Here is a 67,235-nt window from a genome sequence, read left to right on the forward strand (position 1 = left end):
ACTACAAAAAGCACTGCTGCAAACATTTTTGCCCACAACATTCATTTTTATAAGACTTTGTGTTCTAAAAATTTTTCCCTTCCCTTCCTTATTTTCCCCACTCCAAGGCAGCAGCAATCTGCTATAGGTTATCAAATATCAAAATATAAATCTATAAGTAATTTAAAAACTTTTAAAATTTCTTATTAATTTCTTCTAGGCATTCTAATTATCCTCATGGCTAAGCTACGTTTGCCTTTGAGGTTTTGCCTGTAAACATTTTGGAATCATTTTCTTTTAAGTCTGGATCTGGAACATCGTTTACTCATCCTTCCAGCTTTACTTTTTGGACTGGGACTTTGTACTGGGGTTGTTGTTGGGTCATTTCAGGTGTATCCAACCTGTCATGTCCCCATTTGGGGTTTTTTTGGCAGAGACACTGGAATGGTTTGCCTTTTCCTTCTCCAGCTCATTTTATAAATGAGGAACTGAGGCAAACAGGGATTAGTGACTTTCATAGGGGCCAGGGTCTGTGCCTTTCTAGCAGGGCTGTCCTGGGTTGTCTGTTGTCTAGCTGAGCCAGTGGTAAGGCTAAGATTCTAATTACCCTGTTCTGCTTCGAGGTTCTAGTTCCCAATCCTAGCCAAGCCATTTCCCAGTTCGTGCCCAGCTTGCTTGCCTCCGTGTAAAATTTGTGACTTTTTGTGGAAAAGTTGGCCTCCTGTTGTTTCTTGGATTTCTGATCCCTAATGGCACTTGTGTAGTTGTCAGAAGAGCTGGAGGCTGCACTGATTTTTCCTATTTTGCCAGTGTAATCTTTTTTCAGTTGTGTGGTTCTTAATAAAATTGTAGCAAAAATCTCTAAAACCTAGAAAAGTCTTTTATTTCAAAGGTTTCCTGGTTGTGACTACTAAATGAACTTACTTGACCTCATGGTTGGAGGAGGTCTTGTGCTATTGCTGGACACTCCTTGCACCTGGAACCTGTTGTTCTGACCAGATGTCAATCACTCCCCAGCCTTTGGCTATTTTGGAAAACCATTTCAATCTTCTCTGTTGCTGCCCCCTGGTGCACTCTATCAACCCTTCTCCTTTGGGGCATTCCAGCACTCAGTGCCCAGGGATGTCCTGACTCACAATCCTTTTGGCTCGATTAAGCCTCTAGTTGTTTCTATTTTGGTGGTCCTATTTATTTCAGGTTGATGTGATGAGATCAAAAGTGTTTCTATCTTCTGTGGGTCAGTACTCACACCACTAACTTTACAAAGGTTCTGCAACACTGGCACCTGAACATGTCAAGCTGTTTTCTTCTCTTTTTTTAAACTCTTTTATCAGTCTCTCCTCTTATTCTTTCTGTGATTTCCCAAAGACAATGATGTCATCAAAAATATCAACATTTCCAGGTAATTCATATCTCAACTTCTTTCTTCATCAGTCTCTAACTCACTATTGATAAAGAAAAGCAAATTAAAACAATTTTGAGGTACTACCTCATACCTACTGCTTTGGCTAATAGGACATAAATGGAAAATGACAAATCTTGGAGGGGATGTGGGAAAAATGAAACATTAATGTACTATTGAAGTTGTGAATCGATTCAACCATTCTGTAGAGCAATTTGGAACTATAGCCCACAGGGCTATAAACCATCCATATACTTTGACCTAGCAATATCACTATTAGATCTGTATACCAAATGTAATTAAAAACAAAGGGAAAAGAACTTACATATGCAAAAATATCAATAGCAGCTCTTTTGTGGTGGTAAAAAGTTGGCAATTTTTTTTTTTTTTTTGGCTGAGACAATTGGAGTTAAGTGATTTGCCCAGGGTCACACGGCTAGAAAGTGTTAAGTATCTGAGGCCAGATTTGAACTCCGTCCTCCTGACTTCGGGGCTGGTGCTCTATCGACAAGAATTGGCAATTGAGGGGATGCCTAGCAAGTGGGAAATGACTGAACAAACTGTGATATGTGCTTATGATGGAATACTGTTGTGCTATAAGAAAAGGCAAGTAGGATGCTCTTAGAAAAACCTGAAAAAACTTACATAAACCGGTTCAAAGTGAAATATACTGTATACAAAGTAACCAACATTGTACACGATGAGCAGCTGTGAATGATAGCGATTTTAAATAATACAATGATCCAAGGACTTGTGATGAAAAAATGTTATCCATATACAGAGAGAATTGATGGTATCTGATAGAGATTGAAGCACACTTTTTAAAAACTATCTTAATTTTTCTCATGGATTTTTTTTTAAACTATGTTTTCTTTCACAACACGAGTATTATGGAAATGTTTTGCAGGTATAACCTATTATTTCTGTTCTTCCTTGTCTAGTCTCCCTCTATATTGTTCTATCTCTCTCTTATTAATTTTTTTTAATTTAAATACCAGTTTTGATGACTGCTGCTTTATAAAGTAATGTGAGATCTAGAGGAGCTATTCCCCCCCATCCCTATTTAAACTCATCATTTCCCTTGATATTCTACATTTTTTTGTTTTTCCAAATGAATTTTTTGTTATCATTTTACTAAGTTCTTTAAAGTATTGCCTTGGTCATTTGACTGGCATATCATTAAAAGTATGAATTAATTTTGAAAGTATTGGGATTTTTATCACATTGGCATGGCCCTGTCATATGTACTGAATATTTCTTCAACTATTTAAGTTCTTTATTTTTTTAGGGAGCTCTTTGTAATGAAATCTATACAAGTATTTTGTGAGCTTTGGTAGGTCTATCACCAGATATTTTGGGGACTTTGTAGTTATTTGGAATGGAATGTAGTTATTTTTGCTTCTTTGGTTTTCTTCACCTAGAAATGATCATTGATTTTTGTGGGTTTATTTTACAATCCTAAAGTTTACTGAAGCTATTATCTCAATTAGAATTTTTGCTAATTCACTAGGAGTTGTCAAATATAATTTCAGAAAATAGAGATAGTTTGAATGTTGCAAATCACAAAGAATTAGCATAGCTGGGAAGAAGAGATATAAGAAGGCACTCCCACTCCATGTCAGAGCTAGGAGACCTACAAATGTTGCATGTTGCAAATTTTCCAGACTTTGTCAACATCCTGGTCAGTTATGCTGATCTTTTTCTTTTCTTTTTTGTCTTAAACATACTGTTTATTATATGAGATGGGTCTCTTTGTGAGCAGAAAGGAGATATATTAGAGAAACTAGGGTGATATAAAAATATTAAAAAATAAATTCATCGAAGTTGTAAGATATAAAAAATTCACATAAATCATGTCTTGAATGTTACCCAAAAATGATCTAAAAGCCAAAAAAGAAATTTCATCCAAAATAATTAGAGAAGTTATAAAATATTTGGGATTATATCTACTAAAATGAACTCAGGAACTATATGAATTCAACTATAAAACATTTTTCACAGAAATAGAGACAGACCTAATTAAGAGAAATAGTCATTTTTCCTGGGTAGATTGAGCCAATATAATAAAAATAATTCTAAAATAACTGACTTATTGTAAAATATAACAATCAAATCCAGTGCGTTGGAGATTCTGGCTTCAAGCTAAACAAGTATGCTCAGGCTTTGACAGCCAATGCCAGGAAGTGCTCTTGATTTCTTGGTTTATGGTCAAGGATCTTTGGTACTTTTAGTCATTTTTCTCACTTATTTTTCTTATTACTCACTTCCTGACTTTCCCCTGGTTTCTTTGGAAGCAAGATTTCAAGTGTCTCGGCCTCTTCCCATACTGGACACTTCACAGTTCAACAACCTACATTTCTATCCCAACTGACAGAAATGTCAGAACTGGTCTTAGCTGGGATCAGTTCACCAGATAGTTCCCTGTCTGATACCTGCAATAATGGCATTATTCTGAAAGTGAGGAACAATGGAAAAGGAGAATCCTTGAAGTAAGTTCTATGAGGCAGTGGCAGAAAGATCTTGAAGGGAAAGACTAGGATGGATATCTTAAAAACTTTGATTGCAGATAAATACATACAAAATATATCTAAATTAAATATACAATAATGGGGACTAAAAGGACAGGAATAACTAACCAGAACCAGAAAACAGGAAAGTAAATAACAGGAAATAGGAAAGATCTCTTTCAACTATTTCCTTTGATTATTAGAAAAATATAGACTTACATGAACAGATGCAAAGTGAAGTGAATAGAATCAGGAGAAAACTGTATCCAGTAACAATAACTGTAGATATGATGATCTATTGTAAATAACTTAGCTCTTCTCAGCAATACAATAATCCAGGGCAATTCTGAAGGATTTATGATGAAAGGTGCTGTCCACTTCTAGAGAAAGAACTGTCAGAGCCTAAATGCAGAACTGAAAATACCTTTTCTTTGCTTTTGCTTTTGCTTTTTTTGGTGTTTTTTCTTTCACAGCATGACTTACATAGGAATGTGTTTTGCATGACTATATATGTACAACCTATATAAAAGTGCTTGCCTTCTTAATAAAGAAAGGAGTGAAGAGAGGAAGAGAATTTGAAACTCAAATTTTGGATGAGAAAAAATGGACATTCAATGAATTTGGAGATTTTCAGACTTTCTGTCAACCAAACCCAGAACTTAAAAGAAAATTTAACATTTAAGAGCCAATATCAAAGATTAATTTTAAGGAATTCTACATGAAGAAAATTATGATTTTTTGATATGTTTACCATATGTTTAAGATTGACATCAACAATGGGATAGCTCAAAAGAGAGATGGGGCAGTTAAGGAAAAAATAACAATCATGCTATGCAAATGAGATGCATATGATGAACAGACACAGAGGCAGTAGAGAGGGGAAAAGGGCTCGGAGTTCTGAAAATGCACTCACATCTCGAATGGGTTAAATAGTAATACTACATATATACCATGAAGGGTAAAATACCTGCCAAAATCTATAAAGAAATAAGGGGGGAAGGATGGACAGAGCAGCAAACAAAAGATGTAGGAAGAAGACAAGGGACAGATCCATGGCTGGTGGGAGGCAAGGCAAGTTAAGAACATAGAGTCATCAGGGATAGGAAAGATATATATGGAGATGTCCATATGTGTATGCATATATCTACATATGTATACATTAATATATACTTTCTTTAGCCTGCTTGGGGGTGGGGTGGGAATGAAAGAAGGAAAAAAAAAAAGAATAAAGTGAAAAAGGTGTGCAGCAGAGAACAAAAGAACAATTTAAAATAAAAAAAATATGGACACTCATGAATATAATTTCTTCTACTAATATATGTATATATATATATATATATATATATATATATATATATATATATATATATATATACTTTCTTGATCTGGTATTTGTTGTTATATAGTTTAATCTGATATTCCGCTGGGCACATACAATGTTCTTGTTTCATTTTGTTTTCTATTTTCTGTTTTTTAAATAAAAATAAAAAACTATTATTAAAAAAAACCTGTTCCCTTAAAATATGTTCAATTCAATAAAAATCAATTTACTTGTGGAGGGGAGGGGATGTTCTCCTAATGACTTCCAGATGATGTCTAGATAATGGACTCAAAAGAACTGAATGATGTATATATTCGTTTCGTTTCTTTTTTTTGCTGCTTTTATTTGATTACAATTACTTTCTCCTCTTTTTTTCCCCCTCTTAGTCAAGTAGATTCCTCTTTCCCCTTCTTCCATTCAGCTACCAGTTCATTAGGGATTTGGTGGGGTTTGGGGGGAGTTGGCTTGCTAAAAAGCATTTCTATTATTTTTCTTACCTGTTTACTTTTGGATGTAATTTTCTCTGATTCATGACCCCTAAAATTATCTTTCTTTTCTGCAATTAAAGATTGCAAGATATCTCAAACCAAGCTCAAAGTCAGAGAACCACAATCTGAGTCAGGGAGCCAGAATTGTTAAGAATGAACTCAACACTCAGAATTTTCTCTTTAACCAAATCTGAAGCCAAATGCAAAAAAAAAAAAAAAAAAAAGAAAGAAAGAAAAGAAAAGAAAAAAAAGAACAAAGAAAAAGAAAAAAAGCATTCAACTTAAAAAAAATCTTTGAGAAAACAAAAAAATTAAATGAAAGTAATACAAGGTAAACAAGATTGATGAAGGTATACAAAGTAAAGTCATTGACGTTAAATTTAGATAGGATTTGGAAAGTTCTGAGAAAATCAACATAATAATTGATTATAGCAAGTTAATCATGTGCTTTCCATTGTTCTGTTCTGGGATAGCAATGTTTCTCCAAGGAAAGCAACTTCAGGATATTAATATCTACTATAATATCAAACTCTCTGGAGTATAATAAAATAACATGGGCTTCCTTCTATTGGTTCAGGTTTGGCTTTTTGGGCCCAATCAGAACAAGTTATCCATTGCTTATTCCATATTAACTCTCTCCCCTACCATATCCTCGAATTAGTTCCATAAATATTTCCATAAACACTCCTAAAATCCTGTCATTTCTAGGCTAAATATTTGTTTTCTTTAGCCAATCCACATATAGCATGAAATTGAGGTCCCTCATTTTACTAGTTGTCCTCCTCCACCATTTATCAATTTTTCCCAAAATATGAAAGGACAAGGAGGAATAACAGTGGTTCCTACTGGAGTCTGTAACCGTAAAGGAAGAGAAAAATTAAGTGGGGGCAGCGCAGTGATGGTCACCACCAGAATGTTAAATTATGCTTGAATCCAAGCAGCGGATGGTTGTCAGGCCCCATTGGGAGCAATTTAAAAGCAGTGGCAGCAGCTGGTACTATCAAAGGTTCCAACCCTTGGAACATAAGAGATTATGAATATGTGTGACATTTCTCTACTATTGATTTCAACCCCAATAAAACGCTTTAGTGATTCAGTGCTGCCTTTTTTCAGCGTCCTGTTGGTATTGTGGGCAACTAAATACCCTAGACCTGGGAGGCTAGGTGGTTCTCTGCCAAGTCCAACCATTTCAAGCTTGGACAAATGGACATAAGTAGATGGATGGACAGACTGGTAAATGTACCAGGACAGACAGACACAAAGTTAATTGTCCCCAAGAAAGACAAATGCAGGTGAGATTGGTCCCAGAGATAGATTGCTAATTGTTCTCATGCTAGGAGGGGTTGTGTAGCTAGAGAAAGGGAGGATTCTAATGCAGAGGACTCTGTATGATACAGGGGAAAGATAAGTTCAAAATTTGATTCTACTCCTTAATCTTGTGTGACCTTTAATAATAACTCCTGCTTCTATAAGTCAATTTTTTTCTACATTACTATGAGCTTTTACACAACAATCCCATGCAGATTAGGAAACTTCGGTCCTAAAAAATTGACTTGTTCAGGATCACATAACTAGTGTTTAAGAGCAGGAATTCAGAACCAAATCTCCTGGTTCTCTGGTCTTACAGATGGCTTTCCTATCTGCAAAATGAGGGAATTTTAATGGATCAGTGGTCTCCAAAACGTGGAGGTGTATCCCAAAATTTAGCTAAGAAATAAGAAACTGGGCCTCAGTTCACATCATCAGTCTCAAGGCACATGTGGTACACGAGGTATACTAAAGAGAGCCAGAGTTCCATAATAGGGGATAATTGAAGGGAGCACTCATGCTTTCATTCCTTCTCAGTGTATTGCAATGTATAGTTTACATTTGACTAGATGAAGTGGGTGTATTAACACATTATGTCGTTTTGACTAAAGGTTTCGATAAGTAATTGAGTTTCCTAAGAAATTGCAGACTGAAGAGAATAATACAAATAAAGTAAGGGCAGAGCTGACACTTTATTATGAGGTTAAAATCAATGACAATTTCATCAGATCTAATACCTCAAATTAAAATTAACAAGATTTGAAAAATGGATTTATATCCACTATCATTAACAATTATGACTAAATACATACCATATCTTTAGATATTCACTAATATTATGAAGTTCTCATAATTAGCAAGATGTTTTAAAACTACACTTTTGTTAATAATGTAAAAGCATGTTGCCTACAAAAACTCTGAACATGAAAAGCCTCAAGGAATTTTATAAGCTATTTCAGTCTTTTAGATGAAGAGTTTTGAGTTTTGAGCTCTTTTGTTAAAAATATAAAAACACAAAGATAGACATAGGAACAAGATGGGGGATTTACTAACCTAAGTTTTACCAAAAAACCTTAGCATAATTGGATTGGCCTGAAAATGATTTGGTAGGTATAGTCAGCAATAAATGCACTTCTTCCATTTGGATCTATGTATGTCTGTATTTTTTCCCATAAAATAATGATAGCTTTTAAAACTAAAAATCAAAATAAGTCAAACTTAGAACTAAACCTTTAAAAATACTCTATCCTAACCACCAAGATTTCCTACAATGAAGTATATTGTCCATAGTACTTTCATGTAAAAATATAATTGGTGAAAGCAAATTGTTTTTGTATTAAATACTTTTATCTCACTTGGCTTCTATTTTTGTGCACATCTTATACAACTATTAGTATGTTAATACTTATGTGTCACTTTAACAAGTAAACATATATATTAGTGGCAGATGGTCAAAAATGTTTTACTGCTAAGGGAATGGTCAAAAAGCTAGAATAACACTGGACTAGATGATCTCTGGTTCCTTCCAACTTTACATAAATCTTTTAATTTAGTCAGGCTACAGCCATAGGCCCAATTAACTTGAATACTTGTGCTTGGGTTTTGGAATGGACAGGAAAAAAGATCATATTCTTAAGATTTCTAGTTAGCAGAACAAGGGAAAAGAGCAATTTCTACATAGTTGGATTGTCTGAGAAAGTCCTATTTTCAAGTGTAGGGTCATTAGGCAAAAAATTACCCTGGGTAAGGTTCACAAGTTACCTCCATCTCCCACTTAACACATGCTGGGAACAGATTTCTTTAACTCTCCCCGTTTCCTACCCCTCAGACTTCTTACAAAGTAGAGACATGGTACAGGTATAAGGCAGAAGAGCCTTGGCTGCCTTATTTTGAGTTACTGGTTCTTTGTAAAATGAAGCTAGTAATTCTGGTGCTACTTAGCCTCACGGGGTTAGGAGGAAAGTGCTTATTAGCCCACTAGGAAGTACCAGGGAAATATTAGCTTTTATCATTAGGGAGACTAAATGACTCATAGTAATAGTGAACAGTGACACAGCCTCTTAGCTCAGGCTTCAGCTAACCCCACCAACCCCTATCCCAATGGTACATGATCTGTTTCTGCAAGGGGTATATTAGGAAGCCCCAAATATGCAAATTACCTAAGAATTGAAACATCCTCTCAGGAATAGAAACTGGGGCCACTAAATTACATAGGATCCCTATAGGCCATAAAGTGACTAGTTTTAAAATGTAGTATTCTTTCTTTTATTTTGTTGAATATTTCCCAATTACATTGCAGTATTCGGTTTGGGCTGCATATGGGAATAAGTGTGGACCACATGAGGTACTGATTTTGACATCTGATCTAGGTTCTTAGGTTCATCCCACAAAATTTATGGGCAAGGAAACCCCGAGATAGCCAGAAGGGGCAAAGAAAGGAAACCTGGAATAACTACTACATGTAGTTCACTTTGGGTATCTCAGGGCCCAAGCTAAGTTTTCCTGAGTGGGGAACTATTGTTCTGTCTTATATTTTATTGGGCTCAGAGTTCCGAGAGTAATCTCTGTTGATGAGAGATGTCTGCTCTTACCTTGATGTAATTCAAAACTATACTCCACAAGTTTCTGGGGAGCTGCTAATAATACAAACCCCACCAGGAATGACAGCCGCATATTTACAATGAACAAAAATGTTTTATTGGAACATATACACACAGGGAAGAAAAGAGGTATCTGCATCATCAAATATGGAATGTTTAAGAAATAGGTAAAATAAATAAAGACTCCAAGGTTTGTGAGCTCCAGTGGCCCCTCCCTTACACTCCCTGGGGCTCCTCCCCAACCCAGAGCAGCCAATACTCTGGAATACAAAGAGTCGCAACAGTGCTCTCTGCAAACAGGTATGCGTTCAAATGGTTTATTCCCCACTCTCATCACTTATTTCTGTAATAATATCTATTAAGCTTTGAAGTCCAAAAATGTAGCCTGTGTCCTGGCCTTCATGCACAATGCTGTCCTCTCCGTAGTGCCTACAGGTAGTATGGGCAAAGTCTATCATGCGGATGTCCACCGTGCCAATGGCTGGTTTGTAGGCGTAGGCTCCAGCCGATTCATCGGACGACTCCTCAGACAGATCCTCCAGGTCCTCCGGGTCCGAGTCCACAGCCACCTCTGGCAGCTCCTTGCCATCATAGATGATAAGCAGGGAGCTGGAGTAGAATCGATAGGACTCCTGGGTTTCTAACACAGATTTCAGCTCTGTCAGTTTCTTTATGATAGGCTCAAAGAGTTCTCGGCGTAGGTACCTGCCATTATGGAAAAACTGGTAGAGGGCTTCCTTGAATCCCTGAACAGAGAGCTTCCTCCCGTGGTACTTGTTCATGAACATGAGCTGGCCGCTCCCTGTCTGGTAGACCTACAAAGAAGAAAAAAGGTCAAGCCCTGCCCAGGTGAAAACGAGGTCCTGGGCAAGAGCAGGAGAGGGGGCTGTCCAAAGCACAGCACTCCCCTGTACCAGGAGCCATGGGCCTAGTCTTCCTTGGGCAAAATGGCCAGAGGACCGGAAAATGCAGCAAGGCAGTAAGGGGAATGATGACAGAGGGTCTATCTACCTGTCATCCACAGGAAAGACTCTAGGCAAAGGCAAAGGAACCACTACCGCCAACTCTTTGAGAACAGGATTCTCTTCTTTTCCTTGTCACTACCAGATAAGACAATGCAGTTTTGCTTACTGGCAAGCCAATGCCACAAACATTAAACAAGTACTATGTGCAAAGCATTTCATGAGGTACCACGTGAAATGTGACGTTTAGATAAAATACTGAGTCCTTTCCTCACAGAACTCCCAGTTTTCTAGGGGTTGACACTAACACAAAGACAATTACAAGCACAGTGCATGAGAAATACAGTAGAAAGGTCGAGATTTCTATGTTGAGTCCTGAGGTGGAAATGTCATCAGTAATTGAGAAGGATCAAGAAAATCTTCCTTGAGATAGCATGAAAATGGGAAAGGAAAACATAAAACAGTGGAAGATGGAAGGGAAAATATTCCAGGCAAAAAGACCATATTAACAAAGACAAGGAGAAAAGTTAAGGACAAGACAAGGGACAGAGAATAGTGTAGCTTGACTAGAATTCTCAAAAATGTAGATCTAAGGAATTTAGTTAGGCAAGGCTGTAAACAAGGAAATTTCAGATTGTGGATGATCTTAAATGCTAAGCACAAAAATCTAAACCCCTACCTTAGGAAACATGTAGGTCTCTAATTCTCAAAGTGAAAGAACCAGCCATTTTTTCCTTTACAGGTTCAACTAAGCTAAGTAACCACTCATACTCATACAGGAAGAACCAGGACAGGAAGAGCTATCTGTCACTCCTGAGACCCTATCCAGCTCTCTTTGTATTTCCCTCTCACCATATTGTCACTTCTCAGTTAAACATCCATGTCTCATCTCTATCTCCTTCCTACTATGGATTCTATCAGAACAAGGGCTATATTTTATTTATGAATCTCCAGTAATGCTGAGCTTAAAAGCCTGCATGGGTATACTCTACAAATATTTCTTTACTACATTACTGGTAAGGAATGAAACAGCATGAAACAGAAGAGAGGATACTGGTTATGGAAACAAGGTCCAGGTTTGAGTCCTGTTTCTTTCTAGTTATCTGACTGGGAACAAGTCTGTTTTATTACATATAAAATGATCATAACAATTGCAACTCTCTTCCCAAAGCTCTTGTGAGGAAGTGCTTTTTAATCCATCATAAACAAAAGAAATAATTCAAAAGTGTTTTAATGGCAGTGAAAAGAGGAATAGGAAGAAATGCCAATTTCTCCCAAGTAACGTCCAGCAAGCAGAGAACATGGAAACAAAGGACAAAGCCATTATCTTTATGAAGTAACATGGTACAGAAATCTCTCATAAGAAAATCTTGGTTTGAATCCTGACTTTCTGCCACTTACTATCTATGTAACCTTGGGCAAATTACTTCATCTCTCTGAGCCTCAGAGCTCTCTCTCGTATAAAATACAAGAAGGGAGAAAGAGTCACTCAAATCATTTTCAGATATAAAATTTTGCGAATGTGTACTCTGAGCTCTCATTACAGAGCCTATTAACCTATATTTAGAATGCCCTCTCTCTGTAGTACCTTCCTACTAATTCCAATGCTGCCTCCTCCAGTCAAGCTCACCCCTTAAGAGCCCACATGATACTGTATTCTTCTTGAATGAACTGATTATCTATTACAGCTTTGAGTTAAGTCTATAGAATTAAAACATCTCTAAACTCTAATAGAATCTAACAGATTTCTGCGCACACGAGGAGCCAGCTTAATAACACATAATTGCTTAATTGAGCACTGCAGTTCCAAGTCCTTTAGCTCTCTGTTAAAATTCTCACTGAAATCATGTATAAGTCTGCTAACTGCACTTGCAGGCACACCTATCTCTCCTTTTATTATCAATTTATTTTCTGTCTCTGAGAAATGCACAAAGAACCAAGTAGGAAAACCACTCTTTAGCAGATAAAAGATTCTGGCCAATGGGGGTAGGGAGAAGAGGATAGCTGCTCAATTCTTCAAAGCAGGTCATTCCTGGTCCCTGTTAAGGGAGAGCTTTTCAGCTCTGTTCTCATATCAGTTTGTCATTAGTGTGGAAAACAGTTGAAGGGGCTTTACTTTACCCGGAGGGAAACTAGATATGGGATACAAAAAATATCAAGCATGAAAACTCACATAGGCCTCTTTCTCAGTGGCGTAGAAAGAACTTGAAAAGTTATGAGACACTAGAGTACAAATCCTAGTTCTGGCATTTATTATTATACTATTATGTGATACTGGGAAATTACATTATTCCTTTAAGTCTCCAATTTGCTTATTTATAAAATGGGAACATAATTGTATTATATCTATCTCCAAGTGTTATTGTTAGCAAAGTGCTTTGTACACCTTAAGATGTTATTACAGAAATAGAAATTAATTATTGTTGTTAGTATTATGGCTTCCAGACAATGGAATGTCATAATATAACTTAAGTGTTTTTGCTGATCTTATACAAAACCAAAATGTAATCATGTCATTGGTAGAAGAAGCAAGGACAGGAACAAAAAGCTAGGAAGGGCACTGTCCAGGGTAATGGCCATAGGCTCACAGGATTTAAAATGAAGCTCTAAGAAATTACTATAGCCTATCTAGCCTCCTCATTTTACAAATGGGAATCTGAGGACCAGATAAATAAAATGATTTGCTCAAAGTCCCAAGTACTACACAGTCAAGCTGAGAATCAGATCTAAGCTGTCTGACTTCAAATACAATGATCTTTATCACCCTGATGCTTCTGCTTTTTCTTGGAGGCAAAGATGCTCATCAGAGCACCGGGAAGCTCACCTGCATCCCACATACACGGACTCCAATGACTGCAGACGTGCTCTGCTGGCATTTCCGGATTTGGTTAGCTTTCTTCTCCTCAGATGCATCATCCCCGTGTTGCCGGGTTCCCATCTTCAGGTCCAGTACACAGGGTACTTGGTAGCGAGAGGTTAAATTTTCCAGTAAGATAAATTCTGAATAGTTAAGGAAAAATCTCAAAATGTTGACTTGATTATGAAATGAACATTGGACTCCAGCAAATTTCCTGGGGGGAAAGGCTGTAGGGACTACACAAATTGTATAAAATGAAAGAATAGAAATAGATCTTATCCCTAATGCTAAATTGCTGTTCTAACAGGCAATTTCTCAGTAGGGCTGACACTTTCAATTAGGTCTCTCTATATCTTCCAAACTTGTTCTTAAGACTATCAAGAATGGCCCAGAAAGAGCATATTTAACATTATCTCACCAACTTTGGGGTAGATAGATAGTTTTCAAAACCTTCATTTTTGTAAAACTTAGCAGCATATTTAACATTATCTCACCAACTTTGGGGTAGATAGATAGTTTTCAAAACCTTCATTTTTGTAAAACTTAGTGTTCCAAATTTTTCTCCTTTCTTCCCTTACCTGCCCCCTCCAAGACAGCAAGCAATCTGATATAGGTTAAATATGTCCAATTCTTTTAGAAGATCTGTAACCTTATATTAAACTGTATGAGGATAGAACATGTCAATTCAATTCAATTCGATAATTCTAGGGATAAAAAAGTCACACTCTCAAAAGGGATTATATTTTGCTTCAATACCAAGAAAAGCATTTTTTACCTAGTAAGGTATTTAAAGATAAAACAGTTAGTATAGTGATAGAGCATCAGTCTTGGAGTCAAGGAGAACTGGGCTCAAGCATTTACAATGACATACACTGTCTATGTGACACTGCGCTAGTTACCTAACTGATCAGTGAGCCGCAGATGGCTTTTCTAATGACCTAATCTGCAGAACTGTTAGATGGCCAATCTTCACTGGGAGTTCTCTACACCAATAAAGATCTGGTAAAAATAAAATCAGAAAAAATTTAATTCAACCAGCATTTATTGTGTCCAAGATCCTGGGAAGACAGTCCCTTAATTTCAAGGAACTATTATATCTTATTGGTACAATGGATCATGTATAGAGATAAGTGAATACAAAATACAAAAAGTTTTCTTCCAGAAACAGCACAAACAAATGGGAAAGGCAATACATTGTCCTTCATGGACAATAGCAAAAAATCCAATCTGGTTAAAACAAAGAGTATGTGGGGGCAAGTAAAATGAAATCTACAAAGACAGGCTGGAGGCTGATTGTGAAGAACTCTGAATGACAAAGAGAGGAGCTTGTATTTTATCCTTGAGGCAACAAAAAGCCACTGAAGCTTTAGTATTATGAGTGAGTCATCCAGCTGCAAAATGACCAGAAGCCAAAAGATCTAGTTTTCCAAAATGGCAGAGTGAAACCAGGAAGCTGCTTGAGCTCTCCCAATATTCCTTGAAAACCACATGAAACCAAGTTTCTGAACAGAGTTTGACGGAATGAAATCAGTCTGCCACTCAATTTAGACTGGAAAAATTTCAAGAAAGGTCAGTTTCACTGGGTTGAAAAGGGTATTCAGCCCAACTTAGACAAACTCTGGGACAACTGGTAAGAGAGTTTTAATCACAGCAAATCAGCAATTATAAAGCCCTCAGTACTGGCTCAGTAGAGAAGCAGATCAGTGGGGCAGCCTGTAGTCCCAGCTCAGAAAGCAAACTCTGGGAAACCATGCTGTTTCCTGAAAACAGGCAAAGCTATTCCCTACAAACACAAGGGGTCCCTATGCTCAAAGCTAAGGCTCAGAGCTGCAGAGGAAACTTGGGACAATGCCCCGTTTACCCCAGAAGCAGAGCTTAATCATAAAAGTAAAAAAAAAATTAAAAAGAGGAAATAACAAAAGAAAAGGAAAGAAAATGAGCAAGAAACAAAAAAGAACTTTGACAGGAGAAGGCTACTATGGTGACAGGGAAGACAGAGGACAACAAAATGTTCACAGAGGAAATGTCAAAGAGTGATATGAATTGGTCTCAAGCTCAAAGAGGCTTCTTGGAAATGCTTATAAAAGACTTTAAAAGGCAAATAAGAGAGGTAAAAGAAAAAATGAGAAAAGAAACAATAAATAACAATAAAGAAACAAGAGAGTCAATAGCTTGGAAAAGGAAGGCAATTCCTTAAAAAAAATAAAATTGGTCAATTGCCCAAAAAAAAAAAAAAAATCCACTAAAGAAAACACCACCTTTAAAAGTAGAATTAACCAAGTGGAAAGAGATACAAAAGCTAACTGAAGAAAATCACACATTAAAAACAAGAACAGGACAGACAGAAGTTAATGATTCTATGAGACATGAACAATTAAGTCAGACAAACTAAAAAACAACAAAAAAAAAAATGGAAGAAAATGTGAAATACCTCATTTGAAAAACAGCAGACAGAAAATAGATTCAGAAGAGAGAATTTGAAAATTATTGGTCTACCTGATGGCCATGACCAAAAAATAAAAACCTATATAGCATTCTTCCAGAGATTATTAAGGAAAACTAATATGATATTCTAGAAACAAAGGGGGAATTACTCATTAAAAGAATCCATCAATAACTTTCAGAAAGAGATCCCACAAGAAAAACCCCAAGAAACATTGTTGCAAATCTCCAAACTATAAAATAAAGGAAAAAATACTGCAAGCTGCCCGACAAAAACAATTCAAATATCAAGTTGCAAGCCAGAATTATCCAGGACTGGCACCTTCTACAATAAAGGATCAGAGGGTCTAGTCTGGAGTACCATATTTTGGAAGGCAAAGAACCTACCTGGGACTATAACCAAGAATTAACTACCCAGAGAGACTGAGCATTATCTTTCAGGTGGAGTAGTGTATCTTCAATGAAATAAAAGACTTTCAATCATTTCTACTGAAAAAAAACCAGAACTAAACAGAAAATGTAATCTACAAACACAAATCAGTAAACAGGGGGAAAATACTATTATTTAAAGATTAAATTGTTTACATCCCTAGATGGGAAAATTTTAGAACCGTTATCTATCACTGGGGCACAAAGGGGAGCATCACATGGACTGCGGGTGTGGCTGTGGCTGTAAATGGACTCTAATGTAGTGACATCAAAAGGGATGGAAAAAGGTTTGTACTGGAAGAAGAAGAAAAGGGATGGATCATGGGACAAATTAGATCACATCAAAAAAGAGGCATAAAAACCTTTTACAATTAAGAGAATAAAGGAGGGGGATGAGCATTATCTGAAGCTTGATCTCATCAGTTTTGGCTCTAACATGGAATAACAATCATTCAGTTGAGTATAGAAATTTGTCGAACCCTATAAATCTATAAAGAAGAAAAAAGAGGAAAGAAAAGGGAAGGGCTGGAAAGAAGGGAAGGCAGAAACACTATAGAAAAAAAGATAAGAAAAGCAGGGAGGGTCATAGAAGATAATAAGGACATGATGATTTACTGATTCACATAATTCACTTCACATAAAATGGGGAAAAAATATCCAATAGAGAGAATAAATAACTGTTGTAAATGAGACAACATATTCATAGCAATAATGGAATGCTCATTTTATGGGCATTCAAATCGAGATATAATCTTTTTTCAAATCAAAGGCTTATATCACTGACTTTTTCCCTCAAAAAAGCACAATGCCTAAATGAAAAAAGTTCCTTCTCAGTGGGGTGGAAAGAGCACTGAACTTGAAGTTATAAAACACTAAAGTACAAATCATAGTTCTGCCACTTACTATCATGTGATATTGGGAAATTACATTATCTCTGAGTCTCAATTCACTTATTTATAAAATGGGAAAATAACTGTACTACCTCTACCATCAAGTGTTAATGCGAAGAAAGTGCTTTATATACTTTAAGGTGTTACAGAAATAGAAATTAATTACTGCTGTTAGTATTATGGCTTCCAGGCAATGGAATGTCATAATAAAACTTAAGTCTTTCTTGACCTCATCCAAAGCCCAATCATTTCACTGGTAGAAGAGGAGGACAGGACAGAATAGAACAAAAAAACAGAAAGGACACTGTATAGCCAGACTCATAGGATTTAAGATGGAGCTTTAAGAGAACCAGAATACCAGGTAGATAAATGGTCTGGTCTGCTGGAAATAAAATGAGAATCTAAAATTCAATTATGAAGTTTTCAACATCAATAGATTTGGAGTCAAAAGATTAGATCTCAAGTCCTGGTTATGCTACTCATATCTGTATGATTCTTGCAAGTCTCTTTTCTATGGGTCTCATTTCCCTTATATTTAAAGTAAAAAGAGCAAGAGGAAGACAGCCTGGTATAGTGCAGAAGAGCTAAAATGTGTCCCACAACACTTCCAAGAACAGCCTAAACCAAATTAAAATGTAATTGGGAGGGGCAGCTAGGTGGCGCAGTGGATAGAGCACCAGCCTTGAATTCAGGAGGACCTGAGTTCAAATCTGGTCTCAGACACTTGACACTTCCTAGCTGTGTGACCCTGGGCAAGTCACTTAACCCCAGCCTCCCCCCCCCAAAAAAAAAAAAAAAAAGTAATTGGGAAATAGTTAACAAAATAAACAAAAATACAATAAAACAAAGATAATGATACTAAGAGGTTTTTGAATCAACACCAACCACAAGGATCCTGATATATAGTTTAGTGGTCCCATTTTCTATGAATTTGACACTACTATTACACATAGATTCTACACTGGGGAGGGATCAGGACAATAAGGTCTAAACTTCCTAACTATATAACCATTAACAAGTCACCTAATTCCCTTCAGTCTATTTCTTCATTCTGCAAAATGAGGACAATATTTGGTGTACATGCCTCATAGAGATGTTGTAAAGTTCAAAAGAGATAATGGGAAGTATAGAATGTTAAAAAACAAATCAAAAAAACCACCTAACAAACTAAACTCTGTAGTATTATATAAGGTTAGGGATTCTTAACCTCTTGTGTGTCACAGACCCTAAGAATGTTTTAATTATATAATTAAAAATAATTATGTTTTTAAATGTATAAAGTCATAGGATTACAAAGGAAACTAATTACATTAAAATAAAATAATCAAAATATTAAAAAAAACCCACAACCAAAAACCCTAGGTTAAGGATCTCTATGCTGCAAACATATTTATAGTAGCTTTTTTGGTGATGTTAAAAGAATCAGAAACCCAAAGGGGTATCCATTCAAGTGGAAAGTTGTGGTAAATAAAAGTAACAGAATACTACTGTGCTCTAAGAAATGACAAAGGGAACGCTGTCGGAGAGAAACCTGAGAAGACTTATATGAGTAGATGTGAACTGAAGTGATCAGAACCAGGAAAAGAATTTATACTATAACAATTTGTTTACTAAAACAATGTTAACTCTGAAAGACTTGGCGAATTTGAACAACACAATGACCAATTATTTGACGATAGATGATGCTATCCTACCTTCCAGACAGAAATTTTGGGCTGAGAATGAAGACTAAAGTTTGTTTTGTTTTGACGTGGTCAATTTCAGGATGTTTTATTAGACTATACATATTTGTAATGCATTTTGTTTTTCTTGCTTTCTCCATGGGAGAGGGAGACAAGAAAGAGAATTAGAAAATGAAAATAAAAATAAATTTTAAAAAAGAATCCCTGTAACTAGATCTCTAGATGACCTTCATCTCAAAATCCTATAATATCTGTAAAGTTTATGATCTCATAGGAGTAAGGGCAACAGTAAAACACATTAAGCACTTTGAAAACCTTAAATCATAGAAATGCAAGCTACTCTTGTTACTATTAGGTTCCTACCTCATGTAGCCACTAGTTCTTGTTTTAAAAACTTTGGAAATTGCAGGGTTTTTTTCTTCTTGTTTTTTTTTAAGTCATTTTTTTTTTAGGTACAGAGTGGCTGAAAGTCTGAATTCAAACTAACCAATGCTCTTCCATTAGTATGTGGCATAAGTTATCATTACTTGGGTAAAAAACTTATCAGTGGACAACTATAATAAATCTCATGTTTATGTATGAGCCATTCCAAGGATTCTAAGACTGACTACCTTTTGAACAAGATATGAATAGAGAACAGCTATATAGCTCTGCTATCTCTGGCAAAGGATACTGTGCTGGTTCCGATGTTTGGCATTTTCTTTCATGCGCTGTAGCTGCTGCTGGTGACATTTCATACTCCACGGATTATGGTGTTTCATCTGTGAGCTCACATTCCCCTTTTTCTCTAAACTGTAGTATAAGACTTCTGAGCTTTTTAACCATTCAAATTCTTCTTCTAACTTATGACTAGAAAACAGACAATTAAAGCACTAAAGTATTCCATCAAAGAAAGAATGTGGAATTAAAAGAAAAATACATCATTTTTAAGGCAAAAAACAAAAAACACTAAAGCAAAGGAACAGCTTCTGGTCTGATATAGTGATGGTGATCATCTAACCACTGAGGTACTTTCCATTTTTAAAGTGATTGTCTAAATAGTCTCATTGTCCATATTTCATAATAATTCTACCAGCAGACATGTTACAATGTTTTACTGCTTAGCAAATCCATGATGAAAATTCTCTATGAATTAAATTCCCTACATTAAATGTTTCTCAATAAGGAAGAACATATATCATAGGTTACCCAAGTAGAATTTTTCCTATGGCACTGCTTTAAATGAGAGTGTTCTGGGGCAAGAGATTAAACTAGAACTAGCATTTCAAGGTTCTCATTTTGGTTATTATAAATAGCCACTTTCCTTTTACAACTGCTATCTACCAAAATACTGTTTCATTAAAAAATACTTGATTCTATGTTTCCATCACTTGTAGATAAACAGCAGCGACATAATTTGGCTTTCCTTATTTCAGAAACTAAATCAGATTCCTTAAGTATCCTAAATTGTAACCTATAATGATAAATATAAAACTTCAAAAAGAACCAACTTCGTTCTGTTGAATACAAGGTCCTTTTTATACCAACCTTTTAATTTTTTCCTCTTTTCTGTGCTGTCGGACCCACTCCTTGGTGATCTTCTCCGTTTCTAGTAAATGAGTCTTTTTGTTAGCCCACCTTAAGAGCTTATTTTTGGGTTCGCAGTCTGAATTATCTATACTGTCTAAATTACCATGGTCCCCTTTTAATGGATATGCTATTAAACATAAGTTTCCATCTTCATCCTCTTCAAAGCTTACTGATACAACACCTATAGGGAGGAGGAGGAGGAGAAGAAAATAATTTAACATAAGAGGAAAAAACACAGTTTATACAACATGAGTTTAACGTGTTTTTTTTTTTTTCTTACCCTGTTCCTTAGTTTCTATGTTGCCAGAGGCCCAAAACTCATCTGCCAACCTAACAAATATCAAAACATCTTGACAAAATGACACCTCACAGAGAAGACAATTTATCATGGACCAAACATTGGATCAGTCTTTTCTTGCTGATGCACTGAACAATATAAGGACCAAATAATTACAGGAGACATTTTTACATTATTGAAAATGTTTATTAATTTAAAGAAGAAAAAAGTGACTGGTCTAACCCCTTGGCAAGATGTGAAAACATTTTTTTATTATTTTATTTATATCCTGTTATGGAAAAAATAAGTATCCTATTGAGAAACACCAAAAACTTTTTAAGTTTTGCATTACAGCAAAGCCCAGAGCATCCACCAGGACACATATTTGACTGAGAAATAAAGAGCTTTGGAGAGAAGCAAAGACTTACAAGAGCAAAACAAAGGGGAGGGTAATTGGAAACAAAATTACACAGTACAACATATCCTCCTCTGCAAAGGCTGCCCTGAGCATCTTTGGGCACCCTATGTCTACGGCGAACTGAACAAGTCTTTTTTTGTCCAGCAATGACTTATTTTATTGAGGTTGAAGTCCCATGAAATAAAGAACAAAATGCAATACACAGCAAATTGTATTGGGATACACAGAAACATGGTGAAAGCATTTTTTTTCCTCCTCTGAGTCTCTAGAGCACTGCAAGGGGAGGGAATATAAGTCTTTGAGCAAAGTGCTGACAAGGCTGCCCCCAGTGCCCGATGAGAAAGTTTCAGCAGTTACCGAAGAGTGAGCGTCGTTACAACTGGCTGAATGCTTTTTCTCACAGTCCTCTCTCTTTGCCCCCCATCAATGACTCAATCTGCTCAGTCCTTGCCGTGTGCTCTCTCAATTGGCCGGAGGGGAAAGAGTTCTCAGGGAGAGACTTCTGAGGTGGGCAGGCGACTCGGGGACCTGGGTTAGGGATTAGCTGGGGTGGGGAGTTCAGAATCCTGGCCTGACAGTCTTGCTGCCACATAAGAAAGAACTACAGAGGGAAAGGGCCGGGCAGGGAAGAGCCAGCTAACATAGGCCTTTGGCTTTGTCCTGGAAAAAAACAACACAAAAGGAAGGACCAAGTGAAGTTCCCTAATCCTTCCCCTTCACTGAAAAAGAACCATCATTTAACACATTGTAGTACAGATGTCTAGTACATTTTTGCTTTTAAGAGCAACATTTTCAACATCTCCAGAAGACTTTGAAGTGTTCCACTGTCTTTCATACAAAAGAGAACACAAATTTTGACAGTCTTAGCACACTCTTCTTGCTTTTACAAATGATGCTTTCTAAAAGGTCACACAATACTGGTGACTATTAAAGTCTCCAAAGTAATGCTTTATAAAAATGAAGAAGCAACTCAATGCATCTGATTCACTGGAGTGCCTCTGGATAGCAGCTTCTGGAATATTTGGGAAATGCAGCAGGCTGTAGCTATCTAGCTCCCACCTTGCAGAATGGGAATTTCCACTTCCACATTCTTCTGACTCAGCCTTAGCCCAAATTCTAATGATCCTTATCTACCTAACATGCTTGAATTTGCATCTCAAGGGCAAATATTGGCTGCTAATAATTAAGGAAAAAAAACTTTCAAAATCTTCCCCATTATTCCCAACACTATGATAAAATACTTAAGATACAGTTAAGAAGAATCCCAAAATATAAAACTGAAGTCCAGCTTCTAACATCACCCCACAGAAAAATCAACCCTCCCCCAACCCTCCATAACAAAACAATTGAGCAATCTTACCCAATACTTGGAAAAGGGAGTAGGGAGAGGGAAAAGTAGAGAGAACAAACTCTGAGAGTCAAATAAAAGCAGTCTATGACTGGGAACATTTCCCAGCAAATACTTACCTGGCCCCGCCTAAGGAAGATATGACTACCCCACAGAACTGCTCAGCTCTAATGCTGTTAGCAAGCCATGTTCACCCTTGCATCACCACAGCCCGGCTCTAGCAACAGCAAAATATGGGAAGAGAAACCCCCTAAAACCTCCTCCAGGCTGAGGAGGCTTTAAGGAGGATAAGACAACAGCAGAATAAGGCACAAAATGGAAAGCCAACACCCTTTGAGAGACAGATTCTTACCTTTATACTGGGGAGTAAATTTACGCATTTCTGTCGGGAGGGTTTCATAGAACTGGTGTTCCCTCTGGATGAGGGGCTTACAGATGGTTGATTCATTAAACCGGAGGACACAGGAGTGACCTCCCACCTGGTGAACAAAAGGTTCCAGCAGAACTCCCTTGGCATAGTGCTCCACTTCCATAGCTCCGAATGCTGGGCTCATCCTTGTAGCACATTAGACAGAACAATGCGGCAGTGTGAAGAAAGGCAGCTCAAAAGCAGACGGATCCCCAATTCTGTGCTTCCAAAGCTACTGATTGCAGTCAAGAAGTTCTGTTAGAAACAAACACAATGAAATCCAGGGCTATGAGTAAATTGCCAGATAAGAATCCTAAGCAAAGTTCAAGCCAGGGAAGAAGTCGGCTCCACCCTTCTCTCTGGGAAGCAGAAACTGAAATGGTTCTTAGAGGCTCCAGCAGGAAGACAAACAAGAATGAGCTCATGCAAGAGAAGACAAACAATGCCAAAGGCTCCTCCCACCAGAGAAGCAGCCAACTGGATGCTGGGGAGCCAGCTCTGTGGCAGCGAGCTGCTGGGCTGGCTGTACCACTTCAGAGGCAGAGGAGACAACAAGACAAGGGCTAGGAGAAAGAACACAGAAAAACAGAACCTGCTACTCCCAGTTTATTTTGGCTACCGCATCTCCTGGGAGCCTCACCCTTCCCTGAACTCTGAGAAGCACTTCAGGATCCACCCCATACGCCTTCGAAGTCCCAATGGAGTATCATCTTGATCCAAATACAGCTTGTACTTTTATCCCCAAATCATACTTATACATAATTGAAAGGATTAATAAGATCATAAGATTTATTAATAATAGTTTTATTTTCAAAATACATACAAAGAGTGTTTCCAACATGCACCCTTGCAAAACCTTATATTCCAAAATTTTCTCCCTCCCCTCCCTTCCCCCCTCCCCCAGACAGCAAGTACTCCAATATAGGTTAAACACGTGCAAGTCTTCTAAACATATGTCCACAATTATCATGCTGCACAAGAAAAATCAGATCAAAAAGGAGAAAAAAAAGAAAAAAACAAACAAGCAAGCAACAAAAAAGGTAAAAATACTATGTTGTGACCCATACTCAGTCCTCATACTCCTCTCTCTGGGTGCAAATGGCTCTATCACAAGTCTATTGGAATTGGCCTGAATCACTTCATTGTTGAAGAGCCAAATCCATCACAGTTGAAGATCATTAAAATTTAAAGCTGGAACAGACATTGTAGGGACCAAATCTACAACTGAGCAAAAGTCCGTTTAAGCTCAACCTACCATTTTACAGATGGAAACTGAAGCCCTGGAAAATAACTTGGTCAATCAAGGTTGCACAAGCTAGAAAGTAACAGAGCCATTAATCTGTTTCAGGTTTTCTAACCCGAAATCTAATATTCAAAGAGAAAAACAAAGAATGACAATGAGTTAAAATATCTTTAACCCAAATTGAAAGAAATATTGTTTTAATTTTGTGCTGCTATTTTCAGTGCATGTGATTTGAGTATATGCTATATTGATATTCAAGAAAAATAAAGTATATATCTTATCTTGTACTTCTCTTTATTAAATTTCTTGAGGTACTAGTCATTTTTCCAACTACCCCGTAAACTCTAAGAAGGCAGTCTTGTTATATGTTGGACTTATAATAAGGACACTACAAATACTTATTGGCTGATTATCAAGGTATTTTCATAGAGAAAAAGAACCTGAAATTTTAATAGTAAAGGGATTTACATAGCCAAACAAAAGAATGGGAAGTCAATTTGGAGAAAAAAGATGAGGGTTTAGAATCCATATACTCTTAAGTGGTCAAAGGCTTGTTGTTCCACCCCACCCCCCATGTTTTCCTTCAAAGTCAAATTATAAATTTAAAACTTAAATTCTGCTTTAATCCATACCATTATCTAAAGAGAGTTCTGAAAAAATGAAGGTGCCAATTTTCCTCAGTTTTCAATGAATACTGGTTTAAAAGCCATTTCAACACAAACGTAACTATAACTATTGCATATGGTGAAGGCCACCTAAGATATAATAAAGCTGTTTAACATTTTCAATTTACCCCAAAAGATTTGGAAGTGAATAAAGGTCATTCTAAATTCCTATCCGAAAAGACCCAACAGTTCTGTTTAGCCCTCCATATTTTCTTTGTGTTACTTTAGCTATCTACAACACAGAGGACCAAAACCAAAACAAAAATAGCTTTACTGGTGATGAAATTCGATCATTTCAATCATTAACTTCTGTATCTAAACATAATTTGGACCCTGTTCTATTTGAAAGATTACCTGCAAAATAAGGAGCTTGATTTAAAAAGAGACAAAGTGTTCTAGGTCACTGGACTATTTTTAATCAGTCTATCCTGATGGATAAAAGCTTTAGCATAGCATTAAAATCTGACAGGGTCTGGCGCAGTTAAAGCGCTGATCTGCAACAATGGTAAGTGCACTATAAATGAGCACAGAACGCTTTGTCCCTAAGAGCGGTAAGCCATTTACTGTTTAATACATATATTATCCAATTTCATCCCCATACCTGCTTTTGTGCTTGTATAACTCTAATCTGAATACTTTTGAGTCACCTTCATTTTTGGAACAAGCTGAAAATCTCACAAGTGTCCCACCATTCAGGCAAGAGAGCTTTTCTGCAGTGATATGATGCAAACATCTAGGGTTGTTACAAGAGTCATACACAATTCTTACTCAGCCCTAAGGGTGAATCCGTAGGATTGTCCCCATTATGTAAGTAAAGATAAGGGAGAAAAAGGAGGCTAAGAATACTTCCCCAGAGGAAAGATAATCTCTTTCTTACAAGGTACAGATATACCCACTGGCTATTCTACCTGGAAAATATGAGAAGCAGTCACAGTGTGTGGAAAGAAAAACAAACTGGAACTCTGGAGATTAGGTTCTAGGCCCAGCTCTGCTAATAACTTGCAATCTATTAAATGAAGATGGATTGGGATAAATAACAAATAAGGTTCTTTTATCTCTAAAATTGGTATAACCTACATTAAAATCCATTGAACTTATTAACAAATGATAGTTTTTCAACATGTGATTTCTACCTAAATATAGGTTCAAGACCTAGTAGAGCTAATTAATGGCTTAACTGGTTGCATGTTTTTACTTAATAGGTTCACTAATCTATCTTCTACTCCCAGTTGACAAAAAAACACAAATCAGGAAACTACCCCAAAATGCCTGTGAATCTTCCTTTATCTCAAATTGCCAGGAAGGCTCTAGATTGCTATAATCTTAAAAGTTTCTGGGCATCAAACTGTTGTCACTGTGTTGTACCTTCAAGGCAAGAGAAACTAGAAATGCAGGACTATAGATAAATTCCCTTTCCCACAGGATATGTATTTTAATGTATTTTAGCTCTCTTACTCAAAAACATTCAGTTGATTCAGACACGAATAGATTTGAGTCCCTAAGAAGGAATTTGCAGCGCTAATGTAGCATGTTAACAATATGCAAACTGTCCAGAAGATGGCAGTACAACTCATTTTGCATTCCATCAAGGGATGCTCTACCAGTTCCATTCTGTTGTTTATCTAGATAGAGTTACATGAACCTACTAGTAAAGACTTTTCCACAGAAAGATATTGGTTCTCAAAACATTAGTCAGGAATCATTTTGATAATGACCTATGGTCATTATTTTTTCCTCCATCACTTCCTCTTCACCAAATGTAAAGCAATAAACCTTTGCATCTACACTCAAGAGTACTTCATTTCTGAGGTAGCCAGGTGATATATGGAAAGAGAGCTCAATATGGAGTAAAGAAGACCTGATTTTTGTATCCTGCTTCAGATATATGCTAGCTATGTGAGCTTCCAATCCACATTCCTTATCTGTAAAATGGATATAACAAAATTACCTTCACTGAGTTGTTGGGAGGATCAAACAAAAAACATAAAATACTCTGCAAATCTTAAAGCAGTATATATAAATGCTAGCTAACTATTACTGTTATTATTCCTAGGGAAATTCCCTTACTAGAAATGATGGTCTTCCAGCATGTCCAGATGTATAAAAAGGTACAGAGAAAAGGATTCCTTTGGTGGTAACTCTGCTCTCACTTAGGATCTTTGATCTCACACAAACTCTTCCCACATCCCCAATGTACTCATTAGCCACTGTGCATGAGTTGGCAGCTGGCTCTGCTCCAGGTACAACACAACACCCAGAAGTCTGTGGGGCATTTGTTACCTATGTAACAAGGTCACTGGAGTCAACTGAGTCTTAAGTTATAGGAAAAAATATGTCTAATTCTACTTAGAGCCAAGTCTGATAACAAAAGGAAGGAAAGAAACAAGTATTTATTAAGTGACTACTGTGTGCCAGGACCTTTGCCAAGTATTTTACAAATATCTCTTTTGATCTTCACAACCAACCTAAAAGTTAAGTACTATTACTACAATTTTAGAGGTGAAACTAAAATAGACAGAGATTTGCCCAACCTTGTACTAAATTAAATACCTAAGCTAAATTTGGACAACTACTTCTGACTTCAATACCAGTACTTTATCCAATGTCTCACCCTAATTGTCTTTCAATCAGAAGCTGAAACATTATAATAGATTAACATTTTTTCTTAAACCTTCCAAAAAATTCAAATAGCCAATAATGAAAGAGGGCTAAAATACCCATATAGATTTATCACCATGGTCTATCCTACTAAGAGAGAAGAAATGCAAGTGGAAAGAAATGTGACAGCTGGTCTCTTGGAATTACATTTGAAAATTTTTCTATTAAGTATTATCTTGTATCACCACAATACTGCTCAATGGAAATAATTAAGTCTACTACTATGAAAACCGTTAAGTTTCAACTTATAGTTGAAAATTATTAGAATTATGACAATAACACCACTTACTTCCTACTGCCCCTATTTTTTCTCTACACTGTCTAGCACTGAACTTTGGGCCTAAAGTTACAAAGGAGGCTCACACTATCAATGAATTCCAAGGAATGAACAAAGGAAATTAGGTAGAGGGAAAAAAGAGGAAAGAAAAATAATTAGGTTACACAGAGTGAAGGGCAGCAGGTATGGGTAGAAGAAGGAGACTCTAGCAGAAAGGGATGAGAATATTAAACATGTACCTAACTAAATTCAAATATACTGTCCTGTTTTTCAAATTTTGATTGATCTCTTTCCATGAGCATTCCAGAGTACTGGACAAATTTCTTATTGTGCTGATGAATTTCTCTGATATCTTTCCCAATAAATGGCCTCATTTTGCAATGTTAGCTAGTCAACAAAGATTGTTGATTTCTGTCCTTCAAGAGCATTTATTCATTTATGGAATAAGATATCTAGAGAGAAATCAGGAAAATAAGCAACTTTTAGAAGATATATTTTCAAAACTTACTTTCCCTACAGCACTCCAGGAAGGATTCCCTACCCCACTAACAAGTCTTTTGACTTTTTTAGCCAGCCTAATTCCTGCTGTTATATCTCAATGTTCTTCACTTAGTAGAAATCACCTTTATTCTAATTAAACAAAACATTGGATATTTAAAAACGTTAGCTTCAACAAGCACTTTCATCTTAGATGTGAGTGTCCATGGTTAGCCATGGTGTAAAAACTACTTTTCCTCCACTGTAACTTTAGATCACCTATAACCAAAGGGTCGCATGGATACTTTTATGGTTTTGTCAGCTGGATATTTCTTTAGCTTAACACTATTGATAATTCCAAAAAGTGTTTTTTTTTTTTTTAAAGGATGATACCATAAGCAAATTAGGAAAGCAAGAAATAGTTTATATATCAGATCTTTGGAGAAGAGAGGAATTTATGAACAAAGATGAACTAGAGAACATTATGAAACACAGAATGGACAACACTGATTATATTCAATTAAAAAGGGTTTGCACAAACAAAACTAAAACAAGATTAAAAGAGAAGCACAAAGCTGAAAAAAAAAATTATAACCAGTGCTTCTGATAAAAGTCTCATTCTAAAATACATAAAGAACTGTGTCAAATTTATAAAAATAAAAGTCATTCTTCAACTGATAAATGGTCAAAGGATATGAAGAGACAATTTTCAAATGATCAAATTACAGCCATCTACAAGCAAAAGCTTCTTTTTTAACATCAATATTTGGTCAGTGATGCTATATGTCTGCAAATCATGAATGTTGCCACCTTAGGAGAATACAATTTTAAGTGACCCAGAATGTAATGAGAAAACAAATCAGTGAGCATAAAAATAGATTGCAGCAGGTTACTCAAGATGATTCACATAAAAGTATCCTATCCATTCTTCCCACCCTGAAACCCTGCCAAAATCTTTTATTCAAGGCCATATAAAAGTGAAAAAGTGAGCCAAACATGAAGCAAGAATAGGGGATAACAATGACAAATCTTAGTGTTACAGTGGCCTTTATAAAATAATAAAATAATCAGAAGGTTCTTAGATAATTGGGCACATCATTTATGGAAGAAAATCAGGACTCACGTAGAATGGATGAGAAGATGTGTAAGGAGTACCATCCACACCAAGAGAGAAGGCTTCCACGGTGATAAGATTACAGATACATCAAAGTTTAGAAAAGTCAGAAGATTCTTATGAGAAAAGTCTTAATTTATAGTAGTAGTACTGGAACACAATAACAAAGTACACAAAACTGCATCACTGGCTCCCAGTGAAATTTAAAAAAAAAAAAAAAAAAAAAAAAAAAAAAGTCAATGGAGAGCCAATTCTTGTACTTCTGATGGTCTCTAATCCTGTCTCCTACAAAATACTTCATACAAACTTTACTCCACCCAACAAAGAGATAGTCCTTTTTCCAAATCTACATTTCCATCACACAATTCCTCCTCCTATACACCCTGTGCTTATTCTTCAATATTCCAGGGATGTCACAAAAGAATATTGGCTAAGAAATTTCTTGTCTTTACACCTTTGCTCCCTTAATTTGCTATACCTGGAATAAACCCCCCATCTTTGCCTAGTTTCTATCCATTTTTAAAGATCTAGCTCAAATGCCACCTTCTCCAAAATTCCTTAGGAATATGCTCCTTATCTTGCATATATGCTTGTATGCATATAATGTGCATATGTACTAACTTTTCACTAGCAATGTAATTTACTGAAGATATATATATAAAATTGTCCTTTCAATCTCTCTCATTAAAATGTAAGCTTAATGTGACTAGGATTCATTTTTTGTACTTGTATCCCCCACAGTGCCTAGCATAGAGCTTAATACATAGCAAGTGCTAATACATACTTGTTGATTTAACTGATTGAAGCTATGGGTATAAGATTCTTAGATAAATTCAATAGCAGGTAAGTATCTAATGGTTATCTGATTATTAATATCAAGCAAGCCATAAAACAGAAAAATGGATGCTCATCAAATATGTTTGCCACTCTCATGGAAGATATGTCTACCACAGAGTCTCAAACAGAAAAGAGATTGCTTTAAAGGTAGTGAAGACTTTTATTCTTTTAATTTAATTTTTTTTTGGATGAACCAAAATCTATTTTCTCTTCTGCCTATCTTCTCTCAACTTGTGATGAAAAACATAACAAAATGTGTAGTTGAGCAAAACAAATTTCCACTGATCATATCAAAATATATATATACATATATTATTATTTAAGTATTAAAAAGATATCATGAAAGAAGCACATGACCAACTAGAAAAGGAACTGGGCCAATGTACTGCACTTCATACTATCCTAGCAACTCATATGTTAAGAGCTCTAATAGTGGGGGAGATTAGGGAAAGGGAAGAAAATGTAAGGCCTCAGTACATTTATGGATCCTCCAGGAAAGATTTCTGGAAGAACATGGATAAGGAGATTATGTACAGGTTGTTACTGGCTTCCCTGGATAGAGTATCCACATCAGTGAGATTACAGAACCACTAAAGGCTTACTAAAAGATTAGGATAAATGATTTTCAGGCTAATTTAAATTTCAAAGTACTGTACTGACAGTGAACCTAGAGTAGATGATAATATATATAGGAAAAAGCAATGATGACCCTTACTGTCACAAAAGCCTAATGCAGCCCTCAACCATGCCACTTACTTTAACCGCTCCAGGTCTCAATTTTCTCATCTGTAAAATGAAGGGACTTTATTAGATATTACCTAAGGTCTCTACCACCTCTAACATTCTAAGTCTAAGAAAAGAATCAATTTCCTTCATTTTACATTTTTATTCAATACAAACTCCTCAATTTTGCAACAGCAATTCTCTCTTAGTGGTTCTTTTTACGAATCAATACAGTGCATCCTTCATCCCCTGATAACAATAACAGAGAAATATTGTCTTTTCTTCAAACATTCAAGCAATAAACTGACAGCTTATATCAGACCAGTTTAATTTAACTAGAAGAAAATATTATGGAATCTTTTAAATGTGTGTGTATTGTCCTCTGGCAAGACATTATATAATCATAAAATGTATTCGTTAGAGAATGTCACTTAATTTGGAAGTTACTTTCCAATCTACATCTCTTGCATTTCAGATATTTAAAGATCCTAGCAAAGTTGATGAATGAATTGGATTAAAAAAAATTACTAGACAATAGTTTGCCAGGCATCTAAAATTAAACCAAGATAGTGCGTTAAAATTCTTCATAGTATCTTATGATAAACTATGTCACAGGGATTAGCTCAAAGACAGTTAATCAATGCTAGCCTTCAAAAGTTGTAGATTAGGAGAATCTGGTAAATCATTTACCTACTTTTGCACATGGTAAAATATTTAAAAGTTAAGTCACTAAATATGAGTCTCTCCCAAATAGTCCAATACATACCCATCCCAATTAATGGGGGAAAACATTAAAATCTCAGGATTTTAATTTGACATTTTCTAAGTACCCATTATGTACAAAGCACTGTATTTAGGTGCTGGGGCTACAAACATAAAATCTGTTCTTGAGGAGCTTATAGTTTACTAAGGAAATACAGCAAATAAATAAATGAGTAAGATACAAAGTAGAACAGAACAGGAATAAAGGAAAGATCTAGACAGAGTATCTAAGGAAAATCAGAGGAGAAAGTGGGAAGATAGGGAAAGGTTTTCTGTTAAAAGATGGCACATGAACTGCATCTTAAAGGAAAAGAATAATTTCAACCTGTAGAGATGAGGTTTGTATATTGTCTACTTATCTGTCAGGCACTGTGCCAAGTGCTTTACATTTGATACTCTGGGAACTGCTATTATTATCCTTATTTTACAATTGAGGAAACTAAGGCAAACAGTCTTCCTGACTCCAAACCCAATGCTCTATTCACCTAACCTAACTGCCTAACGGTGAGACCAAAGATTCTCAAAGAAAACAAAGTGTATTTAAGGGAATATGAAATTGAGTATGAGAAGAAAAGTTGGAGCCAAGTTGTAGAGAGACTAAAATGCTGAGCTGAGGATAAGCTCCTTTATTCTAGAATAATTCCCCCCCCCCCAGGCTGGGGTTAAGTGACTTGCCCAGGGTCACACAGCTAGGAAGTGTTAAGTGTCTGAAATCACATTTGAACTCGGGTCCTCCTGAATTCAAGGCTGGTGCTCTTAGCTGCCCCCCTTTTATTCTAGAATAAATAAGAAATCAGCTGAAGGAAAATTTCTGAGTAGAAGAGCAACATGGTTAAACATGTACATTAGAGAGATTATTTGGGCAGCTATCCAATAGATTGATAGGGACAGTAAAATACAAACAGGGAGATCAGTAAGGAAGCTACTAAAATAATCCAGGCAAGAAGTTTTTGAAGGCTTCAACTAATGTGTATTATTGATTAAAATGAAGACTGGAAGATGTTAACAGATACTATGGAAGCAACATCAGTAGGATTTGAAGAGTGATTAGATGTAAAAAGGGGGAGGGTAGGAAGTGAAAAGTCAAATAGGATAGGTCAGAATTTTACATATAAATGATTTTAGTGAATAATGGTGCAACAACGAAAAGGAAGCGGAAAGAACCCTAATAGACATTAGCAAAATAAAGAGACAATGGCAATAAAAAAATTTAAAGGAAAACAACAGCAAAAGATCTCTGTTTAGTGCACCAAATAATGATTCAGATGATGAAGTATGCTCCCATCTATTAGTACAAAGGGTATAAAATAGAGCTGTAGAATGAAATATACATTTGTGGGAAAGTCAATATTAACTTCTCTGATTTGAGTTACAAAGAACAACTTGGGGGGGAGAAGAGAGAGAAAATGGTCAATAGTGATAAAGATGCTAATAGAAAAATAAGAAAAACAGTGAAATATTTAAAAATACAAAGAAAAGAGCATAAAGAAGTTCAAAAGAGGGCAGATAAATAAAAAGGAGTTTTTTTTTTTACTGCCAAATTAAACTTAATATGCATTTTAAATCCCAAATTTTTATAGTATATACCATCTTTTTCTGTCCTTTGTATGTTAAATGTTTATGCTATATATCTGGTAAATAAAAACTATTTTAAAATGTTTATGCTAAGGTTTACTGGGTTAATAAGAAAAAAGAAAAAAAAAAACTCCAGAAAAGGGATGCTGGGAGATGGACATATTTAGGAAAGGGTGGTGATGAATTCAGTTTTTGTAATATCTACTAGAGTTCTTCAAAATGCTGACAAAATACAAAAATTACAGTTAGGCACTAACAGAGGCTAATTACACTGATATCCCGATTGATAAACTTCTCAATGAAGATTGGTGACTGCCCTCAAACCCATTCCTGTTTTTATTTTAATAAAACTAACTTTGCTACAATAATTAGTTGGAGAAAGAAGACTAGATCTCAGAAAGATCTCTCTCTCTCTCTCTCTCTCTCTCACACACACACACACACACACACACACACACACACACACACAATTCCTCTGCATCCCTGCATATAAATTATAACTGAAAAGTCATGAAAGTAATTAGGATCATTTAAGTAAAGAATTAAAAAAAAAAAAAGGCTGAAAACAGAGCTTTGGGAGATATACTTGGGAATGGGAAAGAAGGATAAAACAATAAAGGAGACAAAGAAATAAATTTTATAAAATCAACTATTACTATTACTACTAGTAACCACCACTAGTCTTCATCTATACTTTGTTTTCTTTCTTTTGGCATCTTTATACAAAAAGTCAGTCAGTATCCATCCCACTCTTTTTATGCTTCATGTGAATGGCTGGTTCATTCACATGCATTTAATTTAAAGGCAGTATTAACATGGTTCCCCCCCCCCAGGGTATTTTATTTTCATGTGTTTATTTTTCTCTTTTTTTAATTGAAGTTTTTTATTTTCAAAACATATAACAAGGATATTTTTCCCTTCTTCCCTCCCATCACCTCCCCTAGATGACATGTAATCCAATATATAATATGATTTTTTAAAAGTAAAAACTAACGTTAATTTAGTTCTGGATCCAACTGGCCTAATCTTTAAAGAGACCCAAAATATGCATGTAAGTTTGAACCAATCTCTAACTTTCCTCCCATGCATCTCCATGATGACATAATTTGATTTGAGCATAGGAAATGTTCATATTAATAGCACAAGTGTTTGTACTTATGAGGACAGAAAATGTCCAACAGAGACAGCATGGGATAGGAATAAATTTATGATATCTGATTTAAAAAATGTAAATACTGCAAAAAAAAAAAAATGCTTCCCAAACAGCAAGAAAAAGTTTGCTTTGAATTGCTCCTTGGTTTTAATTCCTCAGAAGCTACAAGACAGACACATATATAAAGAAGTAGAAGTTATAAATCCAGTTATACTTTCCTTAAAATCTTACCAGGGATCATATAAAAACCAAATACTGAGTACTTACAGTTGTTATCATGGGAAGGCAATATGGCATAGTAAAAATGGCACTAAACAAGAGACCTAGGTTTGAATCCCACCTCTACCATCTTTTCTGTGTGACCTCCACACAGGTCATACAAATGACTTTCCCTCTCTGAGCCTCAGTGTTTTTATCTCTGTCCAGTCTGCTTCAAAGGGCTATTGTGAGGATCAAATGAGATGATGGCTATGAATGTACTTAAAGCACAGTCTCATCATAAAGTACTGTGAAATACAAGACTATACAAGGATTAACCATGTAGTAAAGAAATCATCCAATAGTTATTTTATATTTTTGCCATATAATCTTGAGTAATCAAAAACCATATGCTACCATAAAAAACAAGACTTTAACATATTACTGCAATTAAGTTTATATTTTGCATTCTTAAAACCTATTATCATAATCTGTATTAATTTCTCTTTTTTAATTAAAAATTTTTTTTAAATTGCTCTTGTGAATCAATTGACAATGCAATGCAATCACAACTCTGATCTAGGTTTGGGGTTTGGGTCCTGTTTTTTTGTTTTTTGGTTTGTTTTTTTACTATTTATTTCTGTGATTGCAACCTGGGTTGCAATTGTAAAATGAGTGACTTGGATTTAATGTTTCTGAGATCCATTCCAGTTCTCAGTAAGAAAGTAGCCAGCTTGTTGAACAAAACCTAGAGCTGCTGTGGAGAAATTTTGTGGAGAAATTTAACACATCAGGCAAGAACAATATAAAAAGCTTTTAAAATGAGAATGAATTTATCAAAACACAGTTCAGAAGATTTCAGGAGCTCAAAAGCAAATGCTGTATATGTAAATACAGAGATTTCATATTAACAATATCTCTTCTCTCTGAACTACTCAGGGATGCTAAGTTATCATTCAGACAAGGCAAAACATTGCCCTAACAAACCTTCACAAATAAAAAAGAGAACAAAAGAAATCAGTCTTCTGGAAAAGCAGAAGGCTTCTTTGTTTTCTATAATGATCCTGTCATTTCAAATCTAAAAAGGGTTTCTGTTAGGGGAACCAGGTGTCCTCCTAATATCACTTTGCAAATGATGAAAATCTAGACTGGGGAAACACAAAGTGCTTCTACACAAAGCAAATGCAGCAAATTTAATAACATAAAAGCAAGGGTGAGAGAGAAGGCAACTATTAATCCTTTTTTAGGAGACCTTCAAAATAATCTTCAATGCAACAAATTTCTTTTAATTGTTAACTATAATTTTTGGTATCTTATCAACATCCCAGAAAAAGACTAAGGTTTACTAGAGCTGTTTACAATAAGCCACAAAATCAATAGGCTCAGCAAAGAAGAGTTGTTTTGTTTTGTTTTGTTTTTACAGTACTGAAGAAACAAAACAAAACCTAGCTGCCCTGAAAAGTGAAAAGTCTCTTTAAAAGCCTCACTGCAAATCATTTTTTTCATTTTAATAGCAGCAAAAACAACTTTTGAAAATCAACTCAGAGACAACAATTATAGTAAATATAAATAGCATAAATAAATACCTTGGGCAAGTCACATAACCCTATTTGCTTCAATTTCCTCGTGAGTTGGAGAAGGAAATGGCAAACCTACATACACACAAATATTTTAAATGATCTTTAAGAGTCTTTTAGCCATACGTTTCAGTATCTAATTCAACCTATCTAAAGAAAAACTATTACAGAAAAATACTTGAATGTTCCTCTCTTTAGTTCTTCTTATTTCTGTTTCTGAAGCAGGTATTAAAACTATGCTACTATACTCAAGCTCTAAATCCATAAAAAAGAGGTTAAGTACAATACTCAGAAAATTAACACCAAAATGAGTTCTCTATACAACATTTGACTAAAAAAGTGTGGCATGAGTAACATTATGTTATGGTCATCAAAATAATTCTATTCACTATGTAAAGCACTAGAACTGGCTCCTTCAAAGAATGGGAGTAGGACTACTCTTCAAGGACTCATGATGAAAAATTCTACCCACACCTGAAGAAAATGATTATGTGTAATACAGATTGAAGCATACTCCCTTTTTCTTTTTCTTCTTTTTTTTTGCTGAGGCAATTGGGGTTAAGTGACTTGCCCAGGGTCACACAACCAGGAAGTGTTAAGTGTCTGAAGGCAAATTTGAACTCAGGTCCTCCTGACTTCAGGCTGGTGCTCTGTCCACTTCACCTAGCTGCCCCAATTATCTCTTTTTTTTAAGCTTTATTTTTCTTGAGGGTTTTTTTTTTAATTAGGGTGGGAGATTTCTGTTTTCATATGCCTTTTGAGGACGGAAATGTTTTTTCATAATTGTACATGTGGTTTCTTAATGAGGGCTGGGGGCTGGGGATAAGGGAAAAAATCTGGAACTCAAAATACATGTAAAAATAATTTTAAATATTAAAGTCCAAGAAAAAATAAAGAATGGGAAATGCCAATGGGAATAAGAAATCATTCAGCAGTAAGAGAATACAAAAGACAATCTAGAATCAAAGATTGACACATCTGTCAATACTAGAAGGATGAAGTTAAGAACCAGAAGTCCTAAAAATTCAAGTCCAAGGTCTTATCTGTTAGATGTATGATTTTCATGCTCTAGACATGGGGAATTATTATGGAAAGGCAATGAACAAGAAAAACTCCAACATATTTCAAAAAAGATTAGCCATGGATACATTAATAACTTACTTCTATCAGTTTAATAACATTTCATTCCAATTTTAACAAAAGAGCATGAAGAGAATCTCCCCCAAACTAGTTTATCTTCAGAGAACGGGATCATCCTTTTACACACACACAGAGTCATCCATCTTGAAGGAACCTCTTATCTCAAGTGAAGGATGAGTATAAAATTATATTTTATATTCCTAAGTCCTATATAATAAAGGAATCTTCAAAGAAATAAAAGGCTCTTAGTTGATTCTCCTCCTCACCACAACAGTACCAAATGCCTATCAATCTTTTAGCCTCCCTTTTAGCTGGCTCCAACTCTATGGCTCAAACTCTTTCTGAAAGTGTCCATAAAGTGCCTCCAAATGTAGTTACTTCATCTTCCCATTCTTCCTTATCTTTATCTACCAAAAAGAATCTAAATTGTTTCCAACCTGGTGCTCTTTAAACCTGATGGAGGTAGCTATAGTTTTCTCTTTGATGGGAGATACTGTCTATCCCTGATGTACCTAAGCGCTGGGAACCAAGCTGTTCCCTCTATCCCATTATTACTAGAACTCATTAGCCAGATAAGTCATGACAAGGCTGCCTGAGCCTCAATTTCCTCTCATCTGTATAAGGAGAACAGGAGTCAAAGCTTATTGCAATAACAACAGTGATAGGTTATCCCTTCTCAAGACTCTGGGCTGACATGCTGCACAACCCAGATGTTATTAGCAGAGAAATAAAAGAGGACGAAGTTGATTTCTCTCCACTTCATGATTCAGTATTCATAGCTAACCCACACCAACTTTCTTCATGTAGGTCTGGGTCCCACAATAAGGCAAAAGTTAGTGATGGAAATATCCTGCTCCTATACAGAAAACTTGGTGGGAGGGGAAGGTGAAGGGGCACAAGGAAAGAAGAAGAAAAAAGACTATTTAACACTATTACTTTCCCTGTGTGTTCCCCACCTAAGATGGCTGGGAATAGGGAAGGAGTTCCAGAAGACAAGTCCTATTATCTGCACTGGAACCAAATTTATAAGGCAAAAAGCTATAAGACTCACAAATGTGTGGGCTCTTCTTTATTCTTGGCTCTGTAGATTGCAATTCTATTACAATTGTATATGAAATCCAAAAGAAAGAACAAACAGAACTAAAATATGTCAAAATGTGATACAAATTATTCAGATGCTTTAATCTAGAGAGGGACTTTGCTACCCCAATTCAAGAAATCAAGGATACTATATTTAAAAACAGAATGTTCAAACTCATAAGCAGTGTTCACATTCGTTTTCAACAAAACTTGATTCATGTACTTTAAATTTTAGCAAGAAAAAAAAATGTTCCCAAGAATCGACCTTTTTCCATACCACTGGGCTCAAAATCAAAAGTATCACAGAAGACACCAAATCTCAGTTTTTACCAGCTGATCAATGAAACTGCTGTAAGAACTTGGAGTGTGACCAAGTGGAAAAAAAGAACACTAGATCTAAAGTCAGAAAAATAGGGTTCAAATCCCAGTTTTACAATTTATATCTGTGTGACCTTAGCCAACTTATTTATTTTCTCTGAGATTCAGTTTCCTCATCCATAAAATATGGGTTGAACTAAATAATTTATCTTATCCAGTTCAAAATTCCATGACCCACAGTGGTGTTTTACAGTTTCAAGACATTCTCTCTTAACTTGCTATTCTTTTCAAGGGCTCCTCTCTTATCTATCCACCTAAGCATTCGGCCTCCCCAGGGTAGAAAAAGAAAGAATGAATCCAATGTTATCTTGACTCACCATCCAAAAATTATTTTGATATGCCATCAAAGAAAATACTAAATAAACAAAATTTTGTGCTGATATAAGTATGAAGAAGCAAAATGAGGAAATCTAATTGTCAAAACATAAACACTATGAATTTATACTGACTATATGTCAAGAATCTATTCACTCTACACTATCCAGCACTATGGCAACATGAAGATTTTGCAATACGGCTTGAGAGAGGACAGACACAAAACAGCTAGATGCACGGAATCAAGTGTAACAATGTGCTTATTAACTAAACAACAACTATGAACTGTTAGGCATTATAAAGACAAGCCAAAATGAGGAACAGCTGTGCTTTCAAGGGGTTTGCTTATATTCTCATAGAGACCATACAGGACTAAAGGACTAAGGACTAAAAACATTGAGCACATTCTGCTTTATATCCCTTTGTAGCATCTTTTAATAGTAATGAGGACAAGAAAATTCAATAAAAGTCTACTTATTGATATTTTAAAATAAGACTTGGCTCACTACACCGCAATAAAACAAAGTATATTTTGAGTAAAAGAATCATAAATAAGAAAATGCTTTCCATGTCAAGGGAACAAAAAGAAGACAGTTCAGTCTAGTGGAAAGAGTATTCATTATAGAGTCAAATTTTTATGTTCAAATCCCAGATGTACTACTAATTATAGTTAGTTAACTTTGGGCAAGTTGCAACTCACTTGGTCTCAATTTCTTCCTCTATAAAATCAGACTGCTGGACTAAATAATCTATAATCCATTTCTTAAAGAAGGATGGAAATTGCATGACCTGTGAAGTGAGGACAAGGAGATAGGTGGCATAGTAGATAGAAACTGAATCCAGAGCCAGGAAAACCTGAGTTCAAATCTAAGCTAGACATTTACTAGCTGTGACCTGGTCAAGTCATTTAACCTGTTTGCCTTAGTTTCCTCATCTGTAAAATGGAGATAATATGATAGTACCCAATTCTCAGTTGTTTTGAAGACCAAATGAGATAATAATTGTAAAGCAGTAAGCCCAGTGCTTAGGACATGTAAATAGGATTTATTATAATTCTCATTCTCATAAAGTTCTTATCCAGTTTCGTTTTCATAAGTCTTTTGATTTCTTGCCTAAATAAAGCAATAACAACTCACATTTATAATACTTTAATCTCTGCAAAATCTCTTTTCTCACAATTCTGTAACATCAATATTCTTCTCCCCAAGGTTCTCTTGATTAGAAACTATAGAACTTTTTCACTGAGTCCTCTAAAAATAAAAATTCAGCTCTGAGGAAACAAAGCCCAACTCCAGCCACAATAACAAGGTACAGCTTAACACAAACAAAACTCTCCCTGATCATGTAGTTTATTACTCTCCCTAACTTTTAAAGATTATAAGCATAGTTTGCAGCAAATTCAAATAACCAGAATGTTAATAACCCAAAGTGGGTGGGCAAGGCAGAAGGTTAGAATTCCTAGTCTTAGTCCTATTTAGATAGTTTACCATTCCATCCACTGCTTCTAAGCTCTACCAGAAACATACAAAAAGACAACTTTACCATTATATAGTTTGTTATATTCAAACTAATTTCTATCTCCCTGAAATTCTAAATGTGACACGAGATTGTAAAGGACTATACTAGACAATTCCTCTCTCCTTTTCCTGGTCTCTCCCCAGAGTTTACCTGCCCACCCAGCCCACCCACAAACTCTACATTCTCTAAAAAGTTCTGTTTCATTTATTGTATTCAACTCCTATGCTTGAAATTTCAGTCTTCATCTTACTTTTGCTAATGGACATCAATGAAGACTCAAAGGAGATCCTTTGAAGACATTCTTCTCTTTACAAATGCTTTGTCAACTACTATGACAGTTAACGGTTATAGACCCAAAAGTTTGCCTCTGTTCTCTGGAGAAAACAGTCAAATTAAAACCAGTACCTAGTTGATTATATTATAATAAATCTGCCACTTGTAATAAGCTTCTAACCTAGAATTGTAGATGTACTGAAGACCAATCTGAGCACAATGGAAAAATGATTTCACATTAATTGGTCTCATTTCCATTTCTATTTCCAATATATCCCTTGAATTTATTAAATTAATATTACTAATGTAAAATGGTTTCAGGTCCTACATATACTTGCTTTCATGGTTTCAAAAACAAATTACAAATTTCTTATCTTGGAATTCAAAGCCTTCTATAATATTATACCAAATCATTTCCCAATGTGTCCCAATGCTTACAAGATTCCATTCATTTATTCACATAATTTTGCCTCAAAGTTAAAAAACATGGGAAGGCCTTATCTATTTTTTGGCTAATTTTAACCTTTTATTCTTCAAAGGATCAGCTCAAAATGCTGTCACTAAATTATCTGTCTTTAAGTTCTCATGACACTTCATTTCTACTTTTCTAAAGGCACATATACCCTTGTATTATGTATTATCTGTGTACATGACTCATGTCCTTTACTAGAATATAAATTCATTGAAGGAAGGCACCTTAATGTTATATATCTCAGTATGTATCATAATGTTCTGCACATAAATGTTTACTGAATTTCATGAAACCAGACTTTTTATATAAAAGCCAAAATCTTAGCCAAATGGAATTCCTGACAAAGTATATTTTTAGAGCTATAACATTCTCTAGTCTCAAAGTAAGGAAGGCGTCAGGTTAATTTTAAACCATAGGACAGATTTTGCACCCTTTGGGATTATGTCAGCTGTTGCCTTGACAGCTGGCAAGGCAGCTGTGAAGGAGCAGTTCGGGTGCCTCTTCTATAAAGATGAATTATTATTTCACAGAAGCTTAATCAATGTTTATGAACTGAAGGAAAGGAAAATGACAAGAGGCCAATAACATCCAAAAGCCTTTTGGAAGAAGGAACAGTCTTACAAGGGATCCGGAAACACAGTTGAAGAAACTGGGATTGATTGACCTAAATAGGATAGCTCTCTTTAAATATTTTAAATGCTATCATATGGAAGAAGGAACTGGAAGTAAGAGGTGGAAGTGAAAGGAAGACCAATTTCAGACTAATGTAAAGAACTGCTTGCTCACAATGAGAGCTACCCAAAGAGGACTGGGTTATTACAGAGGATGATGCAAGGGAATTCTATTCTGATTTTCTTAGATTAATTGAACTGGAGGCTGAGGTTCTGGATCCCTGGAGTACAAAGCCCTTTACAGTACTAATAACCTCCACCAGCTAGATCATAAGTAAACAAAGGTGGAGCCAACCAAAACCTATTTGTTCTCCCAAAGAAGCTCAAGTGTGTCTTCTCTGTTCTGGCGAAGGACAGGGAAATAAGGATGGTTTCAACCAGTCCCAGCAAAATCTGTCTCCTCTGAAATATCCTAGGAGAGAAACCAATACTAAACATATTGCCAAGGCAATGCTGAAATCTTCATATACATTTTTAATGTGTTTAATGAATTATTTAATACTTCACTGAAGTCAATCCGGTATCATGCCATCTCTTAATAGAAGATAATCCTGGTTTTCTATGCAATTTCAACTTTCACAAGACAGCATTTAAAGAAAGCCTCCCACCAATTATGTATTATCAACTTTTTTTTTTCCCCTGAGTAAAATAAGCCCTATGAAGTTAAAAACTGCACATCACAGTTCAAGAAAATTTATCCTATAGGTCAGCACCAGACTAAATAGAACCTGAATTCACATCTGCTTCACAGGATACAAAACATTTGTAGAAATTAATAACTCAAGAAGGCAATACAATATAGGGAAAAGGGTGCAGGACATGACTTGGGTTCAAATTATAATTTTGACACTAATTAATTATGTGACACATCCTAGGCAGGACCCTCAACTTCTCTAAACATTTGACTAAAAAATAATAATAATGATACACTAATAATAATACTTGCCTACTTGTAAGCAAAGTATAAGAGCAAGGATTTAGAACTGAAGGAACCTTAAGAGATCATCAAATCCAATCCCTTCATTTTACAAATAAACTGAGGCCTTAAGATGTTTGATTTGTTCAAGATCATACAAGCTGTATGTAAAATCTTAAAGAGCTATAGAAATTGGAGGTTATTATTTAATAGAATCATAGGAAACTGGCAATATTTATGCTAGAAAAAAACTGATTGATCATTTAACCCAACCCTTCATTATAGAAATGTGAATACTGAGGCTGAGAAAATAATGTGCTATATGGACATGGGGTCACATAGCTAATTAAGTGATGGAGTCAGGACTGGAATTCTGGCTTTCTGATGCCCAATTCTATGCTGTACCACAAAATAGTAATTAAAAGCACAAACGTTTGTAACACTACCACTAGGAAGAAAAATTAATATAAATAAATCACCTCCAAAGGAAGATAAAGCAGTATTAATGGCTGACATTTATAACTGCTAGGACTGTCCCAAAAGTCAACTGCATTTTAATAATTTCAGAGTTGGGAGATGTATAAAATTTGGAAGGGTTCATGACGTCTTTATAGTTAATTCTCAGTTTTCCAATTTTGGGGTCAATTTTAATTTTTTGTTGTTCAGACAAGATTTCATCTCAGCAATTGATCTGTAAGTCTTTAAAAGAACTACCTGAAGCATCTTTGAGAGCCGACTTATTTTGCCCATGACCATACCTCTCATACTCTTCTTGTGTCAAAACCAGGATTTGAACTAGGTCTTTCGGATTCAAAAGTCAGCCCTCTACCCACAATGCCAAATTGCTTCTTGCAACTGTAACTTAATTCAAACCCAAAATGAAGGGTTTCCTAAAAATGGAACTTGAAATTAAAGGGACATCTGAGCATTATGCTGATGAAAAAACATTTACTCTTTTTAGAAGGCAAGTTATAAAAATAACCAATCACATTTCACTTTCAAATTTACCAAGTAAATAAAATCCTTATGCACCCATATGGACAAGCATTTCTAACAAATGCATACGGCATTCTGGCTCACCCCCTGGATGACCCTGGTATATCTCATTCTTAAGAAGGTTAGCATTTGCCATTGCCAATGTGTCACTGATAATGCCCATCACAACCAATTCAGAAGTAGGAAATTCTTTCACCTGTGGGCAGTATATAGCAGGAGAGCAGGCAGATGCCAAAGCCACTGTGATGAGACTGAAGTCATAATGCTGGCCCTGGAGTCTGTACTAATAGGTTAGCTGCCAACCAGTAAAACTGGGGCTTCTGAAGGCCTGGTGCTAGTCTTATCCTTTGGAGAATCATTGATCCATTGCCAATTAAACAGCTATGGAAGAAATGCATTCCTTGACTGATACAATTTCTAGCTAAGTAAGTGTTTTAGAAAGTCTGTCCTTGGTTGCTATGTTCAAGATGAATGTGGGAGAGGGAAGAGACTGAACTTAAGGAAACCAATTAAGATCATAAGGATCATAAAGGGACCTTAAAGGTCATCTATTCAGTTTGTACTGTACTAGTCTTAACTCCTTTACTCAATCCTGTACTAGTCTTAAAGAGTCACAAGAATTGGGATTCAAGTCATGCCTTGGCCACATTCCACGGTGGATGGCCTTGGGTAAATAGTTCTAGTACCTACCTGGGCTCTAGTCTTGTCTTCTGTACAATGAAGCTAATCAATCAATAAACATTTATCAAGTACCAACCATGGGCCAGACACTGCATTAGGCACTAGGGATACAAATAAAGAGTAAGCTGGTCTTTGCACTCAAAAAATTTAATTCTATTCCTAAGGTTCCTTCAATCTCTAGAATTCTGTAATTTGCTGAAGAGAAGACGGTTAGTGGTGGAATGAGGTCTCAAACTTAGGTCTTCTCAGATTAAGACCAGAGCTCTTTTCAGTACGCTATACTAGGAAAAATTAGGTGGTACAGTGGATCAAGCGCTGGACCTGGAATCAGGAAGACCTGAGTTCAAATTCAACCTCAAACTCTTACTAACCTTACTAACTAAGCCAAGTCACTTAATCCCTGTTAGCCTTCTGCATAGCACCTACCTCTCAGGGTTGTTGTGAGGATCAAATGAGATAACAATTGTAAAGTGTTTAACAAAGTGCCTGGCACATAGTAGTGTGCTATATGAATGTTAGCTACTATTATTACACCATGCTGCCTCCCTTAACAGAACCAGGGCATGTACCTTGTACTAAACATGTACTCCCAAGTATATCTCAAATTTCCCACTGTTAAAAGGCAATTTTCCAATAAAATGAGCAAAGCTCAAGAGATCAGTCACACAGGAAACTAGGCCCTAAGGTCTAGAGCCACTAGATTGCAAAGCTGCCTAATAAACCATGGGCACAGAAAAACAACAGGCTTCATCACTAATAAACAACTCCTTAATAATCAAAGCAGAAGAATGTGGCTTTTTGTGCAGCCATCTAGCCTATAGAGATTTCACTTCAAAGTGGGGACCAGAAGCAGCTTCCTAACTTTCTCAGTCTTCAAAGAGAACCAAGAGCTGGGTGAATGAACTATCTCTGCCTAAAAACTTTTCAGGTAGGTTCTAAGGTACAGTTCTCTTAAAAAAAAAAAAAAAAAAAAAAAAAGTTGTCATTATTTAAAATTTTTTTTAAAAATAGTTGTCAATTCCAAAGGGTTCATGATGAAAATGTTATCCATATTCAGACAAAGAACGGATGGAGTTCTGAATTCAAACTGAAGCATACTATTTTTTCCCCCTTGTTTTTTGTTTTTTGTTTCCTTCTTTTGGTTTCTTTTACCAGAGGCACTTAGGGTTAAGTGACTTGCTCAGGGTCACAAGGCCAGGAAATGTTAAGTGTCTGAACCTGTTTCAACTCAGGTCCTCCTGACTTTCAGGGCTGGTGCAACATCTAACTGCCCAGGTCTATTCTTTCACAACATGACTAATATGGAAATAGCTTTAACATGATTGCATATATATAATCTATATGAAACTGCTTCCTGTTTTAGGGGGAGGATAGAGAAAATTTGGAACTTTTTTGCTGAGGCAATCGGGGTTAAGTGACTTGCTCAGGGTCACACATTTAGGAAGTGTTAAGTGTCTGAGGCCAGATTTGAACTCTGGTCCTCCTGAAACTCAAAATTTTTTAAGTGATGTCTTTACATGAAAATAGGGGAAAAAATTAAAAATAGTTAAGTACTATTAAATATAGGGCACATTTTCCATCTCATTTAAATATTTAAATTATATTCTAACTGAACAATGAAGGAAATATTTTGAGAAAATTTTTAGATTAGAAAAAAATCTTTCTAAATGTATTACCTATCCTTATTTCTGTCTGCTGGCCTTCCTGGTTTCCTTCAAGTCTCAGTTAAAATTCCATTTTCTATAGGGAGCCTTTTTAAATCTCCCTTAATTCTAATGTCTTTCCTTTATAGATTATTTCAAATTTATTGTATTTATTAGAAGTGTCAAACATGAGGCCTTGAGAGCATGCAGGCAGCAGCATTTCCAAGTGTATGCAATTAGAAAATACTTAACAAAATCAAAGTACAATAAAACATAATGTTAATTTGTGGTTTTATAAGTCAATATATGATCCAACAGGATCTCTATATATTGTTTAGTGGCCCTGGCTCTGTTTCAGCTAGACATAATTGCTGTGCATAGTTTGTTTGCATTATGTTTGCATATAATCTCCCCATTATTACTGTGAGCTCTTTAAGCAAAGACTTATATCTTTTGCCTTTCTTTGTGATCTTAGTGCTTAGCACAGTGCCTGCCTGGCACATAGTAGATACTTAAGAAATGCTTACTGACTGACAGGTAGTTTGCTGGGCAACCCAAATATATCACTATACATTTCATTAATATCTGAGAAACTCACTAAAATTTGTTCTTAAACTATATTAACTTTTAGCAATAGCAGAAACATCTTGGTTTAAATGAAAAACCCTTTCCTTGCAGTCTCAATAAATTACATAATGGAAAATTTTCAGTTCTGTAAGCAAGGAACAGAAATGCTTAGCCAAAGCTGTGTTGCCTAGATACCGATGACATCCTACTACTAATACAAAGATCTCAGCATCAGCATAGGAATATACTAACAAATAGCTGAAGCAAGCTAGGTGGTGGTGATTTCCAGTTCTATTCCACAGTTATTCTTGCCCAGCCAGGTACCAATTTGTCACATGTAAAGATTCAGAACAAAAAACAAGTCTATCCCATTTGTAAGTTTTACTTCAATTAAACCAACTTAAAATGTATGCTAGTTATTAATTTTAAATGTAGCGTGTTCTAGTTCTTGATCCTTGATGCAATCAGCATAATAATCCACAAACAAGAGTATCTGGAACATCTCACCATCTTTAATAACAGAGGTTAATCTTTTTGTGTTCTGGGCCTCTTTGGCAGTCTGGTGAAGGTTACAGAGCCCTTTTAAGAATGTTTGTTGTTAACATTCATAAGTAAAGGAAATGCTAAATTTCTGTTAAGAGTCAAGTAAAAACAAAGATGTAATTTTTTTCCTCTATTCAAGTTCCTGGACTTCCAATTAAGAACCCTGTAGAGCATCACCTCTGACAGAAACAAATATACTAGATTAGCATACATCTACCTATTTTACCCACTGCCTGATATTAATAATCAGAGATCATTAAATAACATTTCCTTGTTTTATGTAATAAAGATAACTGTCAAACATGCATGGGAAATACCTTATTGGAGAACCTCAAAGGCAGTAATTTGCTTTACTGCATTAGTTCTCAAACTTTTTTTTTTAATTTGCTGAATTACAAATTCTCCCCAAATCCATGGAGAAGGCAAGAAATATGATACCCATTTTATATATATACATATATGTGTGTGTGTATATACACACACACACACACATGTGTTCTCAAACTTTTTAGTCTCATTATCCTTTTATGCTCTTAAAAATTAGGATCTTCTGAAGAGTTTTTATGTTGATTATATCTAATGATATTTACTGTATTAGAGATTAAAATATATTAATATTATCATGAAAGGAGCTTTGACCTTGTGGTCCCCTTGAGAGGTCTTGAAAACCCACAGGAATTTCCAGATCACATTCTGAAAAACCAATGTTCTACTGAATCTAATGACTCTCTCTAGTCAATAAACTATACCTAATAGAGATTTGTACAATTCTCTACTTTCAATGTCATGATAATAAAGATAATGTTCTATTATGGAATATTATTTGTGACAACTTTCCAGCTCTCTTCCAATACCCTCATCAATTATATTTTTGTTGTGCATACTGATTGTTATTAAAATATATTTTACAAATTAGGCACAGAGGTTAGTATTTGTCATTCTATTTTCCTTTTTATGATAATAAGGTTCAAGTTTTTTCCACCTTGTTCATAATTTCATTTTCACTTTCATATATACTTCACATACTTTGAAAATCAATCCCTCTGAGGCTCTGAGAATCATGTCATCTTCAGCACATACTCTCTCTGTTTAAATTTGGTCTGGTTTATTGCTTTTCTAATTTTTATTTCCTTTAGTGCCGGTTTCCACATCCTCTAGAAATACATTGGAATTTTTAAAAGTCCAAATGCAGTGGATCTCCACTGCCTCTGCTGGTGAAAAAAGCTTGACTTCCTTCCTCTTAGAAGAAAAACAGGTGCCTTGAGAATAGAATGCTACATATATTGGCACAGTATTGACAATTTTTGTTCAACTGTTTTTCTTTTTTAGAATGAAGGGGTTAATTCTGGGAGGGAAGGTGGGAGTATACTAAGAAATAACTGATGTAAAATTAAGAGTGGACAGAGGACTAGACATACAGTGAAGAAGATTAAGGTTCAAATCCTACCTTTGACACTTACTAGATGTGTGACCTTGGGCAAGGCCTTTGACCTCTGAGCCTATTTTCTCATCTGTAAAATGGAGATAATGCCTGGTAAGTACCTACTACAAAAATATTATTGCGGGGTTCAAATGAGATAATATATGTAAAGTGTTTTGCAGACTTTAAATTAAAACACTATATAAAAGGCCAGGTATAATTATTAATTCTAAAAACTTCTGTTATTTTTCAATTATTTCTCTGTTATCTTCCTTCATGTTTCATCTTTAAATAATCTTAAAATTACTTTCCTAAGCTGTGTCTTTTGACAAACTTTCTTTGAATCTGTTTTTTCTTAATTTTGAAACAACATTGCTCAGACTCTTTTTTACAAATGGATTTATATTTTAAACTAGTGTTATCCTTGCAAATGCAGAGCTCTACAGACAAGAATCATAATCACACATCACAAACAACAAAAAAAGCTAAATAAAGGACGCCATCATAGAAATGAGCAATGAAAAAAGGACAACCACGTCATGTTGAAACAGAGTCTCAAAGGGCTGTCCATATGCTTGATTGATGAACTCTAGAATTCGTGAGAAAATAAAGAAAACCCTAACAAATTAGATGGCCATCCAAGAATGGGTAGGCATAGATGATTTGTAATCTGCATCACTGAAAAGAATACTCACATCAATGAGTTTATAGCACAATCTGAATAAATCTAACATCCAAATCATATTTGATAACATGCTATACAAAATTCATGTCCTATTACATACATACATATATACATATGAGATATACATATATACATAGTCAATAAAACCTTATAATTACATAAAGAAAATTTGAAGGAAACACAAAAGAAAATTATGAAGCATTTTGTTACTTTATTTTTTCAATCTCAAAGTAAACTATTCTAATTTTGTCTTTTGTATTTTTAATTTTGTTTTTGGTCTATTTGTATTGTATTTTTGAGTGTTACATTTTTATAATTAAAAATTAGATTTCAACACTTCACTGGAATCATAACTCTAACAATGTCAGTAATACTCCCTTTCAACTAAAAAGATTGCAATCTAATCACTTTTCCATCCAATATGATTCTTGTTCGTATCTTCTATTAAAAAATCTACCCAATGAAACAGAAGCTTTTCATGTAGGTCTTGTATAGATTGTGTGGGTTGTGGTGCATCATTCAGACCACACACACATACACATACATACACACATATGTATATATGTCTGTGTATCTATATAAAATATAAAAATCTATAGCTTTAATTTTATACATTTACATTTTCTAAACTGCATGTTTTGTAAAACTTTTTGTATGAAGACAATCACTGGTAATATGCTGTGTCTCTAGCTACCACATGTCCTTCCACTGACCTTTGGGTCATTTGAAATTTTGAGGCTTCATAGATTTTAGTGTGGTTCCATAATTCACAGAAATAGAGCATAAAGAATAAAAGATGGGGTATGTGTGAAGGAATAATTATCTAAAACCATACCAGCAAAGTGGAACTAGTTGGCAAGTTGCTTTGAAAATCATCTTGGGCTAAGGACAAGCCTAGTTTAGTTATGGAGTGTATGATCATGGCTCATAGTATTATGGTCCATAATTTTGCTTATAAAATACATTCTGTGAATTCTGTATCAGTCAGAATAACAGTTAATCCAGTTAGAATGACAGTTAACAGTCTTAAAGCACTTCTAACAGTCTAAGAAAACCACAGGAAGACTTCTTAGTGTCATATTTTATTGAATTTTTAATACCCAGATGGATTCCCTATCTAAACAAAATCTACTTTCTGGCCAAGATTAATGTTTTAAAGGTCAAAGCTGCCTAAAAGTTTTAACAGTTGACTTTGTCCTTTCTGTCAAATTACAAACATTTGATTTCATTTTATTTAAGAATTTATAAGACTATTAACAGGCTGCAAACTTCTTGAGAGCAAGAAAAGAATCTTTTATATTTTGTCAAGCCCAGCATGTTGAACATAGTAGGCCTTTAGATGAAAAGTTTGTGAATATAAGGAAGCCACAATGTTATACTATTACAAGTCAAAATGATTCCAACAAGGTCTTATTATTACATACATTTTTGAAGCTTCCCAAACTGGAAGAAATTTGAAAGAATTTACTATTTTCCATAGATTTTGATACTTTCTTTTCTACACTCATTTCTCTTCACTAGCTCTACATTTTGCTATTTAAAATATGCATGTTATAGATTTGACCAGATGCTAAATGACATCAGTTTGACTCTATCATGCTTGTCAAGAATACAATTTTGTTATTAAATTATTCAAAAGAGCATAGAGATGGAGGAAAAAGAAAATGTTAATTAAATGTGGTAATTTTCACCAAAATTATGCCTCTGGTCAAAACCACTACAATAGCAATAAATTTACCATTATACTAGTTTCTTTTCTCCTCTAACAAATTTTAGATTTTAAACCCATATCCAAATGTTTTCGATTACCTGATATACCAATCCATTTAAAAATCCTCTTCTGATGCCTGTGACATGAAGCTGATAATGGGTTTCACTTGAAATTGATGTCTGTAAAGCTTGAGTTCTGACAGATCTTATGAACCCTGGATGAATCATCTGTTCCAGTAGAACCAGCCCATTTAAAAGTTGGAGAGGCAAATGGAACCAGACAAACCGATCTCCAGATAATGAATTGTTCTAACTACTGCAACTGAATCACAATATAGTATTTTCATCTTTTTTGTTATTTGCTTGTATTTTGTTTTCTTTCCATTGTTTGTCCTTTTGATCTGATTTTTCTTGTGCAGCATAATTATGGAAATATGTATAAAAGAATTACACATGTTTAGTGTGTGTGTGTGTGTATATACATATGTATATACATATGTATATATATATATATGTGTGTGTATATATATATATGTGTATATATATATATGTGTGTGTATATATATGTGTATATATATATATATATATATATATATATATATATATATGGATTACTTGCCATCTACAGAAGGGAGTGGGGAGAAAGAAAGGAGAAAAAATTTGGCACACAAGATTTTGCTTGCATTGAATGTTGAAAACTAACTATGTATATATTTTGAAAAAAAAAAGCTTTTAAAAATAAAACTTTATTAGAGTCAAAATGATTTGAAATATGGAGTACTAAAAACCTTGTCCTAAATGTATATACTGCATTTTGAAATATCAGCTAACGAAGCTATCATAACTAATAAGACATTTTACAACTAAGCTACTGCCCAAAAAGATGTTTCCTACATCAGTACCCCTTTATTAAAAAAAAAAAAAAAAAAACAGAAAAACTTTGTTTTAATTCTTCTAAACTATGAGTGTCAGTGGGTTGAACCTATATGTTAAAAATGAAAAATGCAACACCTTCCAAATAATTTTAAAAATTAGTTGACATCAGAAAGAAATTTATCAGAGGAAATGCCCCTTTAGATAATCAGAACTAAAAAAATAAGTTTTGTCCTTTAACAAGTGAAGTCAATAATACTTCTTCCATTAGGAATCTATCCATTCCATTTGTGAGGTTATTTGTTTTTCAACTGCAACAGCTATTAGCCAGCAATCACTACTAAGCATTTATGAAGTACCTATTATGTACATACTAATTAATACTAGGGATACCAAAAGTAAACAGTCTTTGCCTTCAGTAACTTACATTCTAAAGGAGACAAGTGAGGGGGATGGGGGGAGATGAAGTAAAAATCATATTTTCTAATTGCTGAATCATAAAGTTTTAAGTCCAAGATTTTTAAGAATAAAGAAATAGTCATATGGCTTTCATGAAAGTATTAATATTAATATATTATTACTATTATTATTATATTTTATCCACTTATAAGTTTCTTAACTTTTTCTATGTCCTCTGCTGGCTTTCATAGACTGTCTGCAGCTTTTGCAAAACTCTTTAAAAAATTCCCATTTAATTTCTTATGCTTGACCCTCAATATATAAAAACTTCAATGAGAAAAGTCTTGATTTGGAAGGGATAACCATAAAAGAATTAGACAGAAATAGGTTCTACCATTACCATTAATGTTTTAGTGCTTTGATGAAGGCTTTATCAGAGAGTGAATTACTGTGCAGTCTGCTATCCACAATCTTTTTGTGACCTTGGCATGTTACTTAACTTGGACCACAATTATCTAATTTCTAAAATGTGAGGGTTGGACTAAATAATTACCAAGATGCTTTTCAATATTATAATCTCATCTTATACATTGGTACATATCTGCAAAACATTTCCTCACATTTTTGTAGCTATTTATGATTTACAAAGTTCCTTCCCAGGGTAGGTTGTATTAGTTTTATTTATCAATTTAACAGATGAAAAAAACTAAGGCTCATGTTTTAAGCCACATAGTGAAACAATTAGAATTTGAATTCGGGCCTCCTGCCTCCTAAGTCCAAAACATTTTCTGGAGGCACTGTGATATCTCTTTGATATATTTCACTGGGAAATTATATTATCATCATAAAAAGGATACAAATACCAACGTTTTCATAATTAGTCCTTAAAGAAAACTTTTATCTTTTTTTTTCCCCCTGAGGCTGGGGTTAAGTGACTTGCCCAGGGTCACACAGCTAGGAAGTGTTAAGTGTCTGAGACCAGATTTGAACTCAGGTCCTCCTGAATTCAAGGCTGGTGCTCTACCCACTGCGCCACCTAGCTGCCCCCTTTTGTTATCTTTTAAAGCAGGGGTTCTCAAACTATGGCCCAGGCTCAAGGTCCAGGTGTGGCCCGCTGAGGATGTTTATGCGGCCCATCAGGTTGTGGCAAATAGGCTGAGGGGCGAAGACAGAGTGTGAGGTTTTGTTTTTACTATAGTCCGGCCCTCCAACAGTCTGAGGGACAGTGAACTGGCCCCCTATTTTAAAAGTTTGAGGACCACTGTTTTAAAGAGTTCTTTAATTTAAAAAAATATTTTTATATCTAATTCCATGTATTATTTTATACATTTAAAAATATTATTCTAAAAAGGGATCCTTGATTCACCAGACTACCAAAAGAGTCCAAGACACAAATACATACTAATGGGTTCCAATATTTTCACCTTCCAGTTTTCAAAAGTAACCTGCAAATTTTTCAAGTGCCTTTAGCTAGGAAGGATAGAGGAACATCTTTCTATTCTACTGCCCTCTGGCACTGACTGGGTGACATCACTAAACTGCCCCATGAAAAGCTGAAAAACCAAAACAACCAAAGAAACAAAATACAAAATCAAAAAACAAACCAATCCAAAAATCCACTAATAACAATTTGCATTCACCTCAGATTAAAAAAAAACCTCCAAGCTTAAATTTTTCCATAACCTTCAAGTTTTACCAGAAATAAACTCCACAAGTTATGACACAAAACTGTTCAAAGAGAGGTGGTGAAAATGACAGATGTGATTTGAGAAGAATTCACAGACATTTCCTTATTGGCCATAGTTTCCTCCAGTGTCAAAAAGGGCTGGACTACTTTAGAAAGCCTCTTATTGGTGGTACTTTTCAGCTCTAATAAAGGCGCCAAGCAAATACAAAATAAATTTTAAAATGTGCTGTATCACAAAGTATTAAGATTTTTTTTAAAATAAGGAAACACTTCTACTGATAATTTCACTAAAATTATTAGTATATTAATATTTTAATGAGAACAAAATGAGGTTCCCATTATTAATGAAAATTAAAATTATTTTAAAATAGTTTATCATCTTTGCTCTCATCCATTTTAATTTAGATTATACTTGACATAATTTATTATTAGAATATTTACATATAGTTTTAAAATAAATGTGCATTATATGGAAGATGTGCCCCCTTTTTTTTTACTGATAAAGTATCTTAAATATAAATTATATTTTTACTGATTAAGATAAAGATATCTGGCACCTAATAGGTACTTAATAAGTAAACAATACATAGATATTTTCAGTGTTAACAGTGTTATTTACCAGCATGAAGAAGCTTCTCTTTCTATAACATAACACACTTAGGGCATTTACCACATAACTGACATAGTTTGCTAGAGCTGAAGGAAACTTTAAGGAGGTAATTTTGTCGAACTCACATGAAAACGAACTTCATTCTGCCCTAAATTCTAGTTTGCATCAGAAAAATGTCATCTCCCACAAAAAGCGGGCCCCGTTTATCCGCTGATCTGACCAACAATTGCCCCCTACACAGAGAGGCTTGGAGAACTGCACTGAATGAAAGGAGAATGAAGCTCTTATCAAGTACAAAAAAATACAAAGAGTCATGACGTTTTTAATCCCCATTCCATGTTAAATTGAGGATTTGTTCAAGAAATCAGGGAACTTGACTCTCAGGACTGAAATTTCTTAACAAGTATATGCTAGCCCCTAGCCCCAGAGGAGCAAGCCCCATAAGGTCCAGAAAGTTCCAGTTCTAAGTGACAAAGAGCAAACATTGACTAAGAAAGACACTTTCCCATCCCTAAAATAAATCATCGATTCATCTAATCATGGCACTGTGCTCAGCAGTGAGGAAAACACCACGTTCGGATATGGTTACCCTCAAGGAGCTTACAATCCAGCGGAGGAATAAAACACAAGCACAGTTAACCGGTCACGGAGTTAAATGGCGGCTGTACCGGGGAGGTAACGGAGGCGCAGAGGAAATGTGGAGTGTCACGTCAGTCCATGCAGACAGCTTCAGGGAAGGGAGAGTGAGTGACAGGAAGGCCTAAGAGGAAAGGCGTCCAACCAAGACAAGTCGTGGCAGTTAAGAATAGAAAAGAAGAGGTCAGAGCCGGGATTTCAAAAGTCTACTTAACAGGACTGGTCCTGAGGGAATACAAATAATTGGAAATGAAAACTAAAAGGAGTCCAAATTTTATTCTAAGCTCTCAAACATGGGAGACACCCTCTTAAGGATGGATGAGACCCAGGACGTAATAGCTCGGGCAGATTAGTTCGGTTTGGGGTTACTTCACACCTCCTGGCACACAGTGGGCGCCTAATAAATATGCCAGCCCCACCCATACTGTTGCCCACATTCACAACTGAAGGGCACGTTAAAAGTTCATAGTTGAGGTAAAGACTTAATTTTCCCCCATCCAAGCTCAGGGTGTTCTCTCAGACCAGTCTCCGTTAAGAGCCCGGATGTAAACAGACTTTTGTTTTCACCCCAACATGAGGGTGCAGAAGGAAGGACAAGATTTAAGGTCCAGTGCAGCTCCGAAAACTGCCTACATCCTTCCCCAAGGAGGAAAATGAAGGCCTGAGAGAAGAAAAGACGCAGGGCAGGGCTTGCGGCCCGAGGGCCAAGTCCGGCGCTCCTACCCTTTGCCCCGTCAGACGGGGGAGGGGTGGTCAAAGAGTAACACAGAGAGGAAATCCCGGGAGCTCGGAGGGGTCCAAAGCGCTCGCCTGCCTCTCCCGGGCCGCTCAGGCAGGGGGAGGGGAGGGAGCAGAGGGGGGCGGGGCGAAGCGGAGGGCGGAGGAGGTGGGGACAGAGCGAGCTGGCCCCGGGAGCAGCGGCTCGGGATGGGGGACGGAGGGAGGGAGCGCGGGGCCGAGCCCAGCAGGGCCGCCCGGCCCGGGGCGGGGCTCATAGGGCCAGGCCGGGGGCGGCTTCCGGGGGGCGGTGAGGGGTGCCGGGTGCCCTCGAGGGCGTCTCTGGGACTCCGGACTGGGGCCGAAATTGAGGGTCAAATGCGGGGAGGGATGGCAGCCGTCCCGGTGGGAAGAGCGAGGAGGCGGCGAAGGACGTAACGTTACCTGCGGCTCAGGCCCGTGCGGTCCCCGGTGGCGACTCCAGCTCTATTGTTTCTCCGGAGCCAAGATGGCGGCCACCGCCGCCGCGGGCTCCCCCCGCCGGGTACCCTCGCTCTCAACGAAGGGCCTCATTGGCTCTGGGCGGGAGAGAGGCTCGCTGATTGGATAGCCCAAAATACGCTGTTGCTAAGGCGTCTGGTGACCCGGCTGAGAGGCTTCGAGGGCGGGGGAAGGGAAATTGAAGTGGAGGGGGGGAGGGGAAGACCCAGGCTGCACCTAGGGGCTACTAAGGGATCCGGCCCTCTCAGTCATGTGACATCACCTCATTGCCGCACTGAATAAAACCTCCCATTCCCACTTAGTTTCCCCCAGCACCCCCACTCAACATCATCCACACCCCCACACCCCTTACATTGTCTCATCAGATTCCCACTGAACACAACCTACCCCTTACCCCAGTGGATCCCTGCTGTTCTACTGAACACCCCGTACTTCAGAGCAGACATCTCATCCCACGCACACACTTGGTCTCCGCATCCTCATCTCCAATGACTCACCCACTCCATCACTCCCGGCATCCTCCAGCGCCCCATCCCCCACAGTGTACCCCGTCCCTCTTCCCTTCCACTGAACCCCGCAAGCGCTCCTCTTTGCACAATTTGACTTATCCCAGTTAACAGTGTCCTTCACTCCTCAAACATCTCAGGTTGGAATACCCGCCTCAGAGATCAATCACTGTCAATCATCAGTATTGATCTGTGCGGTCCTGAGGCGGGGGAAGCAGTCGGGGAAAGTGCAGAGAGCCCCGAGCCCTGGCTCTAATTATCTGGGCAATGTGACCTTGAACACCGACTAGACCCAAAAAGGGGGGGTGTCAGCAGGAAGGGGTTCCTGGGTCCCCGGCTGTTGGCAATAAAGGCATGGATGATTTCCTTATATTTATTTAAACAAAGCAAGGAAAAAATAACAAGTTTGATTTAGAGTTAGGATTCAAAAAGATTTTACCAGAATAGAACAAAGGAACAGATGGAATAAAGTCAATTTAATAGGAAATCCTCTCACCTCAACCCACCTCTACACTCCAGAAGAAGAAGAAATTAAAAGAGAAAATGAAAAATGTTAAAAGGATGCTAGGAGAGGGAGATGAAGTGCTGAAAAGAAGGAAACTTGTCTTATCTTATTTAATTGGCTGGAGGTGGAAAGTGGCAAAGCAAAAGGAAAAAACGAAAAACAAAAAAACAAAAGCTATTCCAAAGAAGGAGTTGTTAGTTAAAGGTAATGGGTTTCCTGTTGTTGGGAGTGTTTGTTCAATAAATATTAATTAAGCACTTACTATGTGCCAGACACTAAGAGTTCGTTTCAGTCAACCAAATCATCTTGAGGGAAATCCAATCACTTGAAATCAGTATTTGCTTTCTGTCCTGACAAAATAGTGGATATTCCCCCAACGGTCCTCAATCAGGAAAATGTGGTTCCAAATCTCTCTTCTAAAATATACTAGCAAATTCTAATTGCTTAGTTCCTCAGATAACTCTCTTCAAGACTACAAGTCAGAGAACTATCTGCTTTGCTTAAGTGAGACACCATACTATCAGTGATCTTGTTTTTTTAAGCTTTTTATATATGCATAGATAGTTTTTAACATTCATCCTTGCAACGCCTTCCAGATTTTTCTCCTTCCTTTTCCCTCATCCTCTCCTTAGACTACAAGTAATCCAATATATGTCGATGATCTTTTGAAGGATTGGAGGATGATTAGATCAGAAAGAAGTGTATGACTTGCCTTCAGATATTTAAAGTTTTCTAAAGCAGAGGAAGACTTGAACTTCTTGGCCTCAAAGAGCAAAACTAAGAATGAAAGAAGGTAGCCTCAAGGCAGACTCTAATTCCATCTGTGCCAAAGTAAAATAGGTTGTATTAGATAAAGTAATCAGTTCCCTATCCTCAGAGGGGGTCAGTCAGGATGTTAAGCATCTATTTTGTGCTATGGAATACACAAAAAAGCAAATGACAGTTCTTGTCCTTAAAGAGCATACAATACAGTGGGGAAAAAATATTTAAGTATACAAGTAGTACAAAACAGCCACACTTATAGAGTAAAAAGAAAGGAATTAAGAGAGGGGAGATACTAGGATTAAGAGGAACTGGGAAAGCCTTCACTTAATGAGTAAATATTCATTAAGCACCTGCCAAGTAGGGTCCTAAGTGTTAGAGATACAAAAAGAGATAAAAGACAGCCCAAGCTGTCGGAGAGCTTACAATTTAATGGGGGAGACAATACAAAAACAAATATAGAAAAAATAGGAAATAATTAACAGATTAAGAATTAAGAGGTTTCCCTTTAGTGAAATTTTAATTGGAATTCAAAGGAAGCCAGGGAAATCACAAAACAAATAAGGAGGGAGAACATTCCAGACGTAGGGGACAGCCCCTAAGAGTTTAGAAATGGAGAGTCCTACTCCTGGGACTGGAGGAAGGCCAAAGTTATAATGTTCTCTGGCTGTGTTAAGGTGTAAGAAGATGGAAAGGTAGAATAGGGCAAGTTCATGAAAGCCAAGTAGAGAATTTTATATTTGATCCTGAAGGCAAAAGGGAAGTACTGCAGTTGGTTCAGTCGGCAAAGAAGTGGTCGTATTTGAAGTTTAGGAAATTTATTTTGGTGGCTGGAGACTGGGTTGCAATGGGGAGAGATTTTAGGCAGGCAGGTCCAACAGAAGGCTATTGTAATAGTCTAGGTGTGAAGTGATAAGGACCTATCCCCAAATGATGGCAGTGTTAGAGTAACAAGGATGCTATATTCAAGAGATTTTAGAGATGTTGCAAAGATAAAACAATTGGGTTGTGGCAACAGATTGGAGAGGGGAGGTGAGAGTTAGTGAGAAGTCCAGAATGACACCTAGATTGGGAGCCTGAGGAGGATGTTGTCCTCTAAATAGAGAAGTAAATAAAAGAGATTATCAAGAAGAAGAGAGTAATCTATACTGTCAATGGCTACAGAAAACTCAAGGAGAATGGAGATTAAGAAAAGGCCACTGGAATTTGGCAATCATGAGATCATGTTTTGGAGAATTGTTTTAGGAAGATTCTGAAGATTACTTGGCAATATAAGTTACCATACACTGAAATCCTTTCTCAAACAAAGTTGCCAAGCATTCCAACTCTACTGCAGAGAGCACAACTCTGTTGAGCTGTCCATGTTGTTCAAATGCCAAATATATGCTAGACAAAAATATTATTTGATAGAGACAAGGCAAGCGCTCACAAGATGGTCAGAAGAAGCAATACAAGGACACTCTCCAGGGCTCAAAATCTTAGAAGTGATTCTATTGATGAGGGAGAAAAGCAGACAGCCCAGTATGTAAATGACCAACAAAACCTCACATCCTCTGGAGAAAAATTCCTTTCTTATACAGTCTCTGGAGAAACTCCTTTGTAATACAAACTTCTCCATTTCCTATGGAAGCAGAAAAGTTTTATCAGATACAAATCCTGTTCTGTTTATCCTGTTGTGTATAAAATTAAGATCTCAAGCTATGCTCCTTGCAATAAGGCTTCTCTCCCTGGAAGCTTATTGCCTGCTGTGAGGGATAGAAAATCGTACCCAAAAATGACTACTCAGAGACCTCTAGAAGTAAAAAGCAGAAAAGTTATTTATTTAATAAATTATCATGAGAATGAGCAATTCCACCATGAGGAGGGAAAGAGAGAAAGCTCATGGTAGAAGGGCTAAAGAACTAGGAGAAGATATACAGTTTTCATAGGTTTTAATTACAAAGGATTACATCATGGGTTGGGGAACATTAAGGGATAGGTGACCCCCCCCCCTCCTTGATTGGATGTTATTTGTGCCAAAAACAGCAGATTCCCTGGTTCCCAGAGGAACCATATATCAGCCAACTAGTTGTCTAAACATTGATAACTTGAACAGAGATAAATGTCATCACCTTGGGTTAAATTCATATTATCTAAAATCTAAGTGAATATTGGCTAATACTCAACATACTTATGCAGGTCACAGAGACCTAGAAAAGATAGAATACAGAAAAGGAATTTAACATTCTTGTAAGTTCTTCACCATATCTTACTCCACACACCCGCCAAGACTTCTTGGTGTTCTTTTCCTAATCAATAAAGCCTTTCTTGTCACAGATTTGAGTAGGAGAATTCTTTCACCACAGATCCGCCCTTAACACTTTGGATGAAGGAGAGAGAGACAGACAGAAACCACAGACCCATCTCAGCCCAGTATACCACCCTCTTCATTTGGTGGCCCTCGAAGTGTTTTTTTGTTTTTTTTTTTTTTTTAAATGGAGGGAAGCTGGAAATATCTCCTTTCTATAGAGGGGGACAGTTCTAAATTCCCAGGAATTGTGGCGAGAACTGTTGGGAGCTAGAAAGCTCTGAAAGATCATTTGACTTGGGACTCTGAGTGCAAACGAATTCTTGTATATGGACAAATAACCCTCTTATTAAAGGGGAGCGATTTAATGGACCTGACAGAGAAGTCTGATCAGGTCGACCTATAGAATTGGGAAGTTTTGGTTAAATGATATGTACAGACAATTTTCAGATGATGAAATTGAAACTATTTCCACTCATATGAAAGAGTGTTCCAAATCACTACTGATCAGAGAAATGCAAATTAAGACAACTCTGAGATACCACTACACACCTGTCAGATTGGCCAAGATGACAGGAAAAGATAATGATGAATGTTGGAGGGGCTGTGGGAAAATTGGGACACTGATGCATTGCTGGTGGAGTTGTGAAAGAATCCAACCATTCTGGAGAGCAATCTGGAATTATGCCCCAAAAAGTTATCAAACTGTGCATACCCTTTGATCCAGCAGTGTTATTACTGGGCTTATATCCCAAAGATATACTAAAGGGGGAAAAGGACCTGTATGTGCCAAAATGTTTGTGGCAGCCCTTTTTGTAGTGGCTAGAAACTGGAAGATGAATGGATGCTCATCATTGGAGAATGGTTGGGCAAATTGTGATACATGAATATTATGGACTATTATTGCTCTGTAAGTAATGACCAGCAGGATGAATACAGAGAGGCCTGGAGAGACTTACATCAACTGATGCTGAGTGAAATGAGCTTAACTAGGAGACCATTATACACTTCAACAACAATACTGTATGTGGATGTATTCAGATGGAAGTGAATATCTTCAACAAAGAGAAGATCTAATTCAGTTCCAATTGATCAATGATGGACAGAATCAGCTACACCCAGAGAAGGAACACTGGGAAAGGAGTATAAAATGTTTGCATTTTTGTTTTTCTTCCCAGGTTATTTTTACCTTCTGAATCCAATTCTTCCTGTGCAACAAAAAATTCGGTTCTGCACACATATATTGTATCTAGGATATACTATAACATATTTATGTATGGGACTACCTGCATCTAGGAGAGGGGGTGAAGGGAAGGAGGGGAAAATTCGAAACAGAAGTGAATGCAAGGGATAACATTGTAAAAAATTACCCATGCTTATGTACTGTCAAAAATTATAATTATAAAATTAATTTTTAAAATTTTAAAAATAAAATAAAATTGGATTTGAACTATAAGAAAAAAAAAGAATTGGGAAGTTTTGGGGCTTGTGTGGTGGCAAAAGTGGGTTAGCTCTTCTCCTCCACCTATAAAGATTCACCATTGGGCTGTCTCTTGAGAAATAGGGACAAATTGGGCCTCAAAGATTTAAAATTGAAAAGGCTTATTCACTTTTGTAATGCTGTTTGGCCTCAATATAAGTTAGACAATCATGAGGAATGACCAATTAATAACTTAACCAATTTCACTACTATTAGGGAATTAGACTTATTTCGCAGGAAACAAGGCAAATGGACACAAGCTGCATAAGTTCAGGCCTTCAGGGACCTCTCCCGGGATCCTAAATTGAGGTTAACTTGCAGGATGTTTCTGGTTAAGTTTACTGAGGGGGAACTAGGGATGGACGCTGATCCCCTGAAGGACCCTCTCTTTTCCACTCCTTTGGGGGTGCAAGGAGCATCTGCCCCCCTTTGCAGTACCCAACAGGACCCTCCTAACTTGCCCCCAGAGCCCAACTCTGGGAATACTCCAATGCTTTGTCCTTTTTGGCTTGCCTCCTTCTCAGACTGCCCTGCCCCCAAGCCTCCACCCTTCTACCCCTTCCCTGGAACCTGATTGTACTACAGTTGTGGCCCAGGACTCTGATTTAGCTACCTCCTCTAAGCTCTGCCCCTAAGGGAAATGGCCAACTCTGGGGGGGAGAAATGCCTAGAGTGCAAATGCCCCTCTCCTTGTGGGATCTTCCCCACATCAAGGAGAAACTGGGCAGATACTCTGAGGATTTCACCAAGTTTATTGAGGGGTTTAAAGCTATTACTTTCCAGCACGATCTGTCCTGGGGAGATGTTAACATCATCATCTCTTCTTGTTGCACCATAGAGGAGAAAAGAAGGATCTGGGACCTAATGCAGAGGTTTGCTGATGACATGACTGGGAGGTACTGGGCAGGGGCCACTGCCATTCCCCTCGAAGACCCTGGAGGGAACTATGAGGAGGGGAGTGGGGATAGAGAGGAAGGGAGTGGGGATAGAGAGAAGAGGGATCATCTAACCTGCCCCATTGAAGGAATGAAAAAGGGGAATAAAAAGCAGGTGAATACAAGAAGCTTGGAGAAAATACCCAAGTAGCTGATGAGAATCCTGCTTTATTTCAGGATTGCCTTGTAGAGGCATGAGGGAATTCACTAACCTGCACCCTACTTCTCTAGAGGAGATTACTGTCCTTGCCATGCATTTTATCAATCAGTCTTCCCCAGATATAAGACAAAATCTGCAGAGATTAGCTCTAGGACCCCAGACTCCCAGGACTCAATTATTAGAAGTCACTTTTGGGGAATGCAATAACAGATGGACCAAAAGGCCGGAGCAAAGAGCAGAGGGCAGGCACAGATTCTGGCTACCTCTATTTCTAAGGCACCCCAAGGTTTGTGCTTCAGATGCAGTCAGCACAGCCACTGGGCAAGGAATTGCCCTCAGACCCCAGGCCCTTACCGTGGATACAAATGGGAAGGACACTGGAAGAGCAACTGCCCAGAGAAGGGGAGAACCAAGGCCCCCAGCCTCGCCCTCCAGGCCTATCTAGACTTGGACTGGCAAGCCCCTGGTCCTGTTCCCCCTTCCTCCATCAGCAAAGCCAAGCTGCCCAGGGTAACTGTGGACTTAAAAGGTATGCTAATCTCGTTTTGTTGTGCTCCAGCATTCAGGTCCTACTCACGCCTCCCCCCTAAGGTGATGGGAATTGAATGGAGACATAGAAATTGTTTGGAAACCCTCCCGCCTTGCCAGTTTGGGGACCTCATGTTTCCACGTTCTTTTCTAACTATCCCTTCCTATCCCAGCCCATTGATGGGTAGAAATTTGATAATGAAACTGGGAGCCCAATTCGCTCTGCTTAAACCTCCAGATAATCTCTTTCCTAATTTGGGGATTATTGCCAGACCCTTTTATGATTCTATCCAAGGTCTTGATAACCTTCCTCTTGAATGGGGACCTGGGCAGGTCAAAGCCAAACTGTCTTCTGCCCCCACCCTCGATTTGCCTAATTTACAGAAACCTTTCATTCTGTATGTAGATGACAGGCATGGGCAAGCTTTGGGGGTTCTCACTCAGTCTAGAACCTGATCCCAGGCCCGTGGCTTATTTTCCAAAGAAACTGGACTCGGTTTCCCTAGGATGGCCTTCCTGTCTCAGAGCAGTGGCTGCTACAGCCTTGTTGATAGAGGAAGCCTCCAAATTAACCTTGGGCTAGCCATTACAGGTTTTATTTAACCCCCCACAGAGTCCAAAGCATACTAGAAGCCAAAGGGCATCAGTGGATCTCGAGTGGAAGACTTACTAGGTATCAGGCTCTCCTGCTAGATACCCCTGACTGTCCTCGGAGTCTGTCACACTTTAAATCCTGCCACTCTTCTCCCTGATGTCTCTCAGCCAGGAGAGATTGTCCATACTTGTGAGGAAGTTGTAGATTCTGTCTACTCCAGCAGACCTGATCTAAGGGACACTCCCTTTGAGAATCCAGACGTGGAGTGGTTCACAGATGGATCTAGCTTTCTCGAGAAGGGGGAGAGAAAGGCGGGTTATGCAGTGGTATCTCTTCATAATACCCTGGAGGACAAGTCATTGCCCCTTGGAATTTCAGCACAGAAATCTGAACTCATAGCATTAGCCAGAGCTCTAGAACTGGGGAAGGGGATAAGAGTCAATATTTCCACTGATTCCAAATATGCTTTTCATATTTTGCATGCTCATGGAGCTATTTGGAAAGAAAGGGGCTTGTTGACAGCAAAAAACTCTCTCATTAAACATGCGGGAGAAATTCTGCATCTATTGCAAGCTGTCCGTGAACCTAGAGAGGTCTCGGTCATATTTTGTAAGGGGCACCAGAAGGGAGAGTCACTTCAGGCTAAGGGAAACAGACTGGCACATTTAGCTGCCAGAGCTGCTGTTCTTTCACCACTAATTTAATTCCCCAACTGCCTGATTCTTTTACCCCTTCCTATAGTACAGGAAAAAGCTCTCCCAAAGGAAAGGGGTTACAGTCTTTCTCCTTCGGGTTGGTTTCAGACACCCTCAGACCACCTCTTAATCCCGGAGGCGAGTCAGTGGAAACTGATCTCTGATCTGTATCAGGCCCGGCACCTACGGAGAAATGCTCTCCATTCCTTGGTGAACCATGTTTTTATTGGTCAAAAGCTGGGGAAAACAATCAAACAGGTGTGCTGGGACTGTCCAATCTGTGCCCAGGTAAACCCTGAGGGAGCTGTTAAGCCCCCACCTCTCCTGAAGCCAGTCCAGAGGAGAGCCACATGCCCTGGTGAGAACTGGCAACTAGACTCACGCAGAGTCCCCTTTGTAGAGGTTTTAAGCTGCTTTTGGTATTTGTTGATATATTCAGTAACTGGGTGGGAGTCTTCCCTTCTACCATTCCTTCCTTAAAGCTTCTGCATAACCTCTTGAAAAGCACAGGTGTCTGTGCTCTAGTCCAACACCTCTTGCTGTGTGTACATTAACAACTCAAAGAAAGTGGAGCAGCTTTTCACACCCTACCCGGTCTTCCTTTGGGTGGAGTTCCTGGATATGGACCCTACTGGTCCCTATACTAACTCCTCTTCTGATTATTATCCTTTTGCTCATATTTGGTCCCTGCATTTCCAGATTGCTTGTGAGAGTTGTTTCCTCTAGGCTCCGAGCTGCCAACTTCCAACTTCTCTTACGACCAGGGGATGCTGAGACAACTGATGTACAAACTTCACATCCACTGGATACTTTGGCTGCCACTTTCAGATCTTGCTTCTCCTCCCCAAGCACAACCCCCCCTTCTACACCCATTTCCAGCAGGAAGCAGCTAGATTGAGATCAAAGACCCTTTCCCAAAAGAATTTGTGCTTATTGTCTGAGGGGGGAGACGATGAGGGAGAAAAGCAGACAGCCCAGTATATAAATGACCAACAAAACCATACATCCTCTGGAGAAAAATTCCTTTCTTACACAAGCTTCAGAGGACTTATAGTCTCTGGAGAAACTCCTTTGAAATACAAACTTCTCCATATCCTATGGAAGCAGAAAAGTCTTATCAGATACAAATCCTGTTCTCTTATCCTGCTGTATATAAAATAAAGCTCTCAAGCTATGCTCCTTGCAATATATGGCTTCTCTCCCCAGAAGCTTATTGCCTGCCAAGACATCTTGGTGTTCTTTTCCTAATCAATAAAGCCTTTCTTGTCACAGATTTGAGTAGGAGAATTCTTTCACTGAGGATCCACCCTTAGCACTTTGGATGGAGGAGAGACCCGTCTCTGCCCAGTATCCCACCTTCTTCCCTATGACATGGGAGACACTGGCACAGGACTGCCCAGCATGGCGTGCCCTCATCAGAGAAGCTGCTGTGCGCTATATGCAAAGCAGAATTGAATTAGCTCAGAAGAAACTCGAGCTTCCAAGTTGGAGAAGTTACCACAAATGTTTATAGGGACTATCTGTGTCGGACCAGCGGCAGAGCACACAAGCTCGTGTTGGTCTGATCAGCCACAGCTGGACAGACTGTAACTGGACTCAACACAGTGATTTCATTTCGGCCCTTTGAGAACGAAGGATAACAACCCACTCTCCAGTAGTTTTGGAGAGAGCAGTCTTGGTGGAATGGCGAGGTTAGAAGCTAGATTAAGAAGAGACTGAAAAGAGAGAAAGGGAAGGTAGACAGGCTTTTAAAGGAGATTAGCCACAAAGGGCAGAAAAGATATAGAATAATAGTTAGCAGAGATGGAAGGATCAGGTTGCTGCTTTATCAAAATGGGGAAAACATGAGCATGTTTGCAGGCAGAAAAGATCCAACCAATAGATAGGGAGAGAATGAAAGTAAATTATATAATGTCCCTTAGGGCCTGAGTTCAGACCAGTTTCAGATACTTCCCACTTATTAGTTGTGTAAACTTTAAGCAAGTTTCTCAAAAGTAACTAAATAAATAATATAGTAGGGATGACAGAGGAAGCAGACTGTTGGGGATGAGATGGAACAGGATCTCTTAGGTTGTTATAGGGATTAGCCTTGATAAAGCTACCTGCTATGAGACAAGGGTGTAGGAGAATGTGACAGAAGGCATCTCAGCCATAGATGACAAAGAGAGAAAAGGGAACTCATCACAATTGGTAGCAAGAAGGTA

At 37.0% G+C, this 67,235-nt stretch overlaps 1 protein-coding gene across 9 annotated transcripts; it reads right to left on the reverse strand.

Moving 5' to 3' along the window:
• Positions 1–9,679: 9,679 nt before the first annotated feature.
• On the reverse strand, positions 9,680–57,072 carry IP6K2 (inositol hexakisphosphate kinase 2). Of its 9 annotated transcripts, XM_074283218.1 has the most exons (9): positions 56,522–56,613; positions 48,788–48,851; positions 30,912–30,945; positions 29,332–29,384; positions 22,832–23,143; positions 20,395–20,617; positions 19,541–19,716; positions 13,392–13,567; positions 9,680–10,420 (listed from the first exon to the last, which is right to left on the reverse strand). In XM_074283218.1, the coding sequence occupies exons 5-9, from the start codon at positions 23,031–23,033 to the stop codon at positions 9,923–9,925; spliced, it is 1,275 nt and encodes a 424-aa protein (XP_074139319.1). In that variant the 5' UTR covers positions 23,034–23,143; positions 29,332–29,384; positions 30,912–30,945; positions 48,788–48,851; positions 56,522–56,613; the 3' UTR covers positions 9,680–9,922. The 9 variants fall into 9 exon arrangements, with proteins under 9 accessions (XP_074139319.1, XP_074139320.1, XP_074139313.1 ...); XM_074283219.1 differs by lacking the exon at positions 30,912–30,945 and having other exon boundaries at positions 48,755–48,851; XM_074283212.1 differs by lacking the exons at positions 29,332–29,384; positions 30,912–30,945 and having other exon boundaries at positions 48,801–48,851; positions 56,522–56,650.
• Between the last annotated feature and the right edge of the window lie 10,163 nt (positions 57,073–67,235).

This window comes from Sminthopsis crassicaudata, chromosome 1 (genome assembly GCF_048593235.1).
Source record: "Sminthopsis crassicaudata isolate SCR6 chromosome 1, ASM4859323v1, whole genome shotgun sequence".
Taxonomy (NCBI): domain Eukaryota; kingdom Metazoa; phylum Chordata; class Mammalia; order Dasyuromorphia; family Dasyuridae; genus Sminthopsis; species Sminthopsis crassicaudata.

Coding starts and splice junctions, on each gene's coding strand:
- IP6K2 (XM_074283213.1), bottom strand. CDS start 23,033: ATGAGCCCAGCATTCGGAGCTATGGAAGTGGAGCACTATGCCAAGGGA. Junction 20,618..22,831: donor ATTTACTCCCCAGTATAAAG/GTAAGAATCTGT, acceptor TCCTCCCTATAG/GTGTTGTATCAGTAAGCTTT. Junction 13,568..19,540: donor CAAACATCGGAACCAGCACA/GTATCCTTTGCC, acceptor TTAACTATTCAG/AATTTATCTTACTGGAAAAT.